General features: G+C 44.9%; 1 protein-coding gene across 13 annotated transcripts; it reads right to left on the minus strand.

Moving 5' to 3' along the window:
- Positions 1 to 1,994: 1,994 nt before the first annotated feature.
- Positions 1,995 to 59,440, minus strand: LOC112227607 (cytoplasmic protein NCK1). Of its 13 annotated transcripts, none has more exons than XM_042308501.1 (7): positions 59,236 to 59,440; positions 49,408 to 49,524; positions 49,204 to 49,341; positions 31,798 to 32,038; positions 26,880 to 26,921; positions 5,966 to 6,729; positions 1,995 to 2,495 (listed from the first exon to the last, which is right to left on the minus strand). In XM_042308501.1, the coding sequence occupies exons 4-7, from the start codon at positions 32,021 to 32,023 to the stop codon at positions 2,295 to 2,297; spliced, it is 1,233 nt and encodes a 410-aa protein (XP_042164435.1). In that variant the 5' UTR covers positions 32,024 to 32,038; positions 49,204 to 49,341; positions 49,408 to 49,524; positions 59,236 to 59,440; the 3' UTR covers positions 1,995 to 2,294. The 13 variants fall into 13 exon arrangements, with proteins under 13 accessions (XP_042164435.1, XP_042164434.1, XP_042164432.1 ...); XM_042308500.1 differs by having other exon boundaries at positions 49,227 to 49,341; positions 49,385 to 49,524; XM_042308498.1 differs by having other exon boundaries at positions 49,385 to 49,524.
- Between the last annotated feature and the right edge of the window lie 12,649 nt (positions 59,441 to 72,089).

Raw genomic sequence — 72,089 nt, forward strand, 5'->3', positions numbered from 1 at the left:
TCTAGGAACTGTGGGTTAACTGCCTTGTTCAGCGGCAGAAAGACAGATTTTTACCTCATCAGCTCGGGGATTCGAACCAGCAACCTTTCGGTTACAAGTCCAACTCTCTAAACACTAAGCTACATGTGACCAATACAATTAGATTTGAGCTCAAGTTTAAGGTCACTTGATTATTTAGCATTAAATATTTTCAATTGACAGAGATATAGATCAAAATGTTACTCAAGTCTCCATAGGAAAAGTGATCTGTTTGGATGGAAGAGGAAGTTTTGAGAAGAGATGGTTGGAACAGAAATCAGTTCAACATCTCGACCAGATCAGTACGTACATGCAAAGCGGTAATCAGATAACACACTGCTATGACAGGCTAGAGGGAAGCACAGGGGGAGTGGGGGACAGATGGGGTGGCACTAAGACAGTAGGTGTTGAATAGCCTGGTATCAGATCTGTTAGTGCTAGGAGAAGAGATGTCTAGGAGAGGAGATGTCTAGGAGAGGAGATGTCTAGGAGAGGAGATGTCTAGGAGAGGAGACACCACATGTACTTGTGCTTAATCCAGTGACATCACTGCTAGGTGGTGAAACATATTCAGGTAACACCATCCACCCGACTCTAGACTGTTGGTTCAGAACAGAACCTGTCTTCTGACCCGTAATCTCAACTACAGACAGATAGAGCAGATCCACACAGTATCTCTCCTGACCTGTCATTGGTAACATTTTATCCAGTACAATATCCTAAATACATCAAATGACCTAGGATGAAATGAACCCCTGGTCATTGAAACATGTTTTATTCAGGTTGAGCAGTACATTAGCAGGACTGTGGATTTCTGTCCACAACATGTTGTAAAACGTTGAGAGTTTAAAAAAAACAGACAAAAATACAAGTGTAGCTTTGAAATGTTTAGCTAGGCTAGATTCTGGATCCCCAACAAAAGGCCTTATAGCCACGGGAGGAAGGGACTGCAGGGGGAGGAAGGGACTGCAGGGGGAGGAAGGGACTGCAGGGGGAGGAAGGGACTGCAGGGGGAGGAAGGGACTGCAGGGGGAGGAAGGAACTGCAGGGGGAAGAAGGGACTGCAGGGGGAGGAAGGGACTGCAGGGGGAGGAAGGGACTGCAGGGGGAGGAAGGGACTGCAGGGGGAGGAAGGGACTGCAGGGGGAGGAAGGGACTGCAGGGGGAGGAAGGAACTGCAGGGGGAGGAAGGGACTGCAGGGGGAGGAAGGGACTGCAGGGGGAGGAAGGGACTGCAGGGGGAGGAAGGGACTGCAGGGGGAGGAAGGAACTGAAGCATCCGCTGATAAATCTACAAAAAATGTATACTTATTTAACTAGGTCTTTATTATTAATCACTTGGCAGCACCCCTACCCCCTGTCGACTGCACCCCCCCCCAATACAAAACATTGCTCGCTGGTGACTGGTCGTTATTGGGTATGTTTGGGTTGAATAAAAAAACATCACATTTTAAAAAATAAAACTATATATATATTATTCACAACTAAACATATACTGGAAAAAATATTAAAACGCAACATGCAACAATAAGATTTTACTGAGTTACAGTTTATGAGAAAATCAAGTCAATTGGAAAAATATTAATGATGCCCTAATCTATGGATTTCACATGATTGGGCCGGAGCGGGCCGGGGCACTGCCATTGGTGGAGACACCGGATGTGGGCTAGTGTGGTTACACTCTAAAACTACATTGGAGGTGGATTTGGTAGCAACTATCTTACAACGGCTCTGGTGGATATTCCTGCAGTCAGCATGCCACGCTCCCTTAAAACTTTAGACCTCTGTGGCATTGTGTTGTTTGACAAAACTGCACATTTTAGAGTGACCTTTTATTGTCCCCAGCACAAGGTGCACCTGTGTAAGGCCATGCATCTTGATATGCCAGATTATGCTAGATTATCTTGGCAACGAAATGCTCACTAACAGGGATGTGCACCAAAATTGAGAGAAATAAGCATTTTGTGCGAAAGGAATATTTTTAGGGGATCTTTTATTTCAGCTCATCAACACTTTACATGTTGCGTTTATATTTTTGTTCAGTATAGATTTAGTAGATGGCATAATGACCTAGAAGACCTAAACACATGATCCACCTACAGGTCTGACAGAATCCAGAATGTTCTTTTCCCTCCTCTCTCCACTCCTTCTTCTCTCTCATCCTCCCCTTTCTTCATGCTCACAGCTCCTGGCACATAAGTAGTCCTAGCGATGTCTCTGTGAGTGTATGTACTGTTTGTTTCCCTCTGTGTGTGAGTGTGTTTAAGAGTGTGTGATCAAGAGGCAGCCAGGGCCTTAACCAGGTAGAGCTTGTCTCCCTGCTCGCTGGTGAAGATGGGAGCCTTCTTGTAGTGATCCACCAAGTCCTCCAGAGAACTGAACTTCCTCTGGCCAATGCAGTACAAACCATCCTTCAACTGAACCTTGAAATGCTTGTTCTTCCCCTGGGCCTTCAGAGAGATGGAGAAATCATTGGGCTGGAGAGAGAGAGACAGAAAGGTCAATACAGGCTATAAACTGAGCAGACAGTAAACACTATTAATCTCATGACAGATTCTACTACTTGTGACTGCAGGGCATTTATCTAAAAAAGGACCAATGAGCACCAACAGTTTCAAGTTGAAATGCTAATAGGTTCCTCCTCGGCAAGGCAGGGCTGAGAGCTACGCCACCGTTTATAACTATAAGTATAATATAAGAAGTCAATGATGTCCAGCCCAGGGCTCCAGCAGTGCATTTGGTTTGTTAACTTGCTAGCCAAGTGGCTAGATGTCAAGATAAAGCTCATTGGTTACAGCAGAGACTAATATATACACACTACCGTTCAAAAGTTTGGGGTCACTTAGAAATGTCCTTGTTGTTGAAAGAAGAGCACATTTTTTGTGGTCCATTAAAATAACATCAAATTGATCAGAAATACATTGTAGACATTGTTAATGTTGTATATGACTACTGTAGCTGGAAACGGCTGATTTTTAATGGAATATCTACATAGGCGTACAGAGGTCCATTATCAGCAACCATCACTCCTGTGTTCCAGTGGCACGTTCTGTTAGCTAATCCAAGTTTATCATTTTAAAAGGCTAATTGATCATTAGAAAACCCTTTTGCATGTATGTTAGCACAGCTGAAAACTGTTGTCCTGCTTAAAGAAGTAATACAACGGGCCTTCTTTAGACTAGTTGAGTATCTGGAGCATCAGCATCTGTGGGTTCGATTACAGGCTCAAAATGGACAGAAACAAAGACCTTTCTTCTGAAACTCGTCAGTCTATTCCGGTTTTGAGAAATGAAAACTATTCCATGCGAGAAATTGCCAAGAAACTGAAGATCTCGTCCAACGCTGTGTACTACTCCCTTCACAGAACAGCGCAAACTGTCTCTAACCAGAATAGAAAGAGGAGTGAAACTTCTAGAAGCAACAACGGATCAACAGCAAAATAGTAGGCTAAACAAGCTCACAGAACAGGATGGCCGAGTGCTGAAGTAAAAAAGAATATGTCCTCCGTAGCAACACTCACTATCGACTTCCAAACTGCCTCTTCATGAAATGGGTTTCCATGGCCGCGCAGCCGCACACAAGCCTAAGATCACCATGCGCAATGCCAATCATCGGGTGGAGTGGTGTACAGATCGCCGCTATTGGACTCTGGAGCAGTGGAAACACGTTCTCTGGAGTGATGAATCACGCTTCACCATCTGGCAGTCTGACACACTAATCTGGGTTTGGCCGATGCCAGGAGAACGCTACCTGCATTAATGCATAGTGCTCACTGTAAAGTTTGGTGGAGGAGGAATAATGGTCTGGGGCTGTTTTTCATGGTTTGGACAAGGTCTTTTAGTCCCAGTGAAGGAAAATCAACGCTACAGCACACAATGACATTCTAGATGATTCTGTGCTTCCAACTGTGTGGCAACAGTTTGGGGAAGGACCTTTCCTGTTTCAGCATGACAACAGCCCCTTGAAGATTGGTGTAGAATAAGTTGACTGGCCTGCTCAGAATCCTGACTTCAACCCCATCGAACACCTTTGGGATGAATTAGAATGCCGACTGCGAGTAAGGCCTAATCAGGCCTCATTAATGCTTGTGTCTGAATGGAAGCAAGTCCCACAGCAATGTTCCAACATCTAGTGGAAAGCCTTCCCAGAAGAGTGGAGGCTGTTATAGCAGCAAAGAGGGGACCAACTCCATATTAAAGCCTTCCCAGAAGAGTGGAGGCTGTTATAGCAGCAAAGGGGGGACCAACTCCATATTAAAGCCTTCCCAGAAGAGAGGAGACTGTATAGACCCCCTGTATAGACCACCGCCATCATCGTTAGTAAGAATTTGTTCTGAACTGACATGCCTAGTTAAATAGGGTTAAAGGTTAAATGCGAGAGGTCCTGTAATCACCCCTGATAACCTGAAATAACTTGGCCAAAATGATAGAATTACATCTGTCTGTTCAGAAAGAAATTAAATCATTGAAAATACTAAACCATGAGTAGGCCTGTAGTTTAGCCACAGAGGATCAATAGCTTCTTTAAAAACAATAGACTAGCTGTGGATTGTGTATAGCCCAATCCCAAGACATTTTTACAAATGTTTTTATTTAACTAGGGAAGTCAGTTAAGAACAAATTCTTATTTTCAATGACGGCCTACCGGGGAACAGTGAGATAACTGCCTTGTTCAGGGGCAGGAGGACAGATTTTTACCTTGTCAGCTCAGGGATTTGATCTTGCAACCTCTCGGTTACTGGCCCAACGCTCTAACCACTAGGCTACCTGCCTCTAACCACTAGGCTACCTGCCTCTAACCACTAGGCTACCTGCTGGTTACTGGCCCAACGCTCTAACCACTAGGCTACCTGCTGGTTACTGGCCCAACGCTCTAACCACTAGGCTACCTGCTGGTTACTGACCCAACGCTCTAACCACTAGGCTACCTGCTGGTTACTGGCCCAACGCTCTAACCACTAGGCTACCTGTCGCCTCTACACTCTAACCACTAGGCTACCTGCTGGTTACTGGCCCAACGCTCTAACCACTAGGCTACCTGCCGCCTCTACACTCTAACCACTAGGCTACCTGCCGCCCCCCATGCCGACAGTCGGGAAGGGCGCCAAATGTGTCAGTGAATAGCATGCAGACAAGGCAGGCTTTTAGCAAGATTTCAAATACAATCACAGGTTGGAAAGCAAATGGTTCCTGCTGAAAAGAAAAGCCTAGTTTGACTGCAGGCTGCCATGTCATCAACTTCCAAATGGGCCTATTGAGGGAACAGCATTGTTTCACTAAGTAAAACAAGAGACAGGCTTCTGGCACGAGGGCATTGACCATCGCCAGTCAGCGAGATGCATATCAGTGGTTGAGTCAGTGAAACTGAAATGCTTCTTTAGGACTATAATTTCTCCTCATATATTGTACAATAGGTCTCCTCCACACACCCTGGGCCTTGGCTAGTGATGGATTCAAGACTAGGTCGTTTTTATTGATCTCAGATTCTCAGTGTCTAAATAAAGACACCTCGGTCTCAGCATTGACTCCCTGTCTAAATAAAGACACCTCGGTCTCAGCATTGACTCTCTATCTAAATAATGAGACCTTGGTCTCAGCATTGACTCTATCTAAATAAAGACACCTTGGTCTCAGCATTGACTCCCTGTCTAAATAAAGACACCTTGGCACCTCTGATGAGGAAGTCCCCCTAACTTATAAACGTCTAAAACCCTGGGCTATATATGAAGGTCAGGACTCACCGATGACCTAGACTCAGTACAGCTCTCTACAGACGGCTGTATAGATGGAGTTATAGATAGCAGTCAGGACTCACCGATGACCTAGTCTCTGATGAGGAGTCTCCCTAACTTATAAACATCTAAAACCCTGGGATGTACAGCTCTCTACAGACGGCTGTATAGATGGAGTTGTATAGATGGGAGTTATAGATAGAAGTCAGGACTCACCGATGACTCAGAGTCTCTGATGAGGAAGTCTCCCTCCACTCCTCTCTGGTTGAGAGCCACCTCTGCCTGATGACGCGTCACCTTGCCATAGTACCATGGCTTCCCAGCAAACCGCCCCACCGTGGCCGGAGAGATGTAGTCACAGTCGGGCGTGGGCGGCCCCGCGGGGTCCGGTGAGGCATTCTGGGCAGTGGAGTCCTGCTGGGGAGGTAGCACATTGACGTAGTTCTTAGGCACTAGTCCCAGTTGTCCATCTGCTTTACGGCACTTCCACCACTCAGGGTCGTTGTCTGGTTTCTCTACCACCTCCATCACCTCTCCCTTCTCAAAGTTCAGCTCCTCGTCGTTCCCCGAGCTGAAAGGGTACAGCGCCTGCACCGTGTGGAGTCTCCGGTTCCCGTTAGACACACTGTGAACCACTGCTGCTAGCTTCTCAGTCAGTGACCCTATTGGGTCCCCCAAACTGTCGCCCCCTCCTCCCCCCGCTGTCCCATCTGCGTCCTCCGTCACGTAGTTGGAAGGGAACCATCCGGAACACCCCTGGTACCCCCCACGCCACCAGCCATCGCTACACTTCTCCATGACGATGACGCGTGTACCCTTAACCAATGAGAGCTCATCCTCACGCTCGGCGGTGTAGCTGAACTTGACGAGCGCCGGCAGGTTGAGGTCGTAAAGGCGCTCGCCATTGTCGGAGCACGTGTCGGCGTCGGCGTTCGAGGCCGTGTCACGCATTCCCGTTTTCCGCTTCACCTTCCCGATGCCTGTTGGGAAACACCAGGAGAGGTTGTCATAGTTACTGAGAGGGTATTCAGACAGTTATATTATGGTCTGTTAGGACAGGGAGCGATGCACCATGGGATATTATAAAAAGGGTGAAACTTGTGTGTGTGATCATAGCTAATATAATAATAAATCATATCTGCCATTTAAGAAGACCCTTTTATCCAAAGCGACTTGGGGTGGCCCAGGTGGGAAACAAACCCACAACCCTGCCATTGCAAACACTCTACCAAGTGAGCCACACATGAACACAATACATACTACCATCATCACCAGCAGTGGAGGAAAAACAACCCAATTGTCATACTTGAGTAAACGTAAAGATACCTTAATAGAAAACGACTGAAATAAAAGTGAAAGTCACCCGGTAAAAAAATACTTAAATAAAAGTCCAAAAGTATTTGGTTTTAAATATACGTAAGCATCAAAAATAAATGTAATTGCCCAAATATACTTAAGAATCAAAAGTGAAAGTTTAAATGATTTCAAATTTCTTATATTTTTTTTCAGTCTAAGACTTGAGTGGCTGGAGTCTGACATTTTCTAGGGCCTTCCTTTGACACCGCCTGGTATAGAGATGATGCAGCTGTAGACATTTTCTAGGGCCTTCCTTTGACACCGCCTGGTATAGAGATGATGCAGCTGTAGACTTTGAGGATCTGAGAGCCCATGACAAATCTTTTCAGCCTTCTGCAGGGGAAGAGTCATTGTTGTGCCCTCTTCACGACTATGTTGGTGTGTGTGGACCATGATAGATCCTTAGCGATGTGGACAGCAAGGGACTTGAAGTTCTCAACCCACTCCGCTACAGCCTTGTCGATGTGAATGGGTTGTGTTCGGCCCTGTAGTCCACAATCAGCTCCTTTGTCTTGCTAACATTGAGGGAGAGGTTGATGTCCCGGCACCACACGGTCAGGTCTCATACCTCTTCCCTATAGGCGGTCTCATCTTTGTCGGTGATCAGGCCTACCACTGTCGTGTCATCAGCAAACTTAATCTTTTTGGGATAGGGGGCAGCATTTTCACTTTTGGATGAATAGCGGGCCCAGAGTGAATTACTCTGTCCCAGATGCTAATATATGCATAATATTTTTACTATTGGATAGAATACACTCTGATGTTTCTGAAACGGTTTGAATGATGTCTGTGAGTATAACAGAACTCATATGACAGGTGAAAAACCTGAGAAAAATCCAACCAGGAAGTGGGACATCTGAGGTTTGTAGTTTTTCAAAGCTTGGCCTACCGAATACACAGTGGGATATGGATAAAGTTGCACCTTCCTATGGCTTCCACTAGATGTCAACCGTCTTTAGAAACATGAATGAGGATTCTACTATAAAGGAGGGGCTCATGAGACCTGTTTGAGTCAGTGGTCTGGCAGAGTGTCTCAGGCACACGCCCCCGACTGAGTTACCTCTCGTTCAAGAGCTTTTCTTCAGACATAGGAATTCTCCGGTTGGAACATTATTGATGTTTTATGTTAAAAACATCCTAAAGATTGATTCCATACATCGTTTGACTTGTTTCTACGACCTGTAACGGAACTTTTCGAGTTTTTGTCTGGACAAAGTGCCCGCGCCTCATGAAGATGAATTAGTGGGCTGAACACGCTAACAACAAGTGGCTATTTGGACATGAATTATGGACTTTATGGAACAAATCAGTCATTTGTCGTCAAACTGGGTTTCCTGGGAGTGCATTCTGATAAAGATCATCAAAGGTAAGTGAATATTTAGTGTTATTTCTAACTTCTGTTGACTCCAAAATGGCGGATATTTCTCTGACTGGATTGGGCTCTGAGCGCCTTTCTCAGATTATGCTTTTTCCGTTTTTTTTAAAATCTGACACAGCGGTTGCATTAAGAAGAAGTCTATCTTTAGTTATGTGAATAACCCTTGTATCGTTTATCAATGTTTATTGTGAGTATTTCTGTAAAATCGCCGGATGTTTTGGAATCAAAACATTACTGCACGTAACGCGCCAACGTAAACTGAGATTTTTGGATGTAAATATGCACATTATCGAACAAAACATACATGTATTGTGTAACATGATGTCCTATGAGTGTCATCTGATGAAGATCATCAAAGGTCAGTGATTCATTTTATCTCTAGTTATGCTTTTTGTGACTCCTATCTTTGGCTGGAAAAATGGCTGTGTTTTTTGACTTGGCTATGACCTAACATAATCATATGTTGTGCTTTCACTGTAAAACATTTTTGAAATCGGACACGATGGATTAACAAGATGTTTATCTTTCATATTGGATTGGACTTGTTAATGAGTGAAAGTTACATATTACAAAAAAATATTTTTGAATTTCGCATACTGCCTTTTCATTTGTAATGTTGTTGAGGGGTTCCGCTAGCGGAACGCCTGCACTAGAAAGTTTAACCTTTTAGGGATAGGGGGCAGCATTTTCACTTTGGATGAATTGCGTGCCCATAGTGAACTGCCTCCTACTCTGTCCCAGATGTTTATATATGCATATTGGATAGAAAACACTCCGAAGTTTCTAAAACTGTATGAATTATGTCTGTGAGTATAACAGAACTCATAGGGCAGGCAAACTTGTAAACAGGAAGTGGAAATTCTGGGGCTGGTTGATTTTCCACTCATCGCCTATTCACATCCAAATAAGATATGGATCTGATCGCACTTGCTACGCCTTCCACTAGATGTCAACAGTCAGTAGATTGTGGAATGAAGCCTCTAGTGTGATGTGGGACCAGATGGGAGGGGAATGAGTCACTGGTCTGGCAGAATGCCAGTCTGGTCTGTGAAGGAGTGAGGAGGTCTCCTTGCTAATAGGGTGAACCAGAGACCGTCTGGTCTGTGAAGGAGTGAGGTCTCCTTGGTAACAGGATGAACCAGAGACCGTCTGGTCTGTGAAGGAGTGAGGAGGTCTCCTTGGTAACAGGGTGAACCAGAGACCGTCTGGTCTGTGAAGGAGTGAGGTCTCCTTGGTAACAGGGTGAACCAGAGACCGTCTGGTCTGTGAAGGAGTGAGGAGGTCTCCTTGGTAACAGGGTGAACCAGAGACCGTCTGGTCTGTGAAGGAGGTCTCCTTGGTAACAGGGTGAACCAAAGACCGTCTGGTCTGTGAAGGAGTGAGGAGGTCTCCTTGGTAACAGGGTGAACCAGAGACCGTCTGGTCTGTGAAGGAGGTCTCCTTGGTAACAGGGTGAACCAGAGACCGTCTGGTCTGTGAAGGAGTGAGGAGGTCTGCGGTTACAGCCGACAAACAGAGAGACAGCTGACAGACAGAGAGACAGCCAACAGACAGAGACAGCTGACAGCCAGACCCAGCCAGACAGCCAGACCCAGCCGACAGACAGAGACAGAGAGACAGCCAGAGACAGAGAGACAGCCGACAGACAGAGACAGCCGACAGACAGAGACAGCCGACAGATAGAGACAGCCGACAGATAGAGACAGCCGACAGATAGAGACAGCCGACAGACAGAGACAGCCGACAGACAGAGACAGCCGACAGACAGCCGACAGACAGCCGACAGACAGCCGACAGACGACAGACAGACAGCCGACAGACAGAGAGACAGCCGACAGACAGAGAGACAGCCGACAGACAGAGACAGCTGACAGACAGCCAGCTGACAGACAGCCAGCTGACAGACAGCCAGCTGACAGACAGCCAGACCCAGCCAGACAGACAGCAAGCTGACAGACAGCCAGACCCAGCCAGACAGACAGCAAGCTGACAGACAGAGAGACAGCTGACAGACAGCCAGTCCCATGGTAGTTTGATGAGCCAGCAGAACTAAGGCCAGGCAGGTAGACCCCATCATTAGACTCCACATGGAGACAGCTGACAGACAGCCAGTACCATGGTAGTTTGATGAGCCAGCAGAACTAAGGCCAGGCAGGTAGACCCCATCATTAGACTCCACATGGAGACAGCCGACAGACAGAGACAGCTGACAGACAGCCAGTACCATGGTAGTTTGATGAGCCAGCAGAACTAAGGCCAGGCAGGTAGACCCCATCATTAGACTCCACATGGAGACAGCTGACAGACAGCCAGTCCCATGGTAGTTTGATGAGCCAGCAGAACTAAAGGCCAGGCAGGTAGACCCCATCATTAGACTCCACATGGAGAGAGCCACAACACAGTGAGAAAAAAGCAACAGGTCAGTACAGGCCCTGAGAACAGACCCTGTCAACTCAAAACTAAAAAGGTCAAAAGTAAAGTCATAAGGCCTATAAGGCCGTACTAGACAAAAAGATACCCTCTATAAGGCAAAACTAGACTCTTAGACAAAAAGCTACAAGTCTTTAAACTGATAACCAGTCTTTAGGGAGACCACATGGAGAAGCTGATGGACAATGCTACCAAATACTAATGGATTATATGTAAACTTCTGACTCACTGGGAATGTGATGAAAGAAATAAAAAGCTGAAATAAATAATTCTCTCTATTATGACATTTCACATTCTTAAAATAAAGTGGTGATCGAAACTGACAGGGAATATTTACTAGGATTAAATGTCAGTAAAGGTAGTTTAAATGTATTTGGATGAGGTGTATGTAAACTTCCAACTTCAACTGTATAGAACTAGAGAGGAGACAGTAGTGTTATCACACTGGACATCAAGGGAATTGATTTTTTTCCTCCACTATTCAAAACAACCACTTTGCATTAAAATAGCATGAGGCCCGAGACTGATCACTTTGTTTGCCTGGCTGGCATCCCCCACCATCCCACTCACCCGCCCGCACCCCCGCTAATATCAGCTAGTTATGGTGGTCTATGGTAGTCGGTATCCTCTGGAGTGATAGGAGGATATCACTGGACTAAGATAAGAGGTGGTATTCTAGGGCATCTGGGGTGTCTGTCACGTCAACGTGTCTGAGCTTGTCAGGGCTGTGCTGTATTGTTCCAGTCCTAATAGTCATGTATAAGCCTGATTGTGTAAAACGCCTGTCCTAACGTGATCTAAAATGGTATTCATTCATCAAAGTACTCTACTCATCTCAGGAAGCAACAAAAACACCAATGTATGGGACTGTGCGATAGATCAGGAAAAACTTGCACATTGTGCTTGCCAGTATCAATTAATTTAGCTAACGTATCGGCCTCACGTCCTTCATCAGAGCTACCACTGAGCTCTCTAAACCATTCCAACATATACACCTTAAAACCTTCTACAGTCACTAGGGCTGACCCCATTTTTCAATCACTCCACAACGTTCTTGTTGACAAACTATAGTCTTGGCAAGTTGGTTGGGACATCTACTTTGTGCAGGACACAAGTCATTTTTCCAACAATTGTTTACAGACAGATTATTTCACTGTATCACAATTCCAGTGGGTCAGAAGTTGACTGTGCCTTTAAACAGCTTGGAAAATTCCAGAAAATGATGTCATGGCTTTAGAAGCTTCTGACAGGCTAATGGACATCATTTGAGTCAATTGGAGGTGTACCTGTGGATGTATTTCAAGGCCTACCTTCATACTCAGTGCCTCTTTGCTTGACATCATGGGAAAATCAAAAGAAATCAGCCAAGACCTCAGAAAAAATAATTGTAGACCGACAAGTCTGGTTCATCCTTGGGAGCAATTTCCAAACGCCTGAAGGTACCACGTTCAACTGTACAAACAACGGTACGCAAGTATAAACACCATGGGACCACGCAGCCGTCATAGCGCTCAGGAAGGAGAAGCGTTCTGTCTCCCAGAGATGAACGTACTTTGGTGCAAAAAGTGCAAATCAATCGCAGAACAGCAGCAAAGGACCTTGTGAAGATGCTGGAGGAAACAGGTACAAAATTATCTATATCCTCAGTAAAACAAGTCCTATATCGACATAACCTGAAAGGCTGCTCAGAAAGGAAGAAACCACTGCTCCAAAACTGCCATAAAAAAGACAGATTACGGTTTGCAACTGTACATGGGGACAAAGATCGTACTTTTTGGAGAAATTAAACAAAAATAGAACTGTTTGGCCATAATGACCAGCGTTATGTCTGGATGATAAAGGGGGAGGCTTGCAAGCCGGAGAACACCATCCCAACCGTGAAGCATGGGGATGGCAGCATCATGTTGTGGGGGTGATTTGCTGCAGGAGAGACTGGTGCACTTCACAAAATAGATGGCATCATGAGGGAGGGAAAATAGGTGGATATATTGAAGCAACATCTTAAGACATCAGGCAGGAAGTTAAAGCTTGGTCGCAAATGGGTCTTCCAAATGGACAATGACCCCAAGCATACTTCCAAAGTTGTGGCTAAATGGCTTAAGGACAACAAAGTCAAGGTATTGGAGTGGCCATCACAAAGCCTCGACCTCAATCACATAGAACATTTGTGGGCAGAACTGAAAAAGCGTGTGCGAGCCAGGAGGCCTACAAATCTGACTCAGTCACACCAGCTCTGTCAGGAGGAATGGGCCAAAATTCACCCAACTTATTGTGGGAAGCTTGTGGAAGGCTACCTGAAACATTTGACCCAAGTTAAACAATTTAAAGGAAATAATACCAAATACTAATTGAGTGTATGTAAACTTCTGACCCACTGGGAATGTGATGAAATAAATAAAAGCTGAAATAAATCACTACTATTATTCTGACATTTCACATTCTTAAAATAAAGTGGTGATCCTAACTGACCTAAAACAGGGAATCTTTACTAGGATTAAATGTCAGGAATTGTGAAAAACAAAGTTTAAATGTATTTGGCTAAGATGTTTGTAAACTTCCGACTTCAACTGTAATATTATAAAAAATGTGTTTTCTCCAATGTTGGATAGCAGTCCCTGTCCACAGTTCTGAAACATCAGTGCGTTGTTGAATTGGCATCTTTTCCTAGACCGTGTTGCTATGTGCATAATAGCATAAGTAACCAGCATATTGGTGTTGAGAATGTGGCCGAGGCAGCAGCAGAGGGAGGAGATGAGGAAACAGCCTTATTGTCTAAGAAAAGTGAGGCGAGAGGAAACACTGAGCGGTGGTCATTGAGGAAGGAAGCCAATGCCTCTTCCTCCTGTCGCCCAACCTTCTCGTGTCCCTCCGCCTGTCCCCCCTCCTCCTGTCCCTCCTCTTCCCCTTCCTCTAATGGTCAATAAGTGCTAGAAATACCTTTGACCGAGATTACAGCTGTGAGTCTTTTTGGGAACATCTCCAAGAGATTTCCACACCTGGATTGTGAAACATTTGCTCATTATTCTTGCTCTGTCTGGTTTGTTGTTTATATTTTCTGGAAAGCCATTTGCAATAGATTTAACCAGATTTCAGTTAAAACTGTAACTCTGCCACTCAGGAACATTCACGGTTTTCTTGGTAAGATACTCCAGTATATATTTGGCCTTGTGTTGTAGGTTAATGTTCTGCTGAAAAGTGAATGTCTCCCAGTGTCTGTTGGAAAGCAGACAACCAGGTTCTCCTCTAGGATATTGCCTGTGCTTAGCTCTACTTGTTTCCTTTTATCCTGAAAAACTCACCATGCCTTGCTGAAGACAAGTATACCTATGACATGATACAGCCACCACAATGCTTGAAAATATGGAAAGCCGTACTCAGTGATGTGTTAGATTTGCACCACTGTAATTTAGGTTAGTATTACGGAGTAGCTACAACGTTGTTAATACATTCTCGGTTCTCTCCTATCACAGCCATTAAAACGGTATGAAAATCACCATTAGTTTCATGGTGAAATCCCTGAGCAGTTTCCTTCCTCTCTGGCAACTGAGTTAGGAAGGATTCCTGTATCTTCTTAGTTTCTGGGTGTATTGACACACCATCCAAAGCCTAATTAAAAACATCACCATCCTCAAAAAGGTATATTCAGTGTCAGCTTTTTAAAAATACATCTTTTACCAATCGATACCCAGAAATATGACTTTCCTCAATTGGATCCTTTGTTCGTACTCCACAAAACATTTCCACTTATCCCAGACTGCTCCTCGGCTGCGACTCAGGAGGCATGACATCCACCGCTTCCAAGTATATTACTCGCTACTGTTCAGTCCATGGACAATAAAGTCGACGAGATCAGGGCGAGGAAAAATACATAACTATATATAAATACAACTAAATAAAAAATTATACTTTATATCCCAACAGTTAAGCCTTCAACAGCATAGTATTCTCCAAGCTCATCATTGAGCTCGGGGCCCTGGGTCTGAACCCCTCCCTGTGCAACTGGGTCCTGGACTTCCTGACGGGCCGCCCCCAGGTGGTGAGGTTAAGTAACACCACCTCTACTTCACTGATCCTCAACACAGGGGCCCCACAAGGGTACATGCTCAGCCCCCTTCTGGACTCCCTGTTCACCCATGACTGCGTGGCCACGCACGTTTCCAACTCAATCATCAAGTTTACAGACGACAACAGTGGTGGGCCTGCTTCAAGTTCCTCATCGTACACGTCACTGACAATCTAAAATGGTCCACCCACACAGAAAGTGTGGGGAAGGCGCATCAGTGCCTTTTCAACCTCAGGAGGCTTTAGAAATTCGGCTTGGCCCCTAAGTTCCTCAAACTTTTACAGACGCACCATTGAGAGCATCCTGTTGGGCTGTATCACCGCCTGGTAGGGCAACTGCACCGTCCACAACCACAGGGCTCTCCAGAAGGTGGTCGGTCTGCCCAACGCATCACCGGGGCCAAACTACCTGCCCTCCAGGACACCTACAGCACCCGGTGTCACAGGAAGGACAAGAAGATCATCAAGGACCTCAGACACCCAAGCCGTGTCCTGTTCACCCTGCTACCATTCAGAAGGCCAAGTCAGTACAGGTGCATCAAAGGTGGGACCGAGAGACTGAAAAACACATTCTGTCTCAAGGTAATCAGACTTTAAATAGTCCCACTAGCCAGCCTCCACCCAGTACCCTGCCCTGAACTTTAGTCACTGTTACGACCCTGCTACCCGGTACTCTACCCTGAACCTTAGTTACTGTTACTACCCTGCTACTCTACCCTGAACCTTAGTTACTGTTACTACCCTGCTACCCGGTACTCTACCCTGAACCTTAGTTACTGTTACGTGTATTGTGAGTAGATTGACGAGGAAACAAAATAATGTAATCAATTTTTGAATATATCAACTTGTCTAAGGGTTATCCCACAGAGAGACTTCTCCTAGGGTTATGTCTAAGGGTTAGTCTATAGAGACTTCTCCTAGGGTTATATCAACTTGTCTAAGGGTTATCCTATAGAGAGACTTCTCCTAGGGTTATATCAACTTGTCTAAGGGTTATCCCACAGAGAGACTTCTCCTAGGGTTATAGACTAATGCAGTAGTTGTGATCTATCCAACAGACCATTTTTATCAATTTTTTTATTTAACTAGGCAAGTCAGTTAGGAACAAATTCTTATTTACAATGATGGCCTACCAGGGAACAGTGGGTTAACTGCCTTGTTCAGGGGCAGAATGACAGATTTGTACCTTGTCAGCTCGGGGATTCAATCCAGCAACCTTTCGGGAACTGTCCCAACGCCCTAACCACTAGGCTACCTGCCGCCCCAAATGGTGGTGTGGATATTTCCTCTGTCTGTCTATCAGGTTTACGGAGCTAGCTGTTCTTCAACAGACCCAGCCATCTGCCTCCCCCTCACTTCCTGTTGCTGCTCCTCGGGAGAAATGTGTCTCAAATTAGAGCTTCCTCTCACTCGCTGAGGAGGCCAAGGCAGGAAACAGAAAGGGAGGGAGGGGAGGGAGGGAATGAGGGAGAGAGAGGGGGAGGGAATGAGGGAGAGAGAGGGGGAGGGAATGAGGGAGAGGAGGGGGAGGGAATGAGGGAGAGGGGGGGGAGGGAGTGAGGGAGTGAGGGGAGGTTATTTGGTATTTTACTAGGATCCCATTAGCTGTTGCAAAAAGCAGAAGCTACCCTTCCTGGGGTCTACACAGAACAGCTCAAGGACAGAACTAAACAAAAACAATTAAAGGCACAGAGCCTACACATCAATACACACACACACACTATCTGGGTCAAATAGCCTACACATCAATACACACTATCTGGGTCAAATAGCCTACACATCAATACATACACACACACTATCTGGGTCAAATAGCCTACACATCAATACACACACACACTATCTGGGTCAAATAGCCTACACATCAATACATACACACACACTATCTGGGTCAAATAGCCTACACATCAATACATCAATACACACACACACTATCTGGGTCAAATAGCCTAGACACATCAATACATACACACACACTATCTGGGTCAAATAGCCTACACATCAATACACACTATCTGGGTCAAATAGCCTACACATCAATACATACACACACACTATCTGGGTCAAATAGCCTACACATCAATACATACACACACACTATCTGGGTCAAATAGCCTACACATCAATACACACACACACACTATCTGGGTCAAATAGCCTACACATCAATACACACACACTATCTGGGTCAAATAGCCTACACATCAATACATACACACACACTATCTGGGTCAAATAGCCTACACATCAATATGTACACACACACTATCTGGGTCAAATAGCCTACACATCAATACACACACACACTATCTGGGTCAAATAGAGGAGAGGCGTTGTGCCGTGAGATGTTGCTTTATCTGTTTGTTGTTTATTTGAGCAATATGAGATGAAGTTCCATGCAATAAGGGCTCTATATAATACTGTACTCTTTCTGGAATTTGTTCTGGGTTTGGGGACTGTGAAAAGACCCCTGGTGGCATGTCTGGTGGGGTAAGTGTGTGTGTCAGAGATGTGTGTAAATTGACTATGCAAACAATTTGGGATTTCCAACATATTAATGTTTCTTATAAAAAGAAGTGATGCTACAGTCTCTCCTCAACTCTTAGCCAAGAGAGACTGGCAGCATAGTATTTATTTATATCAGCCCTCTGATCACAATGAAGAGCAGAACGTGCCGCTCTGTTCTGGGCCACCTGCAGCTTAACTAGATCTTTCTTAGCAACACTTACGACCGGACAATAATCAAGATAAAACTAGCCTGCAGGACTTGCTTATTATTATACAATTTTGAATGTCCAGACCCACCTGTTACACCCCCATCAACTACATCACCCTGTCCAGACCCACCTGTTACACCCCCATCAACTACATCACCCTGTCCAGACCCACCTGTTACACCCCATCAACTACATCACCCTGTCCAGACCCACCTGTTACACCCCCATCAACTACATCACTCTGTTCAGACCCACCTGTCACACCCCCATCAACTACATCACCCTGTCCAGACCCACCTGTTACACCCCCATCAACTACATCACTCTGTCCAGACCCACCTGTTACACCCCCACCTGTTACACCCCCAGAAAGATATGACAGATGGCTGAGTCTATAGCCACTCCTACCATCCTCAGTAACTTTCCATCTAAGTGGTCAATGCCAGGAGGTTTGTCATTATTGATCGATAACACCTCTCCCACACTAACTTTATGAAATACTAAAATTGCAATGATTTTCTTTCATTACTTGTTTTTTTTATGCATGAATATAATTGCTCAGTTTGTTGTTGGCATTTCCTGCCTAAGTTTGACCACTTTGCCAATGAAGTAATCATTAAAATAACTGTCAACATCAAATGGTTTTGTGATGAATGAGCCATCTGATTCAATGAAAGAGTTAAATCATTCATACTTGGTCAGTTATCTTGAGTTTCATAATACAACCTTTTTTGTTCAGTTTAAGTCTCATAATTTCTCACCAGGCCTTTTGAAGAAGAATCATAGCAGTGAGGTGGGGAGGGTAAAGACAGGAGAGGAGGGTAAAGAGAGGAGAGGGGAGAGGAGGGTAAAGAGAGGAGAGGCTAAAGAGAGGAGAGAGAGGGTAAAGAGAGGAGAGGGTAAAGAGAGGAGAGGGTAAAGAGAGGAGAGAGAGGAGGAGAGGGTAAAGAGAGGGGAGGGTAAAGAGAGAGGAGGTGTAAAGAAGTATCTCTGTAATCACATTCTTGTTCCTGATAACTGGCTGAGGAGGAGATACCCTTGAATCATCAATCGACACAGCGGGAGGGCTGACCCACTAACCAGAGCCCCTCCAAGCAGGGACCCTCCCTGGGCTACAGGGGAGTCAGACGACTAGCCCCCCTTAAATGACATGTACTCTACAGACTGAAACCAGCTAGACTTGTTTACTGCTTAGTCATCTTTCCAAATACTCTTCAGTTCCAAAACATGGATAAGAACCTAGAATGGATTATTATCCAGTAAAACTGCAGCACTATAGACCACAAGACTACAGCCCACAAGACTACAGATCCACTACAGCCCACAAGACTACAGATCCACTATAGACCACAAGACTACAGATCCACTATAGACCACAAGACTACAGATCCACTATAAACCACAAGACTACAGATCCACTATAGACCACAAGACTACAGATCCACTATAGACCACAAGACTACAGACCCACTATAGACCACAAGACTACAGATCCACTATAGACCACAAGACTACAGATCCACTATAGACCACAAGACTACAGATCCACTATAGACCACAAGACTACAGATCCACTATAGACCACAAGACTACAGATCCACTATAGACCACAAGACTACAGATCCACTATAGACCACAAGACTACAGATCCACTATAGACCACAAGACTACAGATCCACTATAGACCACAAGACTACAGATCCACTATAGACCACAAGACTACAGATCCACTATAGACCACAAGACTACAGCCCACTATAGACCACAAGACTACAGATCCACTATAGACCACAAGACTACAGATCCACACTATAGACCACAAGACTACAGATCCACTATAGACCACAAGACTACAGATCCACTATAGACCACAAGACTACAGATCCACTATAGACCACAAGACTACAGATCCACTATAGACCACAAGACTACAGATCCACTATAGACCACAAGACTACAGATCCACTATAGACCACAAGACTACAGATCCACTATAGACCACAAGACTACAGATCCACTATAGACCACAAGACTACAGATCCACTATAGACCACAAGACTACAGATCCACTATAGACCACAAGACTACAGCCCACTATAGAATACAAGACTACAGCCCACTATAGAATACAAGACTACAGCCCACTATAGAATACAAGACTACAGCCCACTATAGAATACAAGACTACAGCCCACTATAGACCACAAGAATACAGCACAAAGACTACAGATCCACTATAGACTACAAGACTACAGATCCACTATAGACCACAAGACTACAGATCCACTATAGACCACAAGACTACAGATCCACTATAGACCACAAGACTACAGATCCACTATAGACCACAAGAAACAAGATCCACTATAGACCACAAGACTACAGCCCACTATAGACCACAAGACTACAGATCCACTATAGACCACAAGACTACAGATCCACTATAGACCACAAGACTACAGATCCACTATAGACCACAAGACTACAGCCCACAAGACTACAGCCCACTATAGACCACAAGACCACAGCCCACTATAGACCACAAGACTACAGCCCACTATAGACCACAAGACTACAGCCCACTATAGACTACAGCCCACTATAGACTACAGCCCACTATAGACTACAGCCCACTATAGACTACAGCCCACTATAGACTACAGCCCACTATAGACTACAGCCCACTATAGACTACAGCCCACTATAGACTACAGCCCACTATAGACTACAGCCCACTATAGACTACAGCCCACTATAGACTACAGCCCACAGTTACATTAAAACATGCTTAATCATGTGGACTAGTGCCCTGCCTCTATTGTGTTCAGGAGAAAATGTGGGTCATGTTATCAGTAACTGTATAGAGATACTGTGAAACCGAGGTAAATAAAATACATTTTTCTCAGAGCAGTTACTACCTTTTTTCTTGGTAGGGCAGCATAGACTATAGACTACAGCCCACTCCAGCATAGTAGGATTACAGAGGGTCGTGTGTGTGTGTGTGTGTGTTAGGCAGCAATCCCAGGCTTTAGCATCGGGCTTTAGCATCGGGCTTTAGCATCGGGCTTTCCGACTCACATCCGCCCCGTTTCACCAGCTGGGTTTAAAAACACACAGACAGCACCAACTGACACATAACATCGCTGTTCTTACATTATGTAAAACTCCCGAAACCAGACAGAAATCAGAGAGAGGAAGAAGGAAATAACTGAGAACCCCTCCAAACTCTGGGAGGGAAAACAAATACTGAACTTTGAAAACTCTCAAAAAAACTGCTTTTTCTAAGTAAAATCGCACCAGAAACATTTTTCCAGAAAGCCAGAGAATCTGGGTAAGACCAGAAATGGTAAAACTCACGGAAAAAGTGCTTGAAGAGGTTAGCCATGTTCATTTTGGGCGCTCCCTTTCTCTCTCTCTTTCTCGCCCCCGGCCTCTCTCTCCCGGCCTCTCTCTCTCTCCACTTCCCACTATAGCTGCAGCTTATTCTATGTGAACAACCAGAGACAGGAACAGGGCAGGCAGCCCACTCCATGGACATGTGACATGACACAGCCAATAGAGAGCAAGGAGAGAGGCTTCAGCTAACTGCCTGCTGAGCCCAGTACAGCCTTCTCAGAGGGAGGACACACAGAGCGAGAGAGAGGGGGAGAGAGGGGAGAGAGAGGGGGAGAGGGAGCGAGAGAGGAGAGAGGGGAGCGAGAGAGAGAGAGAGGGAGAGAGGAGAGAGGGGAGCGAGAGAGAGGGGAGCGAGAGAGAGGGGAGCGAGAGAGAGGGAGCGAGAGACAGGGGAGCGAGAGACAGGGAGCGAGAGACAGGGGAGCGAGAGACAGGGGAGGAGAGAGACAGGGGAGCGAGAGACAGGGGAGCGAGAGACAGGGGAGAGAGGGGAGAGGAGCGAGAGAGAGGAGAGAGGGGAGCGAGAGAGAGAGAGAGGGAGCGAGAGAGAGAGGGGGAGAGAGGGGAGCGAGAGGGGGAGAGAGGGGAGCGAGAGAGAGAGAGAGGGGAGAGAGGGGAGCGAGAGAGGGAGCGAGAGAGAGAGAGAGGGAGAGAGAGGAGAGAGGGGAGCGAGAGAGAGAGAGAGAGAGAGAGAGGGAGAGAGAGGGAGAGAGAGGGAGCGAGAGAGAGAGAGAGAGAGAGAGGGAGCGAGAGAGGAGCGAGAGAGAGAGGGGAGAGAGAGAGGGGAGCGAGAGACAGGGGAGAGAGACAGGGAGCGAGAGACAGGGGAGCGAGAGACAGGGAGCGAGAGAGGGGAGAGAGAGAGGAGAGGGGGAGAGGAGAGGAGAGAGAGAGAGGGAGAGAGAGAGGGAGCGAGAGAGGGGGAGAGAGAGAGGGGGAGAGAGAGGGGGGAGAGAGAGAGAGGGAGAGGGGGAGAGACAGGGAGGGAGAGAGAGAGAGAGGGAGAGAGAGAGGGAGAGAGAGAGAGAGGGGAGAGAGGGGGAGAGAGAGAGAGGGGGGAGCGAGAGAGAGAGAGGGGGGGAGAGAGAGAGAGGGAGAGGAGAGAGAGGGGAGAGAGAGAGAGAGGGAGAGAGAGAGGGGGAGCGAGAGAGAGGGGAGCGAGAGAAGGGAGCGAGAGAGGGAGCGAGAGGGGAGCGAGAGAGAGCGAGAGAAGGGGAGAAGCGAGAGAGAGAGGGGGAGAGAAGAGAGGGAGGAGAGGGGAGAGAGAAGGAGGAGAGAAGGGAGAGAGAAGGGAGAGAGAAGGGAGCGAGAGAGAGGGAGAGAGAGAGGGGAGAGAAGGGAGAGAGAGGGGGAGAGAGAGGAGAGAGGAGAGAGAGAGAGAGAGGGGAGAGAGGGGGAGAGAGAGAGGAGAGAGAGAGAGAGAGAGAGGAGAGAGAGAGAGGGAGCAGGGAGAGAGAGAGAGGGGAGAGAGAGAGGGAGCGAGAGAGAGGGAGGAGAGCGAGAGAGAGAGAGGGGGAGAGAGAGGGGTTAGAGAGAGAGGGAGCGAGAGACAGAGAGAGAGACAGGGGAGCGAGAGAGGGAGCGAGAGACAGGGGGAGAGAGACAGGGGAGCGAGAGACAGGGAGAGAGAGACAGGGGAGCGAGAGACAGGGGAGAGAGAAGGGAGAGAGAGAGGGGAGAGAGAGAGGGGAGAGAGAGGGGAGAGAGAGAGAGGAGAGAGAGAGAGAGAGAGAAGGGAGAGAGAGAAGGGAGAGAGAGAGGGAGAGAGAGAGAGGGGAGAGAAGGAGAGAGAGAGGAGAGAGAAGGAGGAGAGAAGGAGCGAGAGAGAGGGAGCGAGAGAGAGAGAGGGGAGCGAGAGAGAGGGAGAGAGAGGGGAGCGAGAGAGAGGGGAGAGAGAGAGGGAGAGAGAGAGAGGGGGAGAGAGGGGGGGAGAGAGAGAGAGGGAGAGAGAGAAGAGGAGGGAGAGAGAGAGGGAGAGAGAGGGAGAGAGGAGCGAGAGAAGGGAGAGAGAGAGAAGGGAGCGAGAGAAGGGGGGAGAAGGGAGCGAGAGAAGGGAGCGAGAGAGGGGAGCGAGAGAAGGAGGAGAGAGGGGAGAGAGAAGGAGCGAGAGAAGGGGAGAGAAGGAGCGAGAGAAGGGAGCGAGAGAGGGAGCGAGAGAAGGGAGCGAGAGAGGGGGAGAGAAGGGAGCGAGAGAGAGCGAGGGGGAGAGAAGGGAGCGAGAGAAGCGAGAGAGGGAGAGAAGGGAGCGAGAGAGGGGGAGAGAAGGGAGCGAGAGAGGGGGAGAGAAGGGAGCGAGAGAGGGGGAGAGAAGGGAGCGAGAGAGGGGGAGAGAAGGGAGCGAGAGAGGGGGAGAGAAGGGAGCGAGAGAGGGGGAGAGAAGGGAGCGAGAGAGGGGGAGAGAAGGGAGCGAGAGAGGGGGAGAGAAGGGAGCGAGAGAGGGGGAGAGAAGGGAGCGAGAGAGGGGGGAGAGAGAAGGGAGCGAGAGAGGGGGAGAGAAAGAGAGAGGGAGAGAAGGGGAGAGAGAGAGAAGGAGCGAGAGAAGGGGAGAGAAGGGAGCGAGAGAGGGGGAGAAGGGAGAGAAGGGAGAGAGAGGGGAGAGGGGAGAAAGAGGAGTGTCTGTGCGTCTCTGTGTGAGTCTGTGCGTCTGCCTGCCTGCCTGTCTAACTGCCTGCCTGCCTGCCTGCCTGCCTGCCTGCCTAACTGCCTGTCTAACTGCCTGTCTAACTGCCTGTCTAACTGCCTGTCTAACTGCCTGTCTAACTGCCTGTCTAACTGCCTGTCTAACTGCCTGTGAACTTTAGCTACAGTCAGTGAGTCAGGACTCTGTGCTCCGGCTCCAGTTGCCTGTAGAGACGCGCTCATAACAAACAACTATCTGCAGACACAACATGACACACTGATGACACCCAACCCAACTCATCCACAAGCAAACCTACAGTTACCCTCTTAGTGGTCACCAACCTACAGTTACCCTCTTAGTGGTCACCAACCTACAGTTACCCTCTTAGTGGTCATCAACCTACAGTTACCCTCTTAGTGGTCAACAACCTACAGTTACCCTCTTAGTGGTCATCAACCTACAGTTACACATCTTAGTGGTCACCAACCTACAGTTACCCTCTTAGTGGTCACCAACCCTCTATACACATCACCACTATACACATCACCACCTAGACCACTATACACATAACTACTATACACATCACCACCTAGACCACTATACACATCACCACCTAGACTACTATACACATCACCACCTAGACCACTATACACATCACCACCTAGACCACTATACACATCACCACCTAGACCACTATACACATCACTACTATACACATCACCACCTAGACCACTATACACATCACCACCTAGACCACTATACACATAACTACTATACACATCACCACCTAGACCACTATACACATCACCACCTAGACCACTATACACATCACTACTATACACATCACCACCTAGACCACTATACACATCACCACCTAGACCACTATACACATCACTACTATACACATCACCACCTAGACCACTATACACATCACCACCTAGACCACTATACACATCACCACCTAGACCACTATACACATCACTACTATACACATCACCACCTAGATCACTACTATACACATCACCACCTAGACCACTATACACATCACTACTATACACATCACCACCTAGAACACTATACACATCACCACCTAGACCACTATACACATCACTACTATACACATCACCACCTAGACCACTATACACATCACTACTATACACATCACCACCTAGACCACTATACACATCACCACTATACACATCACCACCTAGACCACTATACACATCACCACCTAGACCACTATACACATCACCACCTAGACCACTATACACATCACCACCTAGACCACTATACACATCACCACCTAGACCACTATACACATCACCACCTAGACCACTATACACATCACTACTATACACATCACCACCTAGACCACTATACACATCACCACCATACACATCACTACTATACACATCACCACCTAGACCACTATACACATCACCACTATACACATCACCACCTAGACCACTATACACATCACTACTATACACATCACCACCTAGACCACTATACACATCACCACCTAGACCACTATACACATAACTACTATACACATCACCACCTAGACCACTATACACATCACCACCTAGACCACTATACACATCACCACCTAGACCACTATACACATCACTACTATACACATCACCACCTAGACCACTATACACATCACCACCATACACATCACTACTATACACATCACCACCTAGACCACTATACACATCACCACCTAGACCACTATACACATCACCACTAGACCACTATACACATCACCACTATACACATCACCACTATACACATCACCACCTAGACCACTATACACATCACCACTATACACATCACCACTATACACATCACCATCTAGACCACTATACACATCCACTTAGACCACTATACACATCACCACCTGGACCACTATACACATCACTACTATACACATCACCACCTAGACCACTATACACATCACCACCTAGACCACTATACACATCACCACTTAGACCACTATACACATCACCACTATACACATCACCACTATACACATCACCATCTAGACCACTATACACATCCACCTAGACCACTATACACATCACCACCTGGACCACTATACACATCACTACTATACACATCACCACCTAGACCACTATACACATCACCACCTAGACCACTATACACATCACCACTTAGACCACTATAACCATCACTACTATACACATCACCACCTAGACCACTATACACATCACTACTATACACATCACCACCTAGACCACTATACACATCACCACCTAGACCACTATACACATCACCACCTAGACCACTATACACATCACCTACTATACACATCACCACCTAGACCACTATACACATCACTACTATACACATCACCACCTAGACCATTATACACATCACTACTATACACATCACCACCTAGACCACTATACACATCACCACCTAGACCACTATACACATCACTACTATACACATCACCACCTAGACCACTATACACATCACTACTATACACATCACCACCTAGACCACTATACACATCACTACTATACACATCACCACTTAGACCACTATACACATCACCACCTAGACCACTATACACATCACCACCTAGACCACTATACACATCACCACCTAGACCACTATACACATCACCACTTAGACCACTATAACCATCACTACTATACACATCACCATCTAGACCACTATACACATCACTACTATACACATCACCACCTAGACCACTATACACATCACCACCTAGACCACTATACACATCACCACCTAGACCACTATACACATCACCACCTAGACTACTATACACATCACCACTATACACACTGTAACACAGGGACAACATCACCAAGTAGGAGGTGGCTGTAACATCACCACCAAGCAGGAGGTGGCTGTAACACAGGGACATCACCACCAAGCAGGAGGTGGCTGTAACACAGGGACATCACCACCAAGCAGGAGGTGTCTGTAACATAGGGACATCACCACCAAGCAGGAGGTGGCTGTAACACAGGGACATCACCACCAAGCAGGAGGTGGCTGTAACACAGGGACATCACCACCAAGCAGGAGGTGTCTGTAACATAGGGACATCACCATCAAGTAGGAGAGTCTGGGTGGGACAACATGGTTGAATCTCTAGGCTATAGTTGTAACCTGTAAAGGTGGCAGTGCGTTCTTCAAGTCCAGGTAAGACCTCTGTTCCCGGTGGGCCATAGGAAGAAAAACACACAAAAATCAACACCCCCCAACACAACAAAACAATTACACCCCCACACAATATAATTACACCCCCCCCACACACAATATAATTACACCCCCCACACACAATATAATTACACCCCCCCCACACACAATATAATTACACACCCCCACACACACAATATAATTACCCCCCACACACACAATATAATTACACCCCCCCACACACAATATAATTACACCCCCCCACACAATATAATTACACCCCCACACACAATATAATACACCCCCACACACCCCCACACACAATATAATCACACCCCCCACACACAATATAATTACACCCCCCTCACACAATATAATTACACCCCCCACACACACAATATAATTACACCCCCCACACACATAATACACCCCCCACACACACACACAATATAATTACAATTACACCCCCCCCAACACACACACACAGAATTACACCCCCCCCCCACACAATATAATTACACACCCCCAACACACACAACAGAATTACACCCCCACAATATAATTACACCCCCCAACACACACACAACATAATTACACCCCCCACAATATAATTACACCCCCAACACAAACGCATGTGCAACTGGAGAAAAAAAATATAAATCAAGACCACCTTTACTCCACACACAAAGACAAACATCTCCCTCGCCCTGCATTTGGCAAATCTGACCATAATTATATCCTGATTCCGGCTTACAAGCAAAAAATAAAGAAGGAAGTACCAGTAACTCGCTCAATATGTTAGTGGTCAGATGTCACGGATGCTACTGATTTTCTAGCACAGACTGGAATATGTTCTGGGATTCATCCAATGGCATTGAGGAATACACCACCTCAGTCACCGGCTTCATCAATAAGTGCATCGATGACGACGTCCCCACAGGGACCGTACGTACATTTCCCAACCAGAAGCCATGTATTACGGGTAACATCTGCACTGAGCTAAAAGCCAGAGCTGCCGCCAATGAGCAGTTTTTGCTTGTAAGCAGGAATCAGGAGAATATAGGTATGGTCAGATTTCCCTGGCAGATAAATTAGCCTACATGGCTATATAGCAACAATATTATATTTAGAGATAACAATCGAGCCAAGTGTTTTGAGTTCCACTAGGGATGTTAATGGTTAACTGGTTAGCCACAGAAAATTTTCACCAATGAAGCTTATCGGCCTATAGGTTATTTTGCATAATTTTGTGGAATGAAATTAACAAGTGTCTATTTTTGTTAGTCTTCATCACAACCACACAGAAGCCAGTTTGATGAGCAGAATGGCCCATCACCGGTCAGAGAGCAGCTCCTCAAAAAGCTGGTACTGGAGTAAACATGTGCTTTCATTGCACATCAAATAACACTTTTTTTAACGTTGTTTAAGGGGTTTACATGTCATAATAACTGTCACACAGGACAGTTCCTGACTGAGGTTAAGGTTAGGACCGTTTCTGACCTAGTGTGTCTGAGGTTAGGACAGTTTCTGACCTAGTGTAACTGAGGTTAGGACAGTTTCTGACCTAGTGTGTCTGAGGTTAAGGTTAGGACAGTTTCTGACCTAGTGTAACTGAGGTTAGGACAGTTCCTGCCCTAGTGTGTCTAAGGTTAAGGTTAGGACCGTTTCTGACCTAGTGTAACTGAGGTTGAGGGACAGTTTCTGACCTAGTGTGTCTGAGGTTAAGGTTAGGACAGTTCCTGCCCTAGTGTGTCTGAGGTTAAGGTTAGGACAGTTCCTGACCTAGTGTAACTGAGGTTAAGGTTAGGACAGTTCCTGACCTAGTGTAACTGAGGTAAAGAGAGTGCCTGAGGTTAAGGTTAGGACAGTTCCTGACCTAGTTTGACTGAGGTTAAGGTTAGGACAGTTCCTGACCTAGTGTAACTAAGGTTAGGACAGTTCCTGACCTAGTGTAACTAAGGTTAAGGTTAGGACAGTTTATGACCTAGTGTGTCTGAGGTTAAGGTTAGGACAGTTCCTGACCTAGTGTAACTGAGGTTAAGACCGTGTGTCTGCGGTTAAGGTTAGGATAGTTCCTGACCTAGTGTGTCTGATGTTAAGGTTAGGACAGTTTCTGACCTAGTGTAACTGAGTTTAAGGTTAGGACAGTTTCTGACCTAGTGTAACTGAGGTTAAGGTTAGGACAGTTTCTGACCTAGTGTGTCTAAGGTTAGGACAGTTCCTGACCTAGTGTGTCTGAGGTTAAGGTTAGGACAGTTCCTGACCTAGTGTAACTGAGGTTAAGGTTAGGACAGTTCCTGACCTAGTGTAACTGAGGTTAAGGTTAGGACAGTTCCTGACCTAGTGTAACTGAGGTTAAGGTTAGGACAGTTCCTGACCTAGTTTGACTGAGGTTAGGACAGTTCCTGACCTAGTGTAACTGAGGTTAGGACAGTTCCTGACCTAGTGTGACTGAGGTTAGGACAGTTTGACTGAGGTTAAGGTTAGGACAGTTTCTGACCTAGTGTGTCTGAGGTTAGGACAGTTTCTGACCTAGTGTGTCTGAGGTTAAGGTTAGGACAGTTTCTGACCTAGTGTAACTGAGGTTAGGACAGTTTCTGACCTAGTGTAACTGAGGTTAAGGTTAGGACAGTTCCTGACCTAGTAACTGTAAAGAGAGTGCCTGAGGTTAAGGTTAGGACAGTTCCTGACCTAGTTTGACTGAGGTTAAGGTTAGGACAGTTCCTGACCTAGTGTAACTAAGGTTAGGACAGTTCCTGACCTAGTGTAACTGAGGTAAAGAGAGTGCCTGAGGTTAAGGTTAGGACAGTTCCTGACCTAGTTTGACTGAGGTTAAGGTTAGGACAGTTCCTGACCTAGTGTAACTAAGGTTAGGACAGTTCCTGACCTAGTGTAACTAAGGTTAAGGTTAGGACAGTTTATGACCTAGTGTGTCTGAGGTTAAGGTTAGGACAGTTCCTGACCTAGTGTAACTGAGGTTAAGACCGTGTGTCTGCGGTTAAGGTTAGGATAGTTCCTGACCTAGTGTGTCTGATGTTAAGGTTAGGACAGTTTCTGACCTAGTGTAACTGAGTTTAAGGTTAGGACAGTTTCTGACCTAGTGTAACTGAGGTTAAGGTTAGGACAGTTTCTGACCTAGTGTGTCTAAGGTTAGGACAGTTCCTGACCTAGTGTGTCTGAGGTTAAGGTTAGACAGTTCCTGACCTAGTGTAACTGAGGTTAAGGTTAGGACAGTTCCTGACCTAGTGTAACTGAGGTTAAGGTTAGGACAGTTCCTGACCTAGTGTAACTGAGGTTAAGGTTAGGACAGTTCCTGACCTAGTTTGACTGAGGTTAGGACAGTTCCTGACCTAGTGTAACTGAGGTTAGGACAGTTCCTGACCTAGTGTGACTGAGGTTAGGACAGTTTGACTGAGGTTAAGGTTAGGACAGTTTCTGACCTAGTGTAACTGAGGTTAGGACAGTTTCTGACCTAGTGTAACTGAGGTTAGGACAGTTTCTGACCTAGTGTAACTGAGGTTAGGACAGTTTCTGACCTAGTATGTCTGAGGTTAGGACAGTTTCTGACCTAGTGTGTCTGAGGTTAAGGTTAGGACAGTTCCTGACCTAGTGTGTCTGAGGTTAAGGTTAGGACAGTTCCTGACCTAGTGTAACTGAGGTTAAGGTTAGGACAGTTCCTGACCTAGTTTGACTGAGGTTAGGACAGTTCCTGACCTAGTGTAACTGAGGTTAAGGTTAGGACAGTTCCTGACCTAGTGTAACTGAGGTTAAGGTTAGGACAGTTCCTGACCTAGTGTAACTGAGGTTAAGGTTAGGACAGTTCCTGACCTAGTTTGACTGAGGTTAGGACAGTTCCTGACCTAGTGTAACTGAGGTTAGGACAGTTCCTGACCTAGTGTGACTGAGGTTAGGACAGTTTGACTGAGGTTAAGGTTAGGACAGTTTCTGACCTAGTGTAACTGAGGTTAGGACAGTTTCTGACCTAGTGTGTCTGAGGTTAAGGTTAGGACAGTTTCTGACCTAGTGTAACTGAGGTTAGGACAGTTTCTGACCTAGTGTAACTGAGGTTAGGACAGTTTCTGACCTAGTATGTCTGAGGTTAAGGTTAGGACAGTTTTTGACCTAGTGTGTCTGAGGTTAAGGTTAGGACAGTTCCTGACCTAGTGTGTCTGAGGTTAAGGTTAGGACAGTTCCTGACCTAGTGTAACTGAGGTTAAGGTTAGGACAGTTCCTGACCTAGTTTGACTGAGGTTAGGACAGTTCCTGACCTAGTGTGACTGAGGTTAGGACAGTTTGACTGAGGTTAAGGTTAGGACAGTTTCTGACCTAGTGTAACTGAGGTTAGGACAGTTTCTGACCTAGTGTAACTGAGGTTAGGACAGTTTCTGACCTAGTATGTCTGAGGTTAAGGTTAGGACAGTTTTTGACCTAGTGTGTCTGAGGTTAAGGTTAGGACAGTTCCTGACCTAGTGTAACTGAGGTTAAGGTTAGGACAGTTCCTGACCTAGTTTGACTGAGGTTAGGACAGTTCCTGACCTAGTGTAACTGAGGTTAGGACAGTTCCTGACCTAGTGTAACTGAGGTTAGGACAGTTCCTGACCTAGTGTGACTGAGGTTAGGACAGTTTGACTGAGGTTAAGGTTAGGACAGTTTCTGACCTAGTGTAACTGAGGTTAGGACAGTTTCTGACCTAGTGTAACTGAGGTTAGGACAGTTTCTGACCTAGTATGTCTGAGGTTAGGACAGTTTCTGACCTAGTGTGTCTGAGGTTAAGGTTAGGACAGTTTTTGACCTAGTGTGTCTGAGGTTAAGGTTAGGACAGTTCCTGACCTAGTGTAACTGAGGTTAGGACAGTTTGACTGAGGTTAAGGTTAGGACAGTTCCTGACCTAGTGTGTCTTTGAGGTTCTTGACGATGGATGCCTTCCTGGCGCTGTTCTTCCTCTCTACGTAGTTGGAGGGTACGAAGCCGGTCTTGTTGGTGGCGTTGCGGACCCTCCACCAGGACTTACTGTCGTCCAGCAGCCACAGCCGCTCGTTCTTCTTAATGTCCAACTCCTGGTCTTGTTGAGCCAGGTAGTCAAACTTGGCGATGACAATCACCTCTTCAGTCATCTTGGACCTCTGGACCTGGGGAGAGAGAGGAGATATACTGTTTAGTTTTGTCATCTTGGAGCTGGGGACCTGTGTGACTGGCAGATAACTGTGTGGACAGTTTGGGACAGTGCACCAATGAGGGGTAGGCCTATCCCTGTTCTAATAAGCTATATCTGCACAGCTCCTTCAGCATTCAGATGCTTCTAAAAATGGCTTTCGCAATGTTAAATCATAGGCTTTATTAGTGGAGTGACAACCAACGTAGTTGGTCATTGTTACTAAACCCGCTGTATAAAATGGTGTTTTACCCAACTACTGATTAGGGTTTTCAAATCGTTCAGATTTGATTAGGATTGTTCAGGTTCACCATTGGTTTTGGTAGTTGAATTTGGGTCATGTCATAAAGGACACAGGGTGTCTGTTAGACAGTAACAGCCAGCCTTTGGCCAATAAAACACATTTGAAAAGCAAATCAAGAAATGTATGTGTGGCCAATTGTCAGGGAGAAGAAAAAATCCCATTGAGAAAATGCTTTTGAACCTCCTCATTGATGGATGGTTAATGGGTTAATTAGCAACATTTAGTGGAATTAAATTGGGTGTGAACAGTATATTCATTATGCATCTCATCACATGCGTCCAGCATACAGATATACAGTCTGAGTGGATGATCTGTCACAAAAGCGCAAGAGCTGGTGCTACAGCATCTCAAACATTAAATGAATTGTCAACAGAAGGCAGGCTTCCCCAGCGCCTCACACACCACTCTGCAATGAGCTGGAGGCAGTATGCATTTTTGAAAACATATTCTTAAATAGTTGGAAACATGAAGGTTTTACTACGAGGCACGCCTTACCTTGCTTCAAAATAACCTAGCCAAAAATCAGACCATATCCGTGGAGGCAATTATTTTAGAATATACTTTTTCATTGTCCAGTTGCCAAAGGCACTAACCTAGTCATATTAGCAAGCCATGCTAGTTGATGATAATCCTAGTCATATTAGCAAGCCATGCTAGTTGATGATAATCCTAGTCATATTAGCATCCCATGCTAGTTGTTGATAATCCTAGTCATATTAGCATCCCATGCTAGTTGTTGATAATCCTAGTCATACTGGCATCCCATGCTAGTTGTTGATAATCCTAGTCATACTGGCATCCCATGCTAGTTGTTGATAATCCTAGTCATACTGGCATCCCATGCTAGTTGTTGATAATCCTAGTCATACTGGCATCCCATGCTAGTTGTTGATAATCCTAGTCATACTGGCATCCCATGCTAGTTGTTGATAATCCTAGTCATACTGGCATCCCATGCTAGTTGTTGATAATCCTAGTCATACTGGCATCCCATGCTAGTTGTTGATAATCCTAGTCATACTGGCATCCCGGCATCCCATGCTAGTTGATGATAATCCTAGTCATACAGGCATCCCATGCTAGTTGATGATAATCCTAGTCATACTGGCATCCCATGCTAGTTGATGATAATCCTAGTCATACTGGCATCCCATACTAGTTGATGATAATCCTAGTCATACTGGCATCCCATGCTAGTTGATGATAATCCTAGTCATACTGGCATCCCATGCTAGTTGATAATCCTAGTCATACTGGCATCCCATGCTAGTTGATGATAATCCTAGTCATATTAGCATCTCATATGCTAGTTGATGATAATCCTAGTCATATTAGCATCCCATGCTAGTTGATGATAATCCTAGTCATACTGGCATCCCATGCTAGTTGATGATAATCCTAGTCATACTGGCATCCCATACTAGTTGATGATAATCCTAGTCATACTGGCATCCCATGCTAGTTGATGATAATCCTAGTCATACTGGCATCCCATGCTAGTTGATAATCCTAGTCATACTGGCATCCCATGCTAGTTGATGATAATCCTAGTCATATTAGCATCTCATGCTAGTTGATAATCCTAGTCATTTTAGCATCCCATGCTAGTTGATGATAATCCTAGTCATATTAGCATCTCATGCTAGTTGATAATCCTAGTCATTTTAGCATCCCATGCTAGTTGATGATAATCCTAGTCATATTAGCATCTCATGCTAGTTGATAATCCTAGTCATTTTAGCATCCCATGCTAGTTGATGATAATCCTAGTCATATTAGCATCTCATGCTAGTTGATAATCCTAGTCATTTTAGCATCCCATGCTAGTTGATGATAATCCTAGTCATATTAGCATCTCATGCTAGTTGATAATCCTAGTCATATTATCATCCCATGCTAGTTATTGCATCTTCAGATCTCCCCCTCTTTCTAAATGTCTAACGGATGTTTTCATCTCTGTCACATGCAGTGCGCTTTTGCCAACCGTGTTTTCCGCTAATTGTACCACGGAAGGAACATCTGCACGTAGCCGTAGCCTATTAGCCTCGTGTTCACTGCTGTACTTCAGTGTTCAAATAATCAACAGTTTAAACTCAAATTCTGATCTGTTGCATCAGACCTAACGTTTGTCTTTTTAAGTAGCCTAGGCCTACTGGTTGTATGAGCCTAGGCCTACTGGTTGTATGAATCTGGGATCAATTGTCCCACAACTGTCACAGAGTCTGTTCAGGAATAGGCTATTTCTTTCTTGAAAAGCTGTGGAGGATACTAGTTGTTGTTAAACAGTCTGATGTGTTAAAGTTGTTCAGGGGATGTAACACATACAAAAAGCCCAGGCAATATAAGTGGACGTGTTAAAGCACTGTGCTGAACAACTGGCTGGTGTTTTTACAGACATTTTCCAATCCTCACTCCACCAGCAACACGTGCCAGTATTGTGGAAGAACTCAATAATTATACCCTTTTCTAAAGCATCTAATCCCTCTGTGCTGAATGACTACCACCCTGTCGCCTTGACATCTGTAGTAATGAAATGCCTTGAGAAACTTGTGAAAAGTCATATTCTCAGTATCACCCAGAAGCTCCTCAACCCATTTCAGTTTGCCTATCAGCCTCTCAGAGGAGTTGATGATGCCATTCTTACACTCCTTAAAATGGTCTACAGACATCTAGAGGGGGTATTAAAATGGTCTACAGACATCTAGAGGGGGTATTAACATGGTCTATAGACATCTAGAGGGGGTATTAACATGGTCTACTGAGACATCTAGAGCTTATTAACATGGTCTACAGACATCTAGAGGGTGTATTAAAATGGTCTACAGACATCTAGAGGGGGTATTAACATGGTCTACAGACATCTAGAGGGGTATTAACATGGTCTACAGACATCTAGAGGGGGTATTAACATGGTCTACAGACATCTAGAGGGGGTATTAACATGGTCTACAGACATCTAGAGGGGGTATTAAGATGGTCTATAGACATCTAGAGGGGGTATTAACATGGTCTATAGACATCTAGAGGGGACTATTAATTATTTTTGTCTTAGACATCTAGTCTTTTGGGGTATTAACATGGTCTACAGACATCTAGAGGGGGTATTAACATGGTCTACAGACATCTAGACTCGGGGGGTATTAACATGGTCTACAGACATCTAGTTTGGGGGTTTTAAAAGTTTGAATTTTACAGACATCTAGAGGGGGTAAAATATAACATTTGGTCTACAGACATCTAGAGGGGGTTTTAAACATGGTCTACAGACATCTGGCTGGGGTTTTAACATTTTGGTCTACTCCAGACATCTAGTGGGGGTATTAACATGGTCTACAGACATCTAGATCCCTCTGTGCTGGGGTATTAACATGGTCTACAGACATCTAGTAGTAATGAAATGCCTACAGACATCTAGAGGGGGAAAACATATTCTCAGACATCCAGAAGCTCCTCAACCCATTTAAGTTTGTCTATCAGCATCTCAGAGGAGTTGATGATGCCATTCTTACACTCCTTAAAATGGTCTACAGACATCTAGAGGGGGTATTAAAATGGTCTACAGACATCTAGAGGGGGTATTAACATGGTCTATAGACATCTAGAGGGGGTATTAACATGGTCTATAGACATCTAGAGGGGGTATTAACATGGTCTATAGACATCTAGAGGGGGTATTAACATGGTCTATAGACATCTAGAGGGGGTATTAACATGGTCTATAGACATCTAGATGGGGTATTAACATGGTCTACAGACATCTAGAGGGGATATTAACATGGTCTACAGACATCTAGAGGGGGTATTAACATGGTCTATAGACATCTAGATGGGGTATTAACATGGTCTATAGACATCTAGAGGGGGTATTAACATGGTCTACAGACATCTAGGGGGTATTAACATGGTCTATAGACATCTAGAGGGGGTATTAACATGGTCTATAGACATCTAGAGGGGGTATTAACATGGTCTATAGACATCTAGAGGGGGTATTAACATGGTCTATAGACATCTAGAGGGGGTATTAACATGGTCTATAGACATCTAGATGGGGTATTAACATGGTCTATAGACATCTAGAGGGGGTATTAACATGGTCTATAGACATCTAGAGGGGGTATTAACATGGTCTATAGACATCTAGAGGGGGTATTAACATGGTCTACAGACATCTAGAGGGGGTATTAACATGGTCTACAGACATCTAGAGGCCAAATCCCATGTCAGGGTTCTGTTTGTTGACTTTTCTTCTGCCTTCAACACAATCCAGCCTTACATTCTGGCACAGAGACTCATTCAGGACTTCTCCTTAGATGGGGGGCTGGTTTTGTGGCTGTTGGACTTCCTGAGCCAACGGTCAAAGTGGGTCCCTACGTGTCGAACATATGCAATACCAACACAGGCTCTCCTCAGGGATGTGTTTTGTCCCCACTCCACCACCAACACAGGGATGTGTTTTGTCCCCACTCCACCACCAACACAGTCTCTCCTCAGGGATGTGTTGTGTCCCCACTCCACCACCAACACAGGGATGTGTTTTGTCCCCACTCCACCACCAACACAGTCTCTCCTCAGGGATGTGTTGTGTCCCCACTCCACCACCAACAGTCTCTCCTCAGGGATGTGTTGTGTCCCCACTCCACCACCAACACAGTCTCTCCTCAGGGATGTGTTGTGTCCCCACTCCACCACCAACACAGTCTCTCCTCAGGGATGTGTTGTGTCCCCACTCCACCACCAACACAGTCTCTCCTCAGGGATGTGTTGTGTCCCCACTCCACCACCAACACAGTCTCTCCTCAGGGATGTGTTTGTCCCCACTCCACCACCAACACAGGGATGTGTTTTGTCCCCACTCCACCACAGGCTCTCCTCAGGGATGTGTTTTGTCCCCACTCCACCACAGTCTCTCCTCAGGGATGTGTTTTGTCCCCACTCCACCACAGGCTCTCCTCAGGGATGTGTTTGTCCCCACTCCACCACCAACACAGGGATGTGTTTTGTCCCCACTCCACCACAGGCAACACAGGGATGTGTTTTGTCCCCACTCCAACACAGTCTCTCCTCAGGGATGTGTTTTGTCCTCACTCCAACACAGTCTCTCCTCAGGGATGTGTTTTGTCTCCACTCCACCACCAACACAGGGATGTGTTTTGTCCCCACTCCAACACAGTCTCTCCTCAGGGATGTGTTTTGTCCCCACTCCACCACCAACACAGGGATGTGTTTTGTCCCCACTCCAACACAGTCTCTCCTCAGGGATGTGTTTTGTCCCCACTCCACCACAGTCTCTCCTCAGGGATGTGTTTTGTCCCCACTCCAACACAGTCTCTCCTCAGGGATGTGTTTTGTCCCCACTCCACCACCAACACAGGGATGTGTTTTGTCCCCACTCCACCACAGTCTCTCCTCAGGGATGTGTTTTGTCCCCACTCCACCACCAACACCGTCTCTCCTCAGGGATGTGTTTTGTCCCCACTCCACCACCATCAAACAGACAGGCCTGGATGAGATCTTTAAGGTCAGGGCCCTCCGCGGCTCACAAATTCATTTTCGACCCAAGCCACCCCCTGTACCCAGACTTTGAAATAATCCCTCTGGGCGCGGGTATCGGGCACCCCTCAGCAGGAAAAACAGAACTAGACAATAATTTGTGCCAGGTGTGATATTCCTCCTAAATAGCTCGGGCTAATGCTCCTATCGACTCAGAAAGGCCAGCAGGCTAGTCTTTTTGTTGTTGTAAATGTTTATTTGAAAGTTGTATTGTCAATTTTATTTTGTATTTAAACATGTACATGACACTGCGGCGGCAAGTAGCTTAGTGGTTAGAGTGTAGAGGCGGCAGGTAGACTAGTGGTTAGAGTGTAGAGGCGGCAGGTAGACTAGTGGTTAGAGTGTAGAGGAGGCAGGTAGTCTAGTGGTTAGAGTGTGAGAGGCGGCAGGTAGACTAGTGGTTAGAGTCAGAGGCGGCAGGTAGTCTTTTAGTGGTTAGAGTGTATTTGAAAGAGGCAGGTATTCTAGTGGTTAGAGTGTAGAGGCGGCAGGTAGACTAGTGGTTAGAGTGTAGAGGCGGCAGGTAGACTAGTGGTTAGAGTGTAGAGGAGGCAGGTAGTCTAGTGGTTAGAGTGTAGAGGAGGCAGGTAGACTAGTGGTTAGAGGTGGCAGGTAGACTAGTGGTTAGAGTGTAGAGGAGGCAGGTAGCTTAGTGGTTAGAGGTGGCAGGTAGTCTAGTGGTTAGAGTGTAGAGGAGGCAGGTAGCTTAGTGGTTAGAGTGTAGAGGCGGCAGGTAGCCTAGTGGTTAGAGTGTAGAGGCGGCAGGTAGCCTAGTGGTTAGAGTGTAGAGGAGGCAGGTAGTCTAGTGGTTAGAGTGTAGAGGCGGCAGGTAGTCTAGTGGTTAGAGTGTAGAGGAGGCAGGTAACCTAGTGGTTAGAGTGTAGAGGAGGCAGGTAGTCTAGTGGTTAGAGTGTAGGGGAGGCAGGTAGTCTAGTGGTTAGAGTGTAGGGGAGGCAGGTAGTCTAGTGGTTAGAGTGTAGAGGAGGCAGGTAGTCTAGTGGTTAGAGTGTAGAGGAGGCAGGTAGTCTAGTGGTTAGAGTGTAGAGGAGGCAGGTAGTCTAGTGGTTAGAGTGTAGAGGAGGCAGGTAGTCTAGTGGTTAGAGTGTAGAGGAGGCAGGTAGTCTAGTGGTTAGAGTGTAGAGGCGGCAGGTAGACTAGTGGTTAGAGTGTAGAGGCGGCAGGTAGACTAGTGGTTAGAGTGTAGAGGAGGCAGGTAGACTAGTGGTTAGAGTGTAGAGGAGGCAGGTAGTCTAGTGGTTAGAGTGTAGAGGTGGCAGGTAGCCTAGTGGTTAGAGGTGGTCGGTAGACTAGTGGTTAGAGTGTAGAGGAGGCAGGTAGCCTAGTGGTTAGAGTGTAGAGGTGGCAGGTAGCCTAGTGGTTAGAGTGTAGAGGTGGCAGGTAGCCTAGTGGTTAGAGTGTAGAGGAGGCAGGTAGTCTAGTGGTTAGAGTGTAGAGGAGGCAGGTAGTCTAGTGGTTAGAGTGTAGAGGAGGCAGGTAGTCTAGTGGTTAGAGTGTAGAGGCGGCAGGTAGCCTAGTGGTTAGAGTGTAGAGGCGGCAGGTAACCTAGTGGTTAGAGTGTAGAGGCGGCAGGTAGCCTAGTGGTTAGAGTGTAGAGGCGGCAGGTAGCCTAGTGGCTAGAGTGTTGGACTAGTAACCAGAAGGTAGTCTAGTGGTTAGAGCATTGTACTAGTAACCAGCAGGTAGCCTAGTCGTTAGAGCGTTGGGCCAGTAACCAGCAGGTAGCCTAGTGGTTAGAGTGTTGGACTAGTAACCAGATAGTGATCTTGATGGAGGGTACTAGATAGTGATTTTGCTGTTCATTAGTCATCACCTGAGGAAACATGTGGACAGCTCTTGAAGCATGATCAAAGTGAATTAGGTTAAAAAAAGACCACACATCGTTGCATTCTCGACTTGCATGTTTTTTTAATATGATTTACCATTATCTAAAATGTGATTTCTGTCACTGAGCACCGTGGGTGGACGCCCTAATAGGTTATGTACCCAGTGAATATGGGTGCGGTAAATTTGTCAAAGTTTGTAACAGTGCTAAAGTTGTCTATCAACTGTAAAATGTGAACAGAACCAACCAAGATATCTGATCATCAATACAAGAGAGAACGTTTAACCCAGCGGCCGCATACCATCTACCAAACTGACCCTGAATCAGATGACCATCCTACCCATGCTAACCCAGTGGCCGTATACCAGCCACCAAACTGACCCTGATTCAGATGACCATCCTACACATGCTAGATTACGGAGACATAATTTATAGATCAGAAGGTAAGGGTGCTCTCGAGTGGCTAGATGCTCTTTACCGTTCGGACATCAGATTTGCCACCAATGCTCCTTATAGGACACATCACTGCCTTCTATACTCCTCTGTAAACTGGTCATCTCTGTATACCCGTCGCAAGACCCACTGGTTGATGCTTATTTATAAAAACCTCTTAGGCCTCACTCCCCCCTATCTGAGATATCTACTGCAGCCCTCATCCTCCACATACAACACCCATTCTGCCAGTCACATTCTGTTAAAGGTCCCCAAAGCACACTGTCATGACGTTGGCCTCTTTGGGTACAGAAAGCCCATCCCCCTCTCTCTGCCTTCCGCTGTGGTCAAAGAGACTTGGTAAACTCCTGAGAACCTCCTCATGGACACATAGAGAGTAGATTTTCATGGAGGACAAAGGAAATCCTTCCACCTCACAGAACTTGAGGTACGAACAAATTTAATGTTCCGGAGAAAAGTATAAAAGATCGGTGAAGAATCCAGCTACAAACTGGTCCGTTTGTCACAACTTGGGGAAGCTCATGGGAGACGATGTGGCCACATTACCATAACGCTGTTTATATAATAGCCTCAGATATGAGGTTTTACATCTAATTGTTGTATGAGATGAATGAGCGAGTATGATACTGTTTATACAATAGCCTCAGATATGAGGTTTACCTCTAATTGTAGTATAAGATGAATGAGTGAGTATGATACTGTTTGTATAATAGCCTCAGATATGAGGTTTACATCTAATTGTTGTATGAGATGAATGAGTGAGTATGATACTGTTGGTATAATGGTGTAATATGATTTTGGACTGTTTAATGAAGAAAAATACAATTCCCTTTTGATTTGAACTAAATCAGAGGACCGCCCCTGAGCCCAGTTATGGTCAGACATCCTGGACCACCCCTGAGCCCAGTTAGGGTCAGACATCCTGGACCGCCCTGAGCCCTTCAGGCCTCCTGGACCGCCCCTGAGCCCAGTTAGGGTCAACATCCTGGACCGCCCCTGAGCCCAGTTAGGGTCAGACATCCTGGACCGCCCTGAGCCCAGTTAGGGTCAACATCCTGGAGAGCCCAGTTAGGGTCAGACAGATGCCCCTGAGCCCAGTTAGGGTCAGACATCCTGGACCGCCCCTGAGCCCAAAAAATCCACCGCCCCTGAGCCCAGTTAGGGTCACATCCTGGGATTTTTAGGGTCAGCATCCTGGACCGCCCTGAGCCCAAGGGTCAACATCCTTTAGCCCAGTTGGGTCAGACATTTTGAGCCCAGTTGGTCAGTCCTGTTTTGAGCCCAGTTAGGGTCAGACATCCTGGACCACCCCTGAGCCCAGTTAGGGTCAGGCATCCTGGGACAGCCCTCTTCAGCCCTTCCGAATACAAACCCCCACTCTGGTTTTCGATCAGCAGACCGAGCTTACCAAAGGAGAAATGTTGACCAACAGATGTAAACAACAACAACAAAAAAAATCAGCTTTTCATTTCTGGGATTTTTTATTTCAGCTCATGAAACAAGGGACCAACACTTTACATGTTGCGTTTATATTTTTGTTCAGTGTTCAGTTGTTTTTTAGTGACTTATGTATCACGGCCGGTTGTGATACAGCCTGGAATCGAACCAGGGTCTGTCTGTATTGACGCCTCTTAAACTGAGAGACTGCGTCACTCGGGAGCCCTGAAACTGAGGAGTATTTCTGTCTGTAATAAAGCCTTAAAAACCTATTCTGATATGCTGGGCCTGGCTCCCCAGTGAGTGGGCCTGGCTCCCCAGTGAGTGGGCCTGGCTCCCCAGTGAGTGGGCCTGGCTCCCCAGTGAGTGGGCCTGGCTCCCCAGTGAGTGGGCCTGGCTCCCCAGTGAGTGGGTCTATATCCTCCCAGGGCCACCCATGGCTGTGGCCCTTCACAGTCCTGCGAAATCCATAGATTAGGGCTTAATTTATTTATTTCAATTGACTGATTTCATTATTTGAACTGTAACTCAGAAAAATCATTGAAATTGTTGTGTTGATATCATTTGTTCAGTATAATTCTCCCGAGTCAGATTACCAGCCTAACTAACAGCATAACGGTGTTAACCTAATGCTTCTATCTAGTAAGGAGGCATCAATCTGCCGGTTAGATAGAGGAAGCAGGAAAAGTGCACATTGAACGCACACCAAAACTACAGCAGTTCTCACAGCATTGCAACCCCTTCCACCGCAACAATGTTGCACATGGTATACGTATCAAAGTGTACAGCCTCCAACTTCCCAGGAGATACAGGTCTCTACTCCTCCGCCTTCCCAGGAGATACAGGTCTCTACTCCTCCGCCTTCCCAGGAGATACAGGTCTCTACTCCTCCATCTTCCCAGTAGATACAGGTCTCTACTCCTCCATCTTCCCAGTAGATACAGGTCTCTCCTCCTCCATCTTCCCAGGAGATACAGGTCTCTACTCCATCATCTTCCCAGTAGATACAGGTCTCTCCTCCATCATCTTCCCAGTAGATACAGGTCTCTCCTCCATCATCTTCCCAGTAGATACAGGTCTCTCCTCCATCATCTTCCCAGTAGATACAGGTCTCTCCTCCATCATCTTCCCAGTAGATAATCTGGGTCAGTGCTCGGAAGCAGTGAAACAGCAATAGCGTTACCTGAGACAGACAGAGAGCGACAGACAGAGATAGCGGAGTAACCTCACCCCTCAGACAGGTTGCTATAAATCAGGCTTTTGGAATGTGATGCTCTGTGAGCTCTGAGCAAGGCCCCCCGCCGGCACCAATACTACACCACCTTACAGCACACACTAGTATAGGCTACACACACACACACACACAGTCTGAACCCAGAATGGACAGACCAGTTTAGAGAAGACTAGGAATAGTTACAATTGGGTGTGATTTTACAGATTACACCTAACCCAAGAGAACATATCTGACCCAAAAACTGTAGTTGACACCAAAGCCTGTATTTCTGCATCTCCTGACAGCTGCCCCAAATCCTCTCAAAACAAAAACGGCATTGAAGCAGCAAGTAGTCGTGGGAGACTTGGCGACCGGGTCTGCTGTGAGACAGGAAGTGGGGACACCGTAGAGAATGGGGATGGAAGAGTGACGCAACACCCCTCTGACAGAGAACTAGAGAACCATGAGATCAAGAGGTCAGAGTTCAGAGACATGCATATCATTAATGAGAGAGTAGAGAAAACAGAGAGAGAAAACAGAGAGAGAAAACAGAGAGAACAGGGCTAACAACACTGTGTGAAATCAGTTGGTTACCTAGGATAACCATTTGCAGAGTTGGGAATGCCAGAAATAGACGCAACATCTGTATTAGACCAACAGAATAGACAGAGGTCCACTGACTCTCACTGTTAGGCTTTCACAATTATTGTATAACCACGTAATCCACGGTTATGCATGAAACCCATAAATGTTTAAAAAGGACCCCCCACACACACAAAGTTGTCCCCACTATTTTGACGTAATTTCCTGTCTTAGAGAGGAAATGCACAATTAGGTTCCACCTCAGAAGACAAAGGCTGCATACGGTGCGATCAGAAAGAATTCAGACCAGTTGACTTTTTCCACATTTGGTTACATTACATCCTTATTCTAAAATGTTCTCTTTTCAATATACACAAAATACCCCCATTATGACCAGGCAAAAACAGGTTTAATAAAACTGAATTATCACATTTCCATAAGTATTCAGACCCTTTACTCAGTACTTTGTTGAAGCACCTTTGACAGCGTTTACAGACTCAAGTCTTCTTGGGTATGATGCTACAAGCTTGGCACACCTGTGTTCTCTCTCCATCTTCTCTGTTGATCCTCTCAAGCTCTGTCAGGTTGGATTGGGAGCATTACTGCACAGCTATTTTCAGGTCTCTCCAGAGATGTTTGATCAGGTTCAAGTCCAGGCTCTGGCTGGGCCATTCAAGGACATTCAGAGACTTGTCCCGTAGCCACTCCTGCATTGTCTTGGCTGTGTGCTTAGGGTTGTTGTCCTGATGGAAGGTGAACCTCCGCCCCAGTCTGAGGTCCTGAGCGCTCTGGAGTAGGTTTTCATCAAGGATCTTTCCCTCGATCCTGACTAGTCTCCCAGTCCCTGCAGCTGAAAAACATCCCCACAGCATGATGCTGCCACCACCATGCTTCACCGTAGGGATGGTGCCAGGTTTCATCCAGCACTGACACTTGGCATTCAGGCCAAAGAGTTTAATCTTGGTTTCATCAGACCAGAGAATCTCGTTTCTCATGGTCTGCGAGTCTTTAGGTGCCTTTTAGCAAACTCCAAGCAGGCGGTCATGTGCCTTTCACTGAACAGTGGCTTTGATCTGGCCACTCTACCATAAATGCCTGCTTGGTGGAGTGCTGTAGGGATGGTTGTCCTTCTGGAAGGTTCTCCCATCTCCACAGAGGAACTCTGGAGCTCTGTCAGAGTTACCACTGGGCCCTTCTGCCCCGATTGCTCAGTTTGGCCGGGCGGCCAGCTCTAGGAAGAGTCTTGGTGGTTCCAAACTTCATCCATTTAAACATGGAGGCCACTGTGTTCTTGGGGACCTTCAATGCTGCATAAATGTTTTGGTACCATTCCCCAGATCTGTGCCTTGACACAATCTTGTCTCGGAGTTCTACGGACAATTCCTTTCGACGTCATGGTTTTTGCTCTTACACACAATCTAAAACCGGTTATCTTTGGCATTATGGGATAGTGTGTAGATTGCTGAGGAATTTTGATTTATTTTTTATCCATCTTCGAATAAGGCTTTAGCGTAACAAAATGTGGAAGTCAATGGGGCTGAATACACTGTATAGACCGAGATCTACCACAATACGTCTCTGAAGTCGCCTCTTACCCACTATCACATTCTTCTCACGTAGACATACATACATACATACATACATACATACATACTGCTCAAAAAAATAAAGGGAACACTAAAATAACACATCCTAGATCTGAATGAATGGCATTTTCTTATTAAATCATTTTTTCTTTACATAGTAGAATGTGCGGACAACAAAATCACACAACAATTATCAATGGAAATCAAATGTATCAACCCATGGAGGTCTGGATTTGGAGTCACACTCAAAATTAAAGTGGAAAACCACACTACAGGCTGATCCAACTTTGATGTAATGTCCTTAAAACAAGTCAAAATGAGGCTCAGTAGTGTGTGAGGCCTCCACATGCCTGTATGACCTCCCTACAACGCCTGGGCATGCTCCTGATGAGGTGGCGGATGGTCTCCTGAGGGATCTCCTCCCAGACCTGGACTAAAGCATCTGCCAACTCCTGGACAGTCTGTGGTGCAACGTGGCGTTGGTGGATGGAGCGAGACATGTCCCAGATGTGCTCAATTGGATTCAGGACTGGGGATCGGGCGGGCCAGTCCATAGCATCAATGCCTTCCTCTTGCAGGAACTGCTGACACACTCCAGCCACATGAGGTCTAGCATTAGGAGGAACCCAGGGCCAGCCGCACCAGCATGTGGTCTCACAAGGGGTCTGAGGATCTCATCTCGGTACCTAATGGCAGTCAGGCTACCTCTGGCAAGCACATGGAGGGCTGTGCAGCCCCCCCAAAGAAATGCCACCCCACACCATGACTGACCCACCGCCAAACCGGTCATGCTGGAGGATGTTGCAGGCAACAGAACGTTCTCCACGGCGTCTCCAGACTGTCACGTCTGTCACATGTGCTCATGTGCCAGTGGCGAATTTGCCAATCTTGGTGTTCTCTGGCAAATGCAAAACGTCCTGCACGGTGTTGGGCTGTAGGCACAACCCCCACCTGTGGACGTCGGGCCCTCATACCACCCTCATGGAGTCTGTTTCTGACTGTTTGATCAGACACATTTGTGGCCTGCTGGAGGTCATTTTGCAGGGCTCTGGCAGTGCTCCTCCAGCTCCTCCTTGCACAAAGGCGGAGGTAGCGGTCCAGCTGCTGGGTTGTTGCCCTCCTACGGCCTCCTCCACGTCTCCTGATGTACTGGCCTGTCTCCCGGTAATGCCTCCATGCTCTGGACACTACGCTGACAGGCACAGCAAACCTTCTTGCCAGAGCTCGCATTGATGTTCCATCCTGGATGAGCTGCACTACCTGAGCCACTTGTGTGGGTTGCAGACTCCGTCTCATGCTACCACTAGAGTGAAAGCACCGCCAGCATTCAAAAGTGACCAAAACATCAGCCAGGAAGCATAGGAACTGAGAAGTGGTCTGTGGTCACCACCTGCAGAACCACTCCTTTATTGGGGGTGTCTTGCTAATTGCCTATAATTTCCACCTGTTGTCTATTCCATTTGCACAACAGCATGTGAAATTTATTGTCAATCAGTGTTGCTTCCTAAGTGGACAGTTTTATTTCACAGAAGTGTGATTGACTTGGAATTACATTGTGTTGTTTAAGTGTTCCCGTTATTTTTTTGAGCAGTGTATATATCCCTATATTTTATTTGTCTACGTGAGAACAAGAGGCGACTTCAGAGAGTGGACATATATATGACAGACAGACTGTCCTGGTGGGGGGCTCCTCCATCACAGACCTGACAGACCTACTGTCCTGAAATTGCCAAAACACAGGAGGGTCATGATATCAACTGTCGTTTAGAGTCGAGACTGTAAAGGACTAAACAAGCCCCCGGGGGGAAGCCGCCTGTCTGGCTGTCACTACAGGACTAAACAAGCCCCCGGGGGGGAAGCCTCCTGTCTGGCTGTCACTACAGGACTAAACAAGCCCCCGGGGGGAAGCCGCCTGTCTGGCTGTCACTACAGGACTAAACAAGTCCCCGGGGGAAGCCGCCTGTCACTACAGGACTAAACAAGTCCCCGGGGGAAGCCGCCTGTCTGGCTGTCACTACAGGACTAAACAAGTCCCCCCGCCTGGGGAAGCCGTCCCCTGGCTGTCACCAGGACTAAACAAGTCCCCGGGGGAAGCCTCCTGTCTGGCTGTCACTACAGGACTAAACAAGTCCCCGGGGGAAGCCTCCTGTCTGGCTGTCACTACAGGACTAAACAAGTCCCCGGGGGAAGCCGCCTGTCTGGCTGTCACTACAGGACTAAACAAGTCCCCCGGGGGGAAGCCTCCTGTCTGGCTGTCACTACAGGACTAAACAAGTCCCCCGGGGAAGCCGCCTGTCTGGCTGTCACTACAGGACTAAACAAGCCCCCGGGGGAAGCCGCCTGTCACTACAGGACTAAACAAGCCCCAGCCGCCTGTCTGGCTGTCACTACAGGACTAAACAAGCCCCCCGGGGAAGCCGCCTGGCTGTCACTACAGGACTAAACAAGCCCCGGGGGAAGCCGCCTGTCTGGCTGTCACTACAGGACTAAACAAGCCCCTGGGGGAAGCCGCCTGTCTGGCTGTCACTACAGGACTAAACAAGCCCCGGGGGAAGCCGCCTGTCTGGCTGTCACTACAGGACTAAACAAGCCCCGGGGGAAGCCGCCTGGCTGTCACTACAGGACTAAACAAGCCCCCGGGGGGAAGCCGTCTGGCTGTCACTACAGGACTAAACAAGCCCCCGGGAGGAAGCCGTCTGGCTGTCACTACAGGGCTAAACAAGCCCCCGGGAGGAAGCCGTCTGGCTGTCACTACAGGGCTAAACAAGCCACTTGAGACGGACGACTCTCTGAAGCAGAGGGAGGCATTCTGGAACACGATGCCATACAGATGTTTGGCCGGGACGATAGCAGTATCACATTGAAAACACGAATCTCTTTGGTCCTTCAAAGACCTGCTGTGTGTTAAATATTGTGCTGTAGCTTGGGAAATAAACACGTGTGACGATGGATAACGTCATAATGATGTCTGTTTCCAACACTACGGCGGTTAAATCCACTTCCTGTTCTGTTTCCTTCCCATGATACTAAGGAGTATGGTGATAAATGGGATGGTCCAGATGTAGGCTAGTTAAATACAACAAGGGAAATGTTTGAAAGACGGGGTGAAAGAGAGAAGGAAACAGATATTCAAATTTCACACAGAACCACACCTGGCAATATTCCTTTCATACAGAAATCAGGTTGAGGTGTGCACACACACAGTAGGCCTATGTTTCCTGTTCTGGGAGCACTCCTATCTCCTCCCGTGTGCTGTTGAGGTTCGTTTTCACTGCGTAATAGTGAAGTCGAAGTGTACTCTCGTTATGTTCAACCACATCCCTCATGAAGCCTCGTCTTCCCCCTTCAAACTGTTACCACCTAGAAGACCTCGGCCTTCACTAAACAATGGAAATGTTTGCTTTCTAGCTGTCAGTAGCCAGATCTTTAACCGAATGTTGTGATTACTGATCAATTACATTTAGTATAAGTAGGATCCATTAGTTATTTTAATAAACCTTTATTTTTGTGGTGTGGTTTTTCTACAAGCCCCTTAGGCTTCCAACCACACTGTTTGAAATCTGTATTGTTGTGTCACTTAACCACACTGTTTAAAATCTGTATTGTTGTGTCACTTAACCACACTGTTTAAAATCTGTATTGTTGTGTGGTTAAGTGATACAACAAAAACAGATTTTAAACGGTATCACTTGTTATCTTTGTAGCAAATCAAAAACTGTCTCAATCTCTAGAGAACCACACGATGAAATATGACAAGTTATTTCGGTGGCAATATAAAATCTCTTCATAGAAAGACTGTCATGAACAGTGGCCACATCTTTCTCACTACATAGAGGAACTTCATTAAAATCCACCAAAACCACGGAAGATAGACAGATGAAACCCAAACATTGACACTGTGGACAACAACTTCCCCACACAGAAAGAGGAAGTTAAACCACTGCTGTTTCAGTCTTCTGCATGATAAGTCAAGACGAACAGTTGAGAACATTCCGCTGCACACAGAGGCGCTGTCTGAAATGGCACCCTACACAGTATATGGCACCCTACACACAGTAAATGGCACCCTACACACCCTACACCCTGCTTTTGACCAGAGCTTTACGGGTAGTGCACTGCTTTTGACCAGAGCCCACAGGGTGCCGTTTCAGACGCAGCTCCCTACATGTACCTCTCCTTGACGGGGCCTCGTACCTCTCCTTGACGGGGCCTCGTACCGCTCCTTGACGGGGCCTCGTACCTCTCCTTGACGGGGCCTCGTACCTCTCCTTGACGGGGCCTCGTACCTCTCCTTGACGGGGCCTCGTACCTCTCCTTGACGGGGCCTCGGCCTCCTTGACGGGGCCTCGTACCTCTCCTTGACGGGGCCTCGTACCTCTCCTTGACGGGGCCTCGTACCTCTCCTTGACGGGGCCTCGTACCTCTCCTTGACGGGGCCTCGTACCTCTCCTTGACGGGGCCTCGTACCTCTCCTTGACGGGGCCTCGTACCTCTCCGTTATTAACAGGAGTTGGAACCGGTTCAGGAAACAGAAAATAACAAACATTTTCAAGAAACTGAAACTGAACGAAAATGATCCGTAACAGAAAATGCGGAACCGGTTAATAAAATGTTTAACGTTACAGGCTTTTTCTTCTTCTTCTAGTAAAACAACAAAAACGCCACACAGTGCTTATGCAAAGCCCTCACTCAAACGTATTCCAGTGTCTTCCTGCAAGCTGAATGTGTTTTTAAGTGGGTTTAGGCTACCTACCCCTCCAGATCAGAGGCTACTGTACTGACGCTACAAGTTTGATTCAGAAGCTCATTTAAAAAACCTCTTGAGAAGAACGGGATGACTTGTTCAATGCTTGTTATTAAGGATACTATAGGCCTAGTTATAACGTCTCATGTTGGATTTCTTAACTACAAAAAGGGCATGATGTGTTCTTAGTTCTGGTGCCTCTCCGGAAACACGAGCTTGTTATAGCTAGCTAGAAGTTCCCATAGAAGCCGTTCCACCTAGATAGAATTATGTGTACTTCATAACGAGATGCCCCAGAGCTTCAAGCCTCCTCCTCAACCCTCTCTCGCTCTCTCCCCACCCGCAAAAAGTCGACAAATCTTGAGCTTTAGGCTACACTGTCCATCACGCCTTTAAACTAGCTTGCTTGCTCTATCCACACTGATTGGTGAAGTAATTTAATGACTTAAATGTGAAAAACGTGGATTTCAAAAAGGTTAAAAAAGGAACACTATAAATCGGTACTTTTTGGGGGGTTCGAACCAGTTCAGAACTTTATTTTGCTGCTCGGAACAAGTTGCATGAAAATTCAAATAAATAAATTGGGACTCTGTTCAGAACGTTCCAACCCCTGGTTATTAATGAGCGTTCAGACATGTGTCCACATGCATGAGCAGCCATAGTAAAACCAGTCAGCCAGAGAGAGAGATCATGAACCAGAAATGAGGAAGTGAAATGGAGATCAGCTTATGAAATATTGAGACTGGCAAGCGCATTAGAGAAGTGAAGTAAGATGGTGGGCGAGATTCTTTTTCCTCCATTGCTCAATTTAGTCCTAAAATGTGAACTGTCTAATACAGCAGAGTTGTCATTTGACTAGAGGGGATTTTCGGACACTTATTAGCAGACAGAGAACAGTTCTCTCTAATGTCGGTTGTTGTGGAAACTGGAGCCCATTAGCTAACCAGAGCTTTAGACAGACGAGTACAAGGAGTTTACAGGATGGGGAGCTAAAGAAGAAACAAATTAGACTAACGAATTACTAATAGATTGAAACAAAAATAAATACATTAAAAAATATATATAAATTCTGTGTTGGAGAACAATGACGAAATCCAGACATTAAAACTGAATTCAACAATATTCAAAAATGTTGAACTTCCTAGGAAATCAACTAAATGTATCAAACTTATTAGAAAAATGAATTAATTTGCCCAAGTTAAATCATAAGACATGAACCACATGAACCACATGAACCACATGAACCACATGAACCACATGCATCAGTAATTGGCATTTTCCCGCCCTCATGTATACACAGTTTAGCCGTTGGCGATGATGCCAATGATAACCTTCTTCTTATAGAGCTGAAAAGACGACAAATTAGCCTGTCTACCTGGCAGAAGGAGATCAGGATTATTTGCGTCGATCCAGTAGCCATTTTATTTTGCGAAATCTGCCATCACACGAGCGCTACAGAAGCATCCCTATCCGAACAGAGGTCTCTGGTTGGTGCACAGTTGGATTTAAAAAGGGTAACTACACATTTTTCCCAGACCTCAAAAAGTTGGTCTCCTGATGTGGTTTAAATATTGTTGAGGAATTAGAAAAACTACAAAATTGGACATTCTATTTTTTTTCAGGGAAAACCTGAAAAAGGGAAAAACAAATCAGAGGAAACTGAATTTGGGGTGGGGGGGACAACCGAATCAGACAAAAAAAAAAAGATTTTATAGGTCCCTAATTATTTATTTTCAATCTACACACATTACCAAATAATGACAAAGAGAAAAAAGGACTTCAATACATTTGAAAAACTTTCTATTCTAAAAACTAAAGTTTAATTTCCATCAGAATTCAGACCCTTCGCTATGAGACTCAAAACTGAGCTCAGATACATCCTGTTTCCATTGATCATCCTTGAGATGTTTCTACAACTTGATTGGAATCCACCTGTGGTGGTAAATTCAATTGATTGGACATGATTTGGAAAGGCACACACCTGTCTATATAAGGTCCCACAGTTGACAGTGAATGTCAGAGCAAAAACCAAGCCATGTCAAAGGAATTCTCCAATGTGGCTCCGAGACAGGATTGTGTTGAGGCACAAACATGTCTGCAGCATTGAAGGTCCCTAAGAACATTGGCCTCCATCATCCTTAAATGGAAGAGGTTTGGAACCACCTAGAGTCTTCTTAGAGCTAGCCGCCCAAGGGCCTTGGTCAGGGAGGTGACCAAGAACTCAATGGTCACTGACAGAGCTCCAGAGTTTCTCTGTGGAGATGGGAGAACCTTCCAGAAGGACAACCATCTCTGCAGCACTCAGTAGCCAGATGGAAGGCACTGCTCAGTAAAAGGTTACATGACAGCCCGCCTTGAGTTTGCCAAAAGGCACCTAAATAACTCCGACCATGAGAAACAAGATTCGCTGGTCTGATAAAACCAAGATTGAACTCCTTGGTCTGAAAGCAAAGCGTCACCTCTGGAGGAAACCTGGCACTATCCCTACGCTGAAGCATGGTGGTGGCAGCATCATGTTGTGGGGATGTTTTTCAGGGGAAGGGACTGGGAGACTGAGGAAAACAACCCTAAGCACACAGCCAAGACACACAGGAGTGGCTTCAGGACAAGTCTCTGAAAGTCCTTGAGTAGACCAGACAGAGCTCGGACTTGAACCAGATCTCTGGAGAAACCTGAAAATAGCTGTGCAGTGACGCTTCTCATCCAACGTGACAGAGCTTGAGATAACCCACCGAAGAAGAATGGGAGAAACTCTCCAAATACAGGTGTGCCAAGCATGTAGAGTCCTACCCAAGAAGACTCGAGGCTGTAATCGCTGCTAAAGGTCCTTCAACAAAGTACTGACTGAATACTTAATGTAAATGTGATATTTCAGTTGTTATTTTTGATACATTTACGAACATTTCTAAAAACATGTTTTGGGGGTATTGTGTGTAGATTTGATGAGGGGGAAAAAAAACAATGGGATCCATTTTAGAATAAGGCTGTAACGAAACGTGGAAATAAAATCTAAGGGTCTAAATATATTCCGGTTATTCTCTAACAAACTAATAATTATTATTATTTGGGGGTGCTTATATTAGGTATATTATCACATCTGTTTCTTGTAGATCCCATCTCCCCGAGACACACGCGTCATTGTCCAGCGCCCCCAGGAGCACGAAGGTGCATAAAGATGGCGGGATTCAGATATGACGTCATCGTTTGAACACAATCTACAGAGTTCTGAAACTATGGCGCAACTATAAAATCAGCACAATCTACTTTTTCGCTTTTAAAAAATTGCTGTCGTCTTGGAGCTAAAATTGAGATCATGTATACCGCGCTAACGCCGATACAAGAAGAAACAAACAAAAAAGTAGCGATATGCCAAACTTAGCCAATGAGGCGATGGGGGCCGCCATCTTTATGCACCTTGCTATTGGGGTTAAGTTCCTTGCTCAAGGGCACAGTGACATTTTTCACCTTGTCGGCTCCAGGACTCTACCTCGGAGTGTGGTGTCAGGAAAATAACCTCACACTCAACGTCAACAAAACTAAGGAGATGATTGTGGACTTCAGGAAACAGCAGAGGGAACACCCCCCCCCCATCCACATCGATGGAACAGTAGTGGAGAGGGTAGTAAGTTAAGTTCCTCGGCATACACATCACAGACAAACTGAATTGGTCCACCCACACAGACAGCATCGTGAAGAAGGCGCAGCAGCGCCTCTTCAACCTCAGGAGGCTAAAGAAATTTGGCTTGTCACCAAAAGCACTCACAAACTTCTACAGATGCACAATCGAGAGCATCCTGGCGGGCTGTATCACCGCCTGGTACGGAAACTGCTCCGCCCACAACCGTTAAGGCTCTCCAGAGGGTAGTGAGGTCTGCACAACGCATCACCGGGGGCAAACTACCTGCCCTCCAGGACACCTACAGCACCCGATGTCATAGGAAGGCCATAAAGATCATCAAGGACAACAACCACCCGAGGCACGGTCTGTTCACCCCACTATCATCCAGAAGGAGAGGTCAGTACAGGTGCATCAAAGCTGGGACCGAGAGACTGAAAAACAGCTTCTATCTCAAGGCCATCAGACTGTTAAACAGCCACCACTAACATTGAGTGGCTGCTGCCAACACACTGACTCAACTCCAGCCACTTTAATAATGGGAATTGATGGAAAATATATCACTAGCCACTTTAAACAATGCTACTTAATATAATGTTTACATACATTATTCATCTCATATGTATACGTATATACTGTACTCTATATCATCGACTGCATCCTTATGTAATACATGTATCACTAGCCACTTTAACTATGCCACTTTGTTTACATACTCATCTCATATGTATATACTGTACTCGATACCATCTACTGCATCTTGCCTATGCCGCTCTGTACCATCACTCATTCATATCTTTATGTACATATTCTTTATCCCTTTACACTTGTGTGTATAAGGTAGTAGTTTTGGAATTGTTAGTTAGATTACTCGTTGGTTATTAGTGCATTGTCGGAACTAGAAGCACAAGCATTTCGCTACACTCGCATTAACATCTGCTAACCATATGTGACAAATAAATTTGATTTGATTTGACCTGCCACCTATTAGTCTAGTCACCACTTTGTAGGGTCTGTTTTTGATACTGTTTCAGTTCAAAACTAGTCTGTACAATGTGGGTAATGCTAGCTGGCCTAGCCCTCTAGGCAGAGCAGCGCAGCACGAGGCAGGATGCAGGGCTTGTGAATGAGACACACATTAAATAAATAAAGCCACATCACTGCAATGTCAAGACCTGCACTCCACCACATGGCTGTGGAAAGAGGGCTGGGAAGTGGAGCAGGGGTCCCCTTGCTAACTGTTGCTGCACACTGTAGGCCTCAGGGAGCAGGCAAGGGCCTGGGGAAGGGGCTGGGGCCTGGGGAAGGGGGCTGAGGCCTGGGGGAAGGGGCTGAGGCCTGGGGAAGGGGCTGAGGCCTGGGGAAGGGGCTGAGGCCTGGGGAAGGGGGAGGCCTGGGGGGCTGAGGCCTGGGGAAGGGGCTGAGGGGGAAGGGGCTGAGGCCTGGGGAAGGGGCTGAGGCCTTGGAGAGAGCGACACATAGCGGGAGGGGGAAAGGACTTCCTCACAGGGCTAGAGGCTCCCAGTGGCCAGGTATTGCCAGTCCAGTAAATTTCTCACTCAATGGACTGGGGGTGACTTTTAGCCTTAAAGGAAACGGCCCTTTATAAAATAGCCTAGCTTGCCTCAACTCCCTCCCCCTAGCGACCTATAGCTCCCCCCCCCTCCTGCCCCAGCACACTGGGATACAGTCTCCCTCTTCCCATCCACGGAACCTTAATTTCAGACTGAAAGAGGGAAAGTACAATATTCACCAGCTACAACAGGCCCCCTGCCCCACACACTCACATATGTTTTCCAGTGAAGATAGAAAGGGAAATATTGAAATCAAGAGAAGATCATGCTGAGTGGAGCAGACAGCAGACATTGGGTTGCCAGTAGAGCAGACATTGGGTTGCCAGTAGAGCAGACATTGGGTTGCTCTATTCAATTAAGGCATAATTCTACTATGTATTAATTAGCATCACTGTCAATAAAATACTTTTATTTTTAAGGCTAACTGCGAAGTCCACTATTGTGGCTAATCCTTATTGTGGCTAGCTTCACATAGATGGGTCCGACCACCATTAATCAAATAAGAACGGTCTTAAAAATTAGGTTATTTTAGCTAACTGCAGCGCTACTGAAACAGGTGTTAGCCGGCTAACTGCAGCGCTACTGAAACAGGTGTTAGCCGGCTAACTGCAGCGCTACTGAAACAGATGATAGCTAGCTAACTATAGCTACTGAAACCAGCTCTGAAGCTATGAAGCTATGAAGATCAGAGCTGGTTTCCCAGGTTAGTCAGCTATGAAGAGCAGAGCTGGTTTCCCAGGTTAGTCAGCTATGAAGAGCAGAGCTGGTTTCCCAGGTTAGTCAGCTATGAAGAGCAGAGCTGGTTTCCCAGGTTAGTCAGCTATGAAGAGCAGAGCTGGTTTCCCAGGTTAGTCAGCTATGAAGAGCAGAGCTGGTTTCCCAGGTTAGTCAGCTATGAAGAGCAGATGATAATGACTTTGTTGAGATTGTTGGCAGATTATATTTTAAGTACGCGAATACTTTTTGTTTGTTTATTTAGGTAGTTTGACACCTTATTCAGACAGTAATGACATTATATGGGGAGATAGGCAAATGGGGGGAAACAGTGGGAAGGTCGGAAGCAGGGATTGATCCCGGTTCTCAGGTGGAAAGTTCTCTGAGACACGTGCTGTGAAATGTTACCACTACACCAAGGCGCTGCACAGGAAAAGTTTATATTAATGGTTGATGGTTGTGAGGAACCAAATCATAGATTGCTTTCAAGGTAAGGTCACAAACATGTAGCATTTTGGGTGAACTCTTTAAAACATGGCTGGAAGAAAGTCCTGCAGGCTCTCCAGGAGGGTTGGCCTCCCCTCATCTGTTTCCCAAGTGCTGGGTGTTGGAAAATCTTCTTGTTTATAACAATTCATTTCTCAAAATCACCCAACTTTAAAGAAAAATCTAATGAATATCATTACTCAGGTCATTTATGCCTATTAGTTTAAGGTATCTGCCACCAATTTACTTTACAGATTAAAAAAATGATGTATTTGTGAGTTGTGAGTCCCCCTACCATCTCCACAAAACTAAAATGTCAAAATTGCCACTTCTGGATCCCCAATGTTTGACCAAATTATTTTCATAGTTTAAAAAAAAAAAAAAAAAAAAAAAAAAAACAGGCCACCTTACCAAAACTTCCCTGCTAAAACATACTTACAGGTCCGCCTGCCCCCTTTGCTTTGTCAAAGCCTAATGACAAACCACCAAACAAGGGGACTAATACATGTGTGAATTAAATTAACGTTATGCTGTCAAAATGCTGCATTCTGCAATAGGAACGAGTGTTACAGCAACCTAATTTTGTAGACAATATTGTACATAAAACCGCGCTCCCGTGCTAGTCTTTACAGTTACAGTATAAACTCAGCGGAGAACGTTCCCTCTCCATTCAGCTCCACTCTAATCTTGAGGGGCGTTTCTTTAAAACGCGCATCAAATCTCCTTGGCCCTTTCCATAACTAGACCAATCATATGCTTCAATGTGCCGCGGTTCACAGTGCTGTGGCATGACTGGACAATGGGCGGATTCGATTATGCTGAACCGTAGGGCGCCAAGCATTGGCCCGTCACTTGAAACGGGCGAAAGCGGAGGAGACAAGCCCTTCTCAAATAGAACACTGATGTGTGCCGTTTGGTCATGTTGTCAACAAGGTAGCATGGTGCATCGTCCAGACACATACATCATCTGTTTTCGATCAAATAAAAATGGTTTGAATTTTCTGATAAAGCATTTTTTTTTTCAAAAGCAATTCCTTTTTGCATGAGAGAACACCGAATGCTACTAAGCACGACTTCGCCGTGGGCTTTGAACGGGGAACTTAACTCACGACCCGAAAGGCAGCACACTTCCAAATCGAATGCAAGCAACTTTCAACCGAAACAAAACCCGCATATACAGGGGCCCGGGCGAAATCAATCAAGCCCCCTCAAATGACAGCTGTTTCGGCTAGTGACGTTCAATTGCATGCGCAGATGCTCCGATTTGTCTTGCGGTGGCAAGGACAATAGTTGCTTGCCATTGGCACCCTGCATATTCACTATGAGCATGTAATACATTATGTTCTAGTCCAGGAGTTCCCTCTGACAAGACAAACATGCTACATAACCCATGTATGGCCGTGATGGGCAGTCATGTTAATTAACAGACTGCATCTCATTCTGTCAGTTGTTTTGATAAAGAGGAACTATTTTAATGAGGACTTCTGCATTTAAAAAAAAAAAACAATGTCTTTGATCCAAACCGTTCTGTCAAAAAGATAAGTTTGATAACATGGTTGGCTAGAGTTTAAACAGCTAAAACACAGGTAATGTGCCAGACTGTAAAGCTAACCCAGCTTGGTTGGATTAACTAGCTATGTCATTAGGAAAATATGGCAAGGTCCAGATGACAATCAATGGTTTTCCACAGTCGTGAGTGAAAGATCAGTCAGCTAGCTCTTTGATTGGGGTGCTAAAGATCAGTCAGCTAGCTCTTTGATAGGGGTGCTAAAGATCAGTCAGCTAGGGGTGTTAAAGATCAGTCAGCTAGCTCTTTGATGGGGTTTTAAAGATCAGTCAGCTAGCTCTTTGATGGGGTTTTAAAGATCAGTCAGCTAGGGGTGCTAAAGTTCAGTCAGCTAGCTCTTTGATAGGGGTGCTAAAGATCAGTCAGCTAGCTCTTTGATAGGGGTGCTAAAGATCAGTCAGCTAGCTCTTTGATAGGGGTGCTAAAGATCAGTCAGCTAGCTCTTTGATTGGGGTGCTAAAGATCAGTCAGCTAGCTCTTTGATAGGGGTGCTAAAGATCAGTCAGCTAGCTCTTTGGTGCTAAAGATCAGTCAGCTAGGGTGCTAAAGATCAGGGTGCTAAAGATCAGTCAGCTAGGGGTGCTAAAGATCAGTCAGCTAGCTCTTTGATAGGGGTGCTAAAGATCAGCTCAGCTCTTTGATAGGGGTGCTAAAGATCAGTCAGCTAGGGGTGCTAAAGATCAGTCAGCTAGGGGTGCTAAAGATCAGTCAGCTAGCTCTTTGATAGGGGTGCTAAAGATCAGTCAGCTAGGGGTGCTAAAGATCAGTCAGCTAGGGGTGCTAAAGATCAGTCAGCTAGGGGTGCTAAAGATCAGTCAGCTAGGGGTGCTAAAGATCAGTCAGCTAGGGGTGCTAAAGATCAGTCAGCTAGGGGTACTAAAGATCAGTCAGCTAGCTCTTGGTAGGGGAACCCGTGAACCGTTACTGAGTGGCAAATGGCTAAGGAAATCTTACAACAAAAAAGGTAGCCTGGCTAGTTAGCCAACTAGTTATGCAGTAAATTGGCTGGTTAACTAAGTTAACTAATAAGCATTCCAAGTTTAAAATGCCTTGACAAAATGTAAGACAACAGCCCCAATTATGACCGGGTTTCTGACCAATAATAATAATAATAATAATAATAATTTAGATGTCTTCTAATTGAAGGGTATCGCATAAAACTGAATCCGTGAGACAGAACAATCAAAGCCAGCCAAGTTAGTTGTCACTCTGGCTAGCAGGTGGCTAACACTAACATTGAGTCATCTAACGTTAGCCAGTGAGTTGTGAAGTAAGCGTTGATGTGAAACTAGTCAATATACTATTTATCAAACATTTAGCTACAACGTTAAAAAAAAATAGGACTGTACTTTATTGTCAAGCCGTGCCCCCCACCCCTATTCCAGATTTTAGGTCAGAGAAGTGTAGCCAACCTAGCTAGCTAGTGTTAGCCGAAAACAGGCTAGTTGGCGAAGCTAATTAAAACGCATAATGAACATCACAGACCCCGCTGGTCTTCTTACCTGTGAATTTAGCTGATAGGCCGTACCTGTCCGTTTTTGCTTGATGAAATCACCATATTATACTGAAAAAGGGGATTTGAAACGCCGGTGTAGATGGATGGTGACTAGATAGGACCAAAACCTAGCTAGCTAGCTGGCTGTTTATCATATGCCTTTTTGGAAAGAGCTAGCTAGCCTCCTGGTTTCCAGCACGACGCCAGCTCTTTGGAGATGTTCACGATGCACCACTCCTATTGGTTGTCACAGGGGAAACATCGTATTGTTATTGGACGATGTCAGTGTCAATCAAACCGGTGCAGCCGCAACAATCCCATTGATATGAAATGTTTATTTTTCCATCAGACACATTTTCTATTTCCATATGTGCTCTCATGTAGAAAGTGGTATGAAGTACAATTAAGTAAATACATTTTAAGTATCTGTATTTACTATTTATTTATGTTTTACTACACTACATTCCTAAAGAAAATGATGTACTGTAACTTATAATGTTATAATAATGTACTGCATGCATTTAGCGCGCTGGACATCGGGCTAGAAGGTCGAGGGTTCGAGGCCTGCTCCCTGCCTGTTTCATTACAGTACTTTTTACTCCATACATTTCCCTGACACCCAAAAGTACTCATTACATGTTTAATGCTTATCGGGACAGAAAAATGGTCTAATTCATGCACTTATTAAGAGAACATCCCTGGTCATCCCTACTACCTCTGATCTGGCGGACTTGCCAAACACAAATGCTTAGTTTGTCTGTGTTGGAGTGTGCCCCTGACTACCCATAAATTAAATAAATCTGGTTTGCTTAATATAAGAATTGAAATTATTTATAATTCTATTTTGATACGTAAGTATATTTGAGTAATTACATTTACTTTTGATGCGTATGTTTATTTAAAACCAAGTAATTAACATACTTTTACTCAAGTGGTATTTTACTGGATGACTTTCACTTTTACTTGAGTCATTTTCTAATAAGAGATCTTTACTTTTACTTAGGTACGACAATTGGGTACTTTTCCCACCACGGTAAGGTAAGGCTAAGTGTATCACCAGCATATATAAGCCTAGTATTTCATATCAGCAGCATTATTTCTCTGAAATAAATGAATACATGATTCATGTATCAATCACTGTAATTGGCAGGTTGTCCAACTAGAAGTCTGATAGTGGATTACTGCTGTAGAAGAGGGCATTCATTTACCACCATGGCATTCTATTATGGTTCTGTCTTGTCCAGACAATACTAGTATGGCAATCTACTGATCTCTGTTGTATTTCTGCAATGTTTTTTTATTCTACACATTTGATTGAGAAGTTTGTCTGTGATATTTGGAAACGCATTGGTGCACTTCCCTTTACCTCATGAGGCATTTAGAAACACATTTCCAAATCAATATTTACATGTTTATTTAAGATCTATTTATGTAGGTTGTGTGACAGTGTGTGCCTATTGATGAGACTGTGGCGACACCGCAAAGTGTGACATGATAGGAAACCAACATTTTGGTCAGTGTTTCTTGTGGGACATTTATTAATGGGGAACCTGTAGAAAGTATATATACCCTCAACGTCTCTGCCTCTTCTTAGCCTGAGTTTCAAATCAAAGTAGACAGACCTCGGTCCTAAACCCTATGCCCTTATGGGAATCCCTGCGTCCATATTTGTCGTCGGTCCAAATGATTAGCCAAGTAAGGGACGTAAGCCCTCAGCCCTGGTTTTTAACGGAGTTTGCGAGTGAAAAATTAGGTTCACTTCGGGGCCTGAAACGCCACATTATTAAATTCGCGATGATTGTCCGACAAAAACTTAACTCAACGTCAATATGGAGCCAAAATTGAAGTTTAAGTAAAAACGAATGTAAATACTACTAATACACAAACACGTCTCATAAAAGTAATTTTGTTTTTGTTTGGTTTCCAACTTTTGGAAATTGTAGAAATTGAACATTTTCCTTCTTCAGAAGTAGCTAGGCAGGCTAATGTTAATTAGCTAATTAATTTTCTAGTTATCATACAGTAGGCGTATATTAATAATGATATAATTAATTTAAGATGACTTGCAATCATAATTGACTAACGCATAGAAAGCACATAAAACACAATCATCGCGGGATGAACGAGTGATGAATTTCCGGCCAAGTGCAGTCCATTTACAAATCATTCCTTCCTCCCTCGCCCTTTGCCCTGCAAGTGTATACTCGTCAGACGTCATGATACGTCATCAGAAGTGTCCACTTAATTTGAGGGCTGAGGGGATAGGGTGTGTCTTTTTAAGGGTTTCTCTTTTTAAGGGCATCCCTAAAATCTGTCTTAAGAAAACATCTGTATCCTACGAACGATTTGGCCTACAAAAATGAATATAACCCCATGGAAAGTGGATTCTCACCAACACGATTGTGTTCTCCGTTTTGCTAAATGAGGTGAAGGTAACCTGGCACCGGATGAAAAATCGATGTAAGTGTAAAAAAGCTGTACTGGTGATTACACCTCAAAACATAAAGAGCCTCCAGAAAGTATTCAAACCCCTTGACTATTTGATATTATGTTGTGTTAGATATTTTTGGTCGCTGGCCTACACACACTATCCCATCATGTCAATGTGGAATTATGTTTTTTGAAATTTTTACAAAACTTATTAAAAATGGTATTCAACCGCTTTGTTATGGCATGCCTAAATATGTTCAGGAGTACACTTTTCTGCTTAAACAAGTCGCATAATAAGTTGCATGGACTCACTCTGTGTGCAATTTTATTTTACCTTTATTTAACCAGGTAGGCTAGTTGAGAACAAGTTCTCATTTACAACTGCGATCTGGCCAAGATAAAGCGTAGCAATTCGACACATACAACAACACAGTTACACATGGAATAAACAAAACATACAGTCAATAATACAGTAGAACAAAATAAAATAATGGTGTTTTCAAATTGTTTTAATGACTACCTCATCTCTGTACCCCTCACATACAATTATCTGTAAGGTCATTCAGTCGAGCAGTGAATTTCAAACACAGATTCAACAAAGACCAAGGAGGTTTTCCAGTGCCTCGCAAAGAAGGGCACCTATTGGTAGATGGGTATAAAAAAAAAATCCATTGAAGTTATTATTTAAACTTTGGATGGTATATGAATACAACCAGTCACTACAGCGACACAGGCGTCCTTCCTAATTCTGAAAAAGTGCTCAGGGATTTCACCATGGTAACCTTTAAAATATTTACAGAGTTTAATGGCTGTGATAGGAGAAATCTGAGGATGAATTGACAACATTGTAGTTACTCCATAATGCTAACCTAATTGACAGTGAAAAGAAGACAATGAAGCTTGTACAAGAAGAAATACAAATATTCCAAAACATGCTTCCTGTTTGCAACAAGTCACTTAAGGAATGCTACAAAATATGTGGCAAAGCAATTCACTTTTTGTCCTGAATACAAAGTGTTGTTTGGGGCAAATCCAGTAGAGCACTTTACTGAGTACCACTCTCTATTTTCAAGCATAGTGGTGGCTGTATCATGTTATGGGTATGCTTGTAATTGTTAAGGACTGTGGAGTTTTTCAGGATAAAAAATAACATCTATGCATGAATCTGTTAATCAATGTGTTTCTATGGGCTAATAGCAGTAAGGACTCATTCATTCATTCTGTCACGTCCGTTGTAAGGAGGAGACCAAGGCTCAGCGTGGTAAGCGTACATTCTTCATTTATTAAATTAATGAACACTGAAACAAACTAACAAAATAACCGAATGAAACGTGATGCTATACACATGCGTGCTAACAGACAACTACACAGACAAGAACCCACCAAATACCCAAGGGGAAATGGCTACCTAAATATCCATCTAAATATGGTCCCCAATCAGAGACAACATTAAACAGCTGCCTCTGATTGGGAACCAATTCAGGCCACCATAGACATACCTATACCTAGACTTACAAACACCCCTAGACTTACAAAACCCCTTAGACTTACAAAAAAACCTAGGCAATACAAAACAAGCATACCCACCCTCGTCACACCCTGACCTGACCAAAATAATAAAGAAAACAGAGATAACTAAGGTCAGGGCCTGACACATTCATCAAATTTGTTTTGATTAAATAATAATACCTACAGAGGTCCTACAATTCCAAATCAAACAGTGAAATTATCCTGATTGTTACCCTTATTTTCCATCTTTAAACAATTCCATATGTAAATGTAATAGTCTCCCGTTGCCATACATCTAATATCACGTTGCTGTCACGCCTCTCTTGGAGGCGGGCTCCCAGCAACACGATTTGGATATTACATTTCAAGAACCCTCCCCCACACTCGTTGGTGCTACTTAAATAAATAAAAATGAACTAGGCAAGTCAGTTAAGAACACATTCTTATTTACAATGACGGCCTACCAAAATGCTTCCTGCGGGGCCTGGGATTAAAAATAAAATATATAGATATAGGACAAAAAAACACAACACTACATAAAGAGAGACCTAAGACAACAACATAGCAAGGCAGCAACACATGACGAACACAACATGGTAGCAACACAAAACATGGAACAAACATTATTGGGAACAGACAACACAAAGGGCAAGAAGGTAGAGACAACAATACATCACACAAAGCAGTCACAACTGTCAGTAAGAGTGTCCATGATTGAGTCTGAATATAGAGATTGAGATAAAACTGTCCAGTTTGAGTGATTGCTGCAGCTCAGCTCGTTCTAGTTGCTTGCTGCAGAGAACTGAAAAGAGGAGCGACCCAGGGATGTGTGTACTTTGAGGACCTTTAACAGAATGTGACTGGTGGAACGGGTGTTGTATGTGGAAGATGAGGGCTGCAGTAGATATCTCAGATAGGGGGGAGTGAGTGAGGCCTAAGAGGGTTTTATAAATAAACATCAACCAGTGGGTCTTGCGACAGATATACAGAGATGACCAGTTTACACTCTATACTCCTCTGCAGTGTTGTGTCCTATAAGGAGAATTGGTGGCAAATCTGATGGCCTAATGGTAATAAATAAATACTTGTAACGGTTTTCTAGTGGTGATGAAGGAGAGTCGGACCAAACTGCAGCGTGTCGATTGAGATTCATGTTTAATCAAATAAAGAAACACGAACACTACACAAAACAATAAACGAAACCGAAACAGCCTATCTGGTGCAAACTAACCGAGAGTACACATAGGACACTAAGGACAATCATCCACGACAAACTCAAAGAATATGGCTGCCTAAATATGGTTCCCAATCAGAGACAACGATAAGCACCTGCCTCTGATTGAGAACCACTCCAGACAGCCATAGACTTTGCTAGATAACCCACTAAGCTACAATCCCAATACCACCACCAAAACCCCAAGACAAACACACCACAATTACAAAAACCCCATGCCACACCCTGGCCTGACCAAATACATAAAGATAAACACAAAATACTTTGACCAGGGCGTGACAATACTGAAGGGGAAGAGGTAGTTGTTTGGGCTATTCATAGATGGGCTTTGTACAGGTGCAGTGATCTGTGAGCTGCTCTGACAGCTGGTGCTTAAAGCTAGTGAGAGAGATAAGTGTTTCAAGTTTCAGAGATTTTTATAGTTTGTTCCAATCATTGGCAGCAGAGAACTGGAAGGAGATGCGGCCAAAGGAAGAATTGGCTTTGGGGGTGACAAGTGAGATATACCTGCAGGAACGCGTACTATGGGTGGGTGCAGCTATGGTGACCAGCAAGCTGAGATAAGGCGGGACTTTACCTAGCAGGGTCTTGTAGATGACCAGGAGCCAGTAGGTTTGGCGACGAGTATGAAGCGAGGGCCATGAGGTGACTACCTCAAGATCTAAACCTACATGTTTTGTTTGTCACTGATTTTAGACCGGGAAGGACGTATCTTGGAGAGAATTGTTCCAATGTTTGCATCATTGCAGAAAATGAAAAAAAAAAACCTGGAGGAAAAATGTAATTGTGTTGTCAGTGTGCTCAATATCCAAAATCAACGTCAACATTTTGATGGGGTTTTAAATCAGTGGTTTCCCGGCCATCCTCACCACAGACTGTAAAAAATAATTGTCATGCTCTGTTGCACCTGCGCCACTAATCTAGTGAGCACTAATGGAGCTCAGCCAAGGTATTTGATTGGTTTGACATGTAGCGAGGTGATTTACAGAGTCACCTCTCCATTTAGCTGTTTTTCTGCCATGAACCTCCCCAGGCTTATCCTTAGGAGGGAAGCCTGGTTCTCCACAAGGCTTGGTAGAAACCCAGTGCCCTTAGACCGTAGGGGGATACAATATCCATTTCTTTAGTAAAAAAAAAAAACAGGCGCTGCTGATTCTACTGTCATCATCATCATCGTTGAGGCAGAGGACATGTACGTGTAGCCTGATGCTGACGTGTCATTACTCTTTTTAGCCAGACGTCATCAGATGCATGGGCTATATATAGTAACACAGAGGGGCGCTGTTTTGCTCAAATCAAATCAAATCAAATTTCGGATGCTTTCTCTGGAGAGATCGTTTCAGCCACCTCGAATTGTAGGAAAGTTGGCGGGTGCACAGTTCACTGTTCGAATGCTGGAATTATTCTGGATGAATGTGTGAAGGTAAGCTACTTTTTGAAGTGATTTGTTTGACAATCAGATGAAAACATCATGACTGGCTGTGTTCGTAGCACATTAATAACAAGGTAAAAACATTTCTATAATATAATTATATCTTTACTATAAAACCCTCAGACTGGCTTCTGCCTAGGTTCTCCAGATCACTATGTCCGCCTTTGGGTACAGTGTGTCCATCTTGTTTAGCAGGAAACAGATTGCATCCTGCAGTGTGCTGCCCCCCCGACCATTGACTGGGCCAATCTCAAATATTCTCTCAGGCAAAGAACCCAGACAATTCTCTTCTAAGTAGAAACAGTATTTCCTGCTTACACATTCTTTAGCATAGCCTATAGGGCCCAGTGGCTAGGGGTTTAAAAAATACAAATATAATAATAATTATTCTGGGATTTCCCGGCCATCCTCACCATAAACTGTAAAAATAATCGTCACACACCGTTGCATGTACATCACTAATCTAGTGAATAAATTATCAAATTACATCTTTACTATAAAACCTATTACAAAAATGGGGGGCTCAGTGGTGTGGGGGCTCAGACTGGCCTGGGTCCTCCAAATAACTAAGTCCGCCCCTGGTTGTGTGAGAGAAACCATTTTGTAACCCTAAGGTTTTGATGAAGTGTTTGGGGTGTGGCTAGATGGTATATAGCCTGGGTTGAACAGATGTAAAAATGTTTTCCTTTCATGCTCAAGTTGAGTCAGTCAGAAGTTTAGCTAACCTTAACCTACTTCTCCTAACCTTAACCTACTTCTCCTAACCTTAACCTACTTCTCCTAACCTTAACCCAATTCTCCTAACCTTAACCCAATTCTCCTAACCTTAACCTACTTCTCCTAACCTTAACCTACTTCTCCTAACCTTAACCTACTTCTCCTAACCTTAACTTACTTCTCCTAACCTTAACCTACTTCTCCTAACCTTAACCTACTTCTCCTAACCTTAACCTACTTCTCCTAACCTTAACCTACTTCTCCTAACCTTAACCTACTTCTCCTAACCTTAACCTACTTCTCCTAACCTTAACTTACTTCTCCTAACCTTAACCTACTTCTACTTCTCCTAACCGGCTATGAGGTATGTAGTCGAGGTCTGTTTGTTCCTGTATGTTTATTTGTTTGACAATATTCATAATGTTGTATTATTTTATTAAGTTATGCAATAATGTATTTCGTTTTCAGTTAGTTGTGTTTGGAGTAAAGTATAAAAATATGTTGATGTTGATTTCCTATATAGAGCACACTGACAAAACAGAATTATGTTTTTTCTCCAGGTTTTCTTCCATTTGTTGCAAACATTGGAACAACTCTCTGCCAAATGTGTCCTTCCCGGTCTGAAAACAATGAACACGTAGCACCAACGGGCATGTGGGGGAGGGTTCTTGAAATGTAACATCCAATCAAAATCTTGCCACAGAGCCAGCGGACCATTCAACAATAAAACATTATCTGTCAAGGGAGGCAGCGATGTGATTTTGGAAGTATGGCAACGCGAGATTACTACTAAACTAAACATATGAATTGTTTAAAGATCATCACACCAAAGTTAATTCAGCCATTTGATTGTGAATTTTAGGAACCTTGTAGGTATATAAAACAAATATGAACATGTTTTTTGATGACATACTGAATTTGGCCTTACTGCTATTATCCCATAGAAACATACATGAGGTGGATCAGCTTTAACATACTGAATTTGGCCTTACTGCTATTATCCCATAGAAACATACATGAGGTGGATCAGCTTTAATATACTGCACATAGATAGTAGCGTCCATCAATGTAACTGTCTGCATCATTTATAATCCCCCATATTTATTTATTTTGTATGTATGTGTGTGTGTGTGTGTGTGTGTGTGTGTGTGTGTGTGTGTGTGTGTGTACACACACACACACACACACACACACACACACACACACACACACACACACACACACACACACACACACACACAGTACCAGTCAACATTTTGGACACACAGTTGGCTGCTTTTTCTTCACTCTGCGGTCCAATTCATCCCAAACCATCTCAATTGGGTTGAGGTTGTGTGATTGTGGAGGCCAGGTCATCTGTTGCAGCACTCCATCACTCTCCTTCTTGGTCAAATAGCCCTTATACAGCCTGGAGGTTTGCTGGGTCATTGTCCTGTTGAAAAACAAATGATAGTCCCACTAAGTGCAAACCAGATGGGATGGCGTATTGCTGCAGAATGCTGTGGTAGCCATGCTGGTTAAGTGTCCCTTGAATTCTAAATAAATCACACACAGTGTCACCAGCAAAGCACCCCCACACCATCACATCTCCTCCTCCATGCTTCACGGTGGGAACCATCGCAAATTTGGACTCAGACCAAAGGACAGATTTCCACCAGTCTAATGTCCATTGCTCGTGTTTCTTGGCCCAACAAGTCTCTTCTTATTATTGGTGTCCTTTAGTAGTGGTTTCTTTGCAGCAATTTGACCATTAAGGCCTGATTCACGCAGTCTCCTCTGACCAGTTGATGTTGAGAAGTGTCTGTTTCTTGGACTCTGTGAAGCATATATTTGAGCTGCAATCTGAGGCGTGTAACTCTAATGAACTTATCCTCTGCATCAGAGGTAACTCTGGGTCTTCCTTTCCTGTGGTGGTTTTCATAAGAGCCAGATTCATCAAAGTGCTTGATGGTTTTTGCGACTGTACTTGAAGAAACACTCAAAGTTCTGGATTGACTGACCTTCACGTCTTAAAGTAATGATGGATTGTAGTTTCTCTTTGCTTATTTGAGCAGTTCTTGCATAATATGGACTTGGTCTTTTACCAAACAGGGCTATCTTCTGTATACCATCCCTACCTTGTCACAACACAACTGATTGGCTCAAACTCATTAAATTCACTTTTAAATTCACTTTCAACAAGGCACACCTGTTAATTGAAATGCATTCCAGGTGACTACCTCATGAAGCTGGTTGAGAGAATGCCAATAGTGTGCAAAGCTGTCATCAAGCGAAAGCGTGGCTACTTTGAAGACATATTTTTTAGATTTGTTTAACACTTTTTTGGTTTCTACATGATTCCATATGTGTTAAAGATTAAAAACTTCTTTTTAAATCATTTTTTTATCAGTTAATATATTTGAGTTTAATATTTAATATTTTCATGCATTATTTGTTCTGTCTTTTCTGGTGGATTAAACTGAAATTGCAACCAATTTTCTATGGATTGTTTAAAAAAATAGCGATTTTATGGAGATGATTTAATTTTCAAATAACTGAAAGTGAGAGGTTGTAGTCTGAATAAAGGGGAACATGTTGATTATGGGGTGAGACATTCTTACTAATCTGCTAGAGAGTTCAGATGTAAGTATGACTGAAGCATATAGTAAGAGGTCTAATGCTTTAATATTTAATAATACATTTATTCATGTTCATTACAGAAACAGGCCCGTTTTAATATTCCAAATCAAATTGGAATATTCATTTTAAAAATAAACATGTTGCATAGGTGTTTTTTATTACTTTTGTAATAAGGATGCGTGTTTTGGAATATCTTTATTATTTTCCTTATTTTCACTCAGTAGATTAGTATTGTGGAGTAACTACAATGTTGTTGATCCATCCTCAGTTTTCTCCTATTTTTTATTTATTTTTTATTTATTTAACCTTTATTTAACTAAGCAAGTCAGTTAAGAACAAATTCTTATTTACAATGACGGCCTACCGGGGAACAGTAGCGTCCTACCCCGGACGACGCTGGGCCAATTGTGCGCCGTCCTATGGGACTCCCAATCACGGCCAGATGTGATACAGTCTGGATTCAAACCAGGGACTGCAGAGACACCTCTTGCACTCAGATGCTGTGCCTTAGACCAATGCACCACTTGGGAGCCCCTATCACAGCCATTAAACTATGTAAATGTTTTTAAGTCACCATTGGCCTCATGGTGAAATCCATGAGGTTTCCTTTCTCTCCGGCAACTGAGTTAAGAAGGGTGTCTGTATCTTTGTAGTGACTGAGTGTATTGATACACCATCCAAAGTGCAATTAATAACTTCACCATGCTCGGAGGGGATGGCTGCCGTTTTAAGGGCTCCTAACCAATTGTGCTATTGTGTGTGTGTTTTTGCATTGTTTGTAACTTATTTTGTACATAATGTTGCTGCTTCCGTCTCATATGACCAAAAACAGCTTCTGGATATCAGAACAGCGATTACTCACCTCAAACTGGACAAATATATAAAAAATATATATACTGCTTTGTCGAGACAAGGCCCAAATCCCCGTCATCAGCGGGAAGAAAAGATGGAAAAATGGGGGAGGAGGGCAGGGTGCCTTGTAAGAATTTAAGAATGTAAACCCCCACTACCTTCCGTATTATTGGCCAATGTGCAATTATTGGAAAACAAAAAATCTACGATTAAGACTATCCTACCAATGGGTCATTAAAAACTGTAATATCTTATGTTTCACCGAGATGTGGCTGAAAAACAACACGATAATATAGGACAGAGATTGCCACCCGGACTATTGACCCATTGTTTTTACACTGCTGCTACTTGCTGTTTATTATCTATGCATAGTCACTTTTCCCCTACCTCCATGTACAAATTACCTCGACTAACCTGTACCCCTACCTACATGTACAAATTACCTCTAACCTGTACCCCTACCTACATGTACAAATTACCTCTAACCTGTAACCCCACCTACATGTACAGATTACCTCCACTAACCTGCACATTGACTCGGTACCGGTACCCCCTGTATATAGCCTCATTACTAACCTGTACCCCCGCACATTGACTCAGTACCGGTACCCCCTGTATAGAGCCTCATTACTAACCTGTACCCTGCACATCTGCTAAACCACTGTCCACTCCCCTACTAACCTCTAATCTACAGTACTGACACTGTCCACTCCCCTACTAACCTCTAATCTACAGTACTGACACGGTCCACTCCCCTTCTATCCTCTAATCTACAGTACTGACACTGTCCACTCCCCTACTAACCTCTAATCTACAGTACTGACACTGTCCACTCCCCTACTAACCTCTAATCTACAGTACTGACACGGTCCACTCCCCTACTAACCTCTAATCTACAGTACTGACACGGTCCACTCCCCTTCTATCCTCTAATCTACAGTACTGACACTGTCCACTCCCCTTCTAACCTCTAATCTACAGTACTGACACTGTCCCACTAGTCAATATAAAGTCTTTGTGCGTCATAGGTTCGCTGGTGTTGTCATTACTGTTGCCTTCATTTCAGTAACCCAGAACTGAAGTCTATTGGTCTTAAAATCTGGGTCCGTATGTGTTAAACGGGAACTGATTTGGCCCCGTCGTTTTTCTCCTCAAGAAATGCTGGTGGCAATGATGGAAGCCAAACGTGAGTTACCTTGGGGGTGTGGTTTGATGTAGGTGTTTCCTTGCCACCAGCAAGACACACCCACCTGTCAGAACCTTACCAGCAGCTGCCCCCCCTCAAACATCCTCCAGGTTGAGCTAAATAACTACAGGCAGATGTATGACGAGATGCTGAAGGAAGCTTTCAATAGGTCAGTAGTTTACAGAGTAATATGAGACGAATGCAATCACTGAATTTATGTAGATATCCAAAACAAAGTGTTTTGATAACTTTCAAATGTAGTAACAGGTACATGTCAAATAAACAACCCTTTAATATAACAATGTTCACCTTTCACCTTTCATTGTCATTACCCTATGATACAGATACTGTGTCTATTGGCATTTTGTCTGCTGATAATGGGGTTACCATGGTAACATGTCAGAGGGGTCATACCTTCCTGTCTGGTGGTAATGGGGTTACCTTGGTAACACGTCAGAGTGGTCATACTTTCCTGTGTGGTGGTAATGGGGTTACCGTGGTAACACGTCAGAGTGATAAGGCAATAAATAGGCCATAGTAGCGAAGCAATTACAGTTACTCACAGAATGTACTGAACTCGAATGTACTGAACTCAAATGCACTGAACTCGGATGGTAGAATGTACTGAACTAAATGGTAGAATGTACTGATTTAGAATGGTAGAATGTACTGAACTAGAATGGTAGAATGAACTGAACTATAATGGTAGAATGAACTGAACTAGAATGGTAGAATGTACTGAACTATAATGGTAGAATGTACTGAACTATAATGGTAGAATGTACTGAACTAGAATGGTAGAATGTTCTGAACTAGAGTGTACTTAACTACAACAGTAGAATGTACTGAACTAGAATGGTAGAATGAACTGAACTAGAATGG

The sequence above is a fragment of the Oncorhynchus tshawytscha genome, linkage group LG29 (genome assembly GCF_018296145.1).
Source record: "Oncorhynchus tshawytscha isolate Ot180627B linkage group LG29, Otsh_v2.0, whole genome shotgun sequence".
NCBI lineage: Eukaryota > Metazoa > Chordata > Actinopteri > Salmoniformes > Salmonidae > Oncorhynchus > Oncorhynchus tshawytscha.

What these genes read in the sequence shown, in the direction of transcription:
- LOC112227607 (XM_042308499.1), bottom strand. Translation starts at nt 32,023, where the DNA reads ATGACTGAAGAGGTGATTGTCATCGCCAAGTTTGACTACCTGGCTCAA. An exon ending in GAACCTCAAAGACACACTAG is followed by an intron (nt 26,922 to 31,797) that starts GTCAGGAACTGT and finishes CACCGGGAACAG; the next exon opens with AGGTCTTACCTGGACTTGAA. An exon ending in ACGCACTGCCACCTTTACAG is followed by an intron (nt 6,730 to 26,879) that starts GTTACAACTATA and finishes GTTTCCCAACAG; the next exon opens with GCATCGGGAAGGTGAAGCGG.